The sequence below is a fragment of the Macaca nemestrina genome, chromosome 7 (genome assembly GCF_043159975.1).
Source record: "Macaca nemestrina isolate mMacNem1 chromosome 7, mMacNem.hap1, whole genome shotgun sequence".
NCBI lineage: Eukaryota > Metazoa > Chordata > Mammalia > Primates > Cercopithecidae > Macaca > Macaca nemestrina.
In genome coordinates this window covers 127718483-127784668 of record NC_092131.1, presented here as the reverse complement: position 1 = coordinate 127784668, position 66186 = coordinate 127718483, and the positions used below count along the sequence as shown (strand labels likewise).

At 51.4% G+C, this 66186-nt stretch overlaps 1 protein-coding gene and 1 long non-coding RNA gene across 2 annotated transcripts; one reads left to right on the top strand and one right to left on the bottom strand.

Moving 5' to 3' along the window:
* Positions 1 to 12470: 12470 nt before the first annotated feature.
* Positions 12471 to 25290, bottom strand: LOC105463769 (uncharacterized). Its single transcript, XR_976514.2, has 2 exons — positions 25155 to 25290; positions 12471 to 16885 (listed from the first exon to the last, which is right to left on the bottom strand). It is a non-coding gene; the product is annotated as an uncharacterized lncRNA (long non-coding RNA).
* Positions 23730 to 49533, top strand: LOC105463770 (lysyl oxidase like 1). The gene is made up of 7 exons (XM_011711061.3): positions 23730 to 25263; positions 40127 to 40235; positions 43704 to 43841; positions 44354 to 44510; positions 45128 to 45223; positions 46713 to 46828; positions 49231 to 49533. The coding sequence occupies exons 1-7, from the start codon at positions 24156 to 24158 to the stop codon at positions 49235 to 49237; spliced, it is 1731 nt and encodes a 576-aa protein (XP_011709363.1). The 5' UTR covers positions 23730 to 24155; the 3' UTR covers positions 49238 to 49533.
* Positions 49534 to 66186: the final 16653 nt, after the last annotated feature.

The following is a 66186-nucleotide window of genomic DNA, read 5'->3' as shown; positions in this document are numbered from 1 at the left end:
CTGGGTCATGCTGAGCCAATCCACAATTTCCAAGGAGGAAGACAGAAGTGTGAGGTGTCAGCCGAATGTCCTGGCTGCTCAGTCTGAATCAGTGCAGGCTGGGGTGGCCTGGGGAGGCCCCCCTCTACATTTCCATCAGTCTGGGTCTGGCAGCTGGTGAGATGACATGCTGCTGCTCCTGCAGGTCTGCCTGCTTGTCTCCCTGGCTCAGAGCAACTCCATAAGCAGACCCAAGCTTGCCGGTTCCCCAGCCCCAGCAACCGTGCAACAGTTTTCCCACTGTCCATACTTTTCAGAGTAGTCCATAGTCTCTGTGTGTCCTTCTCTCTCATTCTCCCTGTAACTCGCTCCCCTTTTTCCCATTGAAACTGCCCTCCCCAAAGTCACGACCACCTCTGTGCTGCCCAGTCCACAGGACACCACTCAGTCCTTACCGTAACAGGCTGCTGCTGCCTCCTGTCCTGGCACGAATGCCTCCGGCTTCTGCATCTCTTCATGAGGGAACTATCTGGCCCACATGGAATGCCAGGGGGATTCACACCCCAGGAGCAGCCCTTGAAGGAAGGGCAGGGAGCTGGTGGATACATACCCCAGATTCCCCACCCCTCGATGGGACAAGTATGAGACCTGTTCTGTACACTCAGAGAGTCCATAGGGGGCTGAACCTCCGTGTTCCACAGCAGTAGCTGCTGGGTAACTCACTCTTATCTACCTTTTTCTCTTCCCTGTCTCACTTCCCTACTCCCTCACATGCTGCCTGGGATCACCTTCCAAACAAACAACTTCACCCAAATCTTTGTCAAAAGGCCTGTTTAGTGGGGGCGGGGAACCAACCTAGGGCAACATAGTCAATCATATTACTCTCCTCAATGCTAATAAGAAAAGACCAGGCCCCTTCACTCAGTATTCAAGACCTCAGTGATCCTGTCCTCAGTCTGCCTCTTTGACACCATCTCTTACCTTTTCCAGCCTCAAATGTATACTCTGGGCTGGGCACGGTGGCTCTCGCCTGTAATCCCAGCACTTTGGGAGGCCGAGGGTCTTGAGGTGAGGAGTTTGAGACTGGCCTGGCCAACATGGTGAAACCTCTTCTCTACTAAAAATACAAAAAGTTAGCTGGGTGTGGTGGTATACGCCTGTAGTCCTAGCTACTCAGGAGGCTGAAGCAGGAGAATCACTTGAACCTGGGAGGCAGAGGTTGCAGTGAGCTGATATCGTACCACTGCATTCCAGCCTGGGCAACAGAGTGAGACTCCATCTCAAAAAAAAAAAAAAAAAGTATACTCTGGCAACACAAAATTTCTCATCTGTTTTGTGTCTTAGCCCAGCATTTCATCTAGGAAGTCTTCCTTCCAAGTCTAGAGGTCAGTGGGCTTCCTGCCCCATCCTAAGGTGAGCACTTCTATGAGTCAGCCACAAGGAAGAACTAACCAGGCTGGAGTGGGCTGTTGGCCCAAAATTGAGCTCCATAAGGCTACAGTGGGCTGCTCTGTAGCCAGCCATGTGGGCACTCTCCCAGCCCCCACAGCCATTCAGGAAGCCCCTTCTTGCCTAGTGGTGTGCTGAAGTCAGCTTGCACTGGCTCAAAAGAATGAAACTTGTGTACCTCTTCCAGTTCTGCATTCAGTAGCATGATGTGGGTTGTCTGAAATCGGCCATGGCAAGAGTATTTACACCATGGAAATTGGCACATGCTACAAATCAGGAGTTTCATTTTCTTCAAAGAGTGACCATGGCCTCCCACCATGTGCCATAGTCCTGAGTATGTCTGTGGGTTCCTAGTACAAGTCCCAGTTCTGAACGTCCTTCAAGAGGCAGGGCAGAATCAGCTTGGGGGAAGGGGTGTTGATTGGCAGCATGGTGCCAAGACAGATGTGGAGCCAGGGGTTACAGTGCAGTTGGGTGAAGTGGAAACCGAAGGAGGGAGGAGAGGAGCGCATGGGACTTGGGGACAAGGGCCAGGGGTGTGTGTGTGTGTAGAAAAGAGAGAGACTCCAAGAGAAATGGAGAGAGACAGCAAGGAAGAGACATGGAGAGAAGAGAGAGACATGAAGACACAGACAAAACAAACAACACAGAGGGAGGGAGGAAGACAGAGTGAGACAGCAAATAGAGACAGAGGCAGAAACAGAGAGCGAGAGACAGCTTGAGACTGGGAAGAAATGACAGAGTGGAGGAAGCCAAGGGCAGAAATAGAAGAATTCAGCGACAAAAACATAAACTGGAGAGTGACAAACAAAGACCGTAGCAGCAGAGAGGGCCCAGGAGGGTGCAGCCCAGGCCTAGCTGGGGCCCATGGTGCATGGGGCAGCTTGTAAGAGAGGCTCAGGGCCCACTTAGGACAAGGCCTCCCTTGCCCCCTAGCCCCAGCTATCATGTGAATACCTCCTTAGCTGTCCATCAACTACTTGAAGATGTGAATGTTTGATTGCTTCTCCAATTTAGGCATTAAATCCCTCAGTAATTCAATAGTGCATTGTCCAGTTACCCACATGACACACAACTTTAAATTAGGAAAAAATATTTAGACAATTCAGTTGCTAAGTGATCTGATTGTTTCTGAAAGAAATTCCCTCATAACGCTCCCTTGAGTTATTCTCCCTTCTTAAATCAACCTGAGAAAGGGAGGTGCACACTCAGCAGTCTGTTTCATGGCTCTACCTGGCTGAATTCAGCACAACCTTTAGATTAGAGTCCCCGGATTTAGGCCCTTTACCTTGTCCAGTGGTGTGCTAAAGTCAGCTTGCTGGATAAAAAAATGCAATTTTCACACCTTTTCTTAATTCTGCATTCAGTGACATCATGTTGATAGCTTGAAAATGGCTGTGGTGGGAGTATTTACACCATGGAAATTGGCAACTGCTACAACCCAGGGCATTTTTTTTCTTTAAAGAGCCACCACTGCCTTTATTCACCTCCCATACTCCCACCTATCTGTGGCCCCCAAGTGTTATAAAACCCTGAGCAGATTTGTGGGTTTACAGTATTTGCTCCAGGGCCCAGCTGGGAGCCTACCTAAAGGGGCAGAACAGAATCAGTTGGCTTGGAGGTTTGGGAGAGTCAACTGAGCAGCATAGGACCAAGCTGGGGATACCAGGGACCTTCCCTGGCCTTTGTCCCAGGGATCACTGTGCCCCCCCATCAAGACAGCACAGTCCGGAATGAGGAGCGCCTGCCTGAACATTGGGAGAACTCAGGTATCACTCAGTGTTGGTCAAGGAAACCCAGGCTCAGCAAGGGACTGGCTCCTGGTCACCAGCAGGGTGGGTGGGATGGGCATGTCTGCTGGGCTTTGGTTTCATGTCCTGTTTTTCTAAGCTCCTCACACTCAGAGTCCCAGAAAGTTTGTTGTTGTGCACTTCTAAATAGAGAAAAATTTTGTCTCTATAAATTTATACTCTCCACTGCCTTCTCAGGAAGCTGAGTCCTGGTCACTGGTGGCCCTTTGTGCTGCCATCCTGAGGAGCTGGGTAGACAAATTAGGGACAGGAGGGGCTAGGGAAGTGGGAGACTTATGTGGGAGGAGGTTGGTGAGAGGCTGGAGAGAACTCTGGAAGCCTCTATGGAAGAAGGATTTCATGTGTCTCCTTGGGGTATGAGACCATCTTCTGAATCCTCCCACCTAAATTGTCAGTAAACTCAACCTTGCTCCCTGATGTCTTTGAGTGAGTGGAATCTGGAGGGGAGAGCGTGGCGGCAGGTTGGAAAGAAGGATGAGGGACCAGCCCCACTGGTTATATGTGGAGAGGACAAGGTATGTGGAGGAGGAAGGCAGGCTTGGCAGAACTCAGACATCTGTGGGAGGAGGAGGCAGGTTCTTGCCTCTCTCTTCCTCTGGGAAGCAGCTTGTCTGGGAAATCCAAGCACAAGTCCATCCAGAGCAAGTTCCTTGATTTTCCCTTTTGAGGAAGAAAAGGGCTATCCTGACCCAGGAGGAAGAGAAAACTGAGGTCAAGTCAATCAAAGGGACAAAGCTAACCCCTATGCCATCAAGGATGTATGTGCCATGCTGAGTACTATTCTTTGGATCTGAGCTGTGCTGAGTGTTGGTTTACAGAGCTCCAGAACCCCCAAGTGTAGAACGACTCATTCACTGATGTCATGTGTGTAGAGAAGAGACCCGCAAGCCTGGAAGATTCTCCTCTGCAGGCTCTTGTTCTCTGTCCCACCAGCCTAGTAATATGGGCAGGTCTTAACTTCATGAAGAGGCCCCACCAACCACAATTCCATGCAAAGCTTGCTGCAGAGACTGAACTCTGAGGGCAAGGACCCCAGGCCAGACAGCAGACAACTGGGCATCTCTCTTTCTCTCTCTTTTCCTCCTCTTCCTCCTCCTTCTGCTCCTCCTCCTCCTCTTTCTTTCCTCCAGTCTGAGCCCTCACTCCCCACCAGCTAACTAGCCCAGAGCAAGCAGCTAAATATAGTTCCTTATTCTTTGACTCGTAGAAATCAGCCACAAACTGTCTGTCAACATGAATTTCTCAGTTCAGTCGTTCTAGCCATGAGCAGCTGCTGCTCCTGATACTTCACCGGGCTGCTCTCAAGTTCATGTTTGGTGGGGTCTGCATGGGAGGAAAACACAAATTCGAGAGGGCAGCTTTAGAAAGTGTGAAGCGGGCAGAGACTTTGAAATTGGAGACAGGAACCAAATCTTAGCTTGACCACTTCCTAGCTGTGTGATCCTCTGCTGGCTCAATTGTTGAGCTCTTACTTAGATTCTGTGAGATACTCTAAGATCTTTCCGATAAATCCTCATTTTGGTTCAGGCTAATGTGAGTTGGGCTTCTATCACTTGCAAGCTGAAGAATAAGAACTTGCTTCTCAACCCCTTGGGTCCTCTGCTGATGGCCTCTTCCATCCATCCTCACTCACACGTTCCATTCCCACATTTTTGCAATCTCTTACCCCTAAAATGTTCCAAAGCTGTTTTCTTTCTCTTTTACTTTTAAGAAAGATTTTTTTCAAGTGTAACACACTTATTGTATAGTCTCAATTTGTTGGGGTATAGACGTGAAATTGTCTTCTAACTTCCCTGAGCCTCACTGTCTTCATCTGTACAATGGGACTACTATTGCCTGGCTCACAGGACTGCTAGTGCAGTCAACCAGGGAACCTAGATGGAAAGCTTCTAGCCCAGGCCTGGCACGGTGTGGACTCCTCTCCCTGTGTGGAAAGTTATTCTTTACCTATCACACAGTAGAACAGAGACTAGAATTATAATGCCTGCCCCCAGGAAGTGGCTTTATTGAGATGTACAAAATATTCTACACGAATTTTTATTTCATCCTCACATTTATTGAGATGAACAAAATCAGTGTTGTAGATCGTTATAGACACAGTATCTGTCCCTGTGCCCTGACCCTGACTGTGGGACTGTCAAATATGCTTCCTAGGGAAACCAGACACAACAGACACCCCCCCTACACACACACACACACGAACACATGAAGCCAAGCACATTCAGAGACAATTTGATGACTGTAATACACACACATGCACACACACGAGGGCATGTGCACATTTGTGAGTGCACTGCAGGGCCATGGCTGGATGAAGCATGGGAAATGGGGGAATCCACAGGCGCACGTAGCCCCACTGTCTTGGCTCCCAGCGCTCTCCTTCTGGGCCAGGCCTGGGCCATGGGTGTGTTGAGAGGCTTTGGCGCCCTCTGCTGACTGTGGTCCTGCCTGCAGCCCTCTCCAACCTAGCCAGACCCGGTGCAGCAGGCCCAGGGAAGCCAGGAGTCTAGGAAGGGGGAAAACCAGAAGGGAAGAGAGTGAAAGGGGGTAAAGAATGAGGGAGAAGAGAACCAGGGCCTATACTGTCCCCAAAGCCACCAGGATGGAGGACCCAGCTATGCAGCCACTCACTGACCACAGCAGCTGCTTACAGACAGGAGCATCACCTCCCAGGTGCTCATGATGACTCTCTAGAGACCCTGTAGTGGCACAGCTGGTGGTGTGAAGGGCACAGGCTCCAGAAAGTTCCTCAGGCTCTGGCTGTGATGCCTTGTAACTCCACGTGGCAGAACATCCACCAGACCAGTGAACTTTTCCACCTCCTCTGGGAATGCCCAGGCCCAGAACTTCAATCCTGGAGGCTAGGGAGCTTGATGATGGAAAACATGGACTTGGGAACCAGATTGACCTAGGTAGAATGCCTGCACTGCCCCTCACTAGCTGTGTGACCTCGGGCTCCTAATCTCTCCATGTCTCTGCATCCTCGTCTGCAAAGTGAGGGGAGTAAGACAGCTACGGTCAGGATGAAATAAAAATCCATGTAGAGGCCAGGCGCAGTGGCTCACACCTGTAATCCCAGCAATTTGGGAGGCCAAGGCAGGCAGATCACTTGAGATCAGGAGTTCGAGACCAGCCTGGCCAACATGGTAAAACCCCATCTCTACTAAAAATACAAAACTTAGCTGGGCATAGTGGCACACGCCTGTAATCCCCAGCTACTCCAGAGGCTGAGGCAGCAGAATTGCTTGAACCCAGGAGGTGGAGGTTGTAGTGAGCTAAGATCATACCACTGCACTCCAGCGTGGGCAACAGAGCGAGACTCCGTCTCAAAAAAAAAAAAAAAAATCCATGTAGAGTGCAGCCCAGGACCTGACACAAAGTGCATACTAAATGCTAGCTACTAGCATTACTGTTGTCGTGTTGTTGCCCTTCCCACCGGCTTCACGAGAGATGAAGGACATAGTTTCATCAGGGCCTCTACAGCTGACATGACTCCTGGGAAGTGGAGGGAAGGTGGGATCATCAGAATCTCATGTTTGCATAAGGCCATGATGTCAGGCTGTTAGACTCCTGTTGGGAACACCTGTCCCAATTGTCTGACCTTTCTTCTAGGGTGGCACAGCCTTGTTCCTCTGCAGGACTCACCGCTCATCTCCCTACATGAGGCTGTTCACCTAGGCCGAGCTGACTGTCCAGGGCTGTGTGCCTGGCCTGAGCTCAGCCAGGGAGGCCCCTCTTCTGGTGTTTTCAGACTTAGGGATGCGGAGACTCACTTCTTTCTCATGACATAACCTCCAAGTTACAACACTCAGAAACTGTCAGTGGTCGTATTTTCTGTCTTAGACAAAACCAGTCTTCTGGGGAAAGAACGAATGAGGCTGACCTGCAGCAAGAAGCAAAAACAAGAACCTGGTGGGGCTGCCGTGGCTTGCAGATCCCTGGTCCCAGATGTCTCTAAGGCCCACCCACATCCCTGCCCCTCTGCTGGCTCAATTACTGAGCTGTTTCTTAGATTCTGTGAGATGCTCCAAGATCCTCCAACAAATCCTCATTTTTGCTCAGGCTAACTGTGAGTTGGGCTTCTGTCACTTGCAAGCCAGAGAACAAGGACTAGCTTCTCAACCCCCTGGGTCCTCTGCTGAAAGTCTCTTCCATCTGTCCTCACTACTCACATGTTCTCATCCCACAGTTTTGCAATCCTCTACTCCTAAAAAGTTCCAAAGCTGTTTTCTTTCTCATTTACTTTTAAGGACTTTTTTCAAGTGTAGCACATTTATTGTAGGGCCTCAATTTCCTAGGATGTAGACGGGAAATTTTTAATAATCTCTCCCGCAACACACACACAGAGTCAACTGTGCACTTTGAAATCCTTTTCCTGCTGGGTGGTAGGGATCTTAATGACATCGTGGCTGCATCCCACAACTCCGCTGTCACTTTCATCTACTAGAACTGTCTCATTTCAGTAACCAAGACTTGTTCCTGTTTGTCTCTCCTGCCATTCCCACTTCTGCCCAGACAAGAGCGGTGATTGTCCCTCCCACCCCAACAAGGCCACAATGGAGGGGAGCATCCCGCTCCTGATCAACCTCCCTATCACTTTTCTAGTCTCTTAGTGACAGGGGGCCCAGAAAAGGGACTTGGAAGCAATTCTCACATGTCCTCTCCTGGGTGGATTGTCACTGCTTCTCTGGCTACTCCACTGCCTCCTCTCTGCCCTGGTGACTGTCTTGTGGACAGCCTGTGCATTCTCTCAAGCCCTAGAGAGATGCCCTCATGGGTGAGACACCAGCTTGTCCACTTGAGCCCAGCCACCTCACACAGCTCTTTCTCTCCACCCTGCCCTCTGTCTCATATTGCCCTCTTCCCCAACTCAGGCAGCTCAGAGGTATACAAGGGGGTTCACAGACTAAGGAGATGCCTCCCTGGGGGATGCTATGCTTGTCTCTCAAGAAATTATCTTACGTTATCAGGGAGGAAAGGCACCCCACCCTACCCCTCATCTCCCGTGAAGAGGGGAGCAAGCAGCCTCTACCACAGACACTGCCCTCCCCACACGGCAACCACCGACGGTTCCATCCCCTGCTCTTCCAGTCGCTGTGGGAGGTGGTGGTGGTTGATGAGAGAAGAGCCATCAGCCCTGCGGGAGGGAGATGGTACTGGCTGCTGACCACCCACTGACAACTCTCTGAATGCAGAAGGCAGGGTCCCCGGTGCCTTTTGTACTCAGCTTTGGGTGTTAGCTGCAATTCCAGAACAGGAGGAAGAGTCCCACACAATATCCTGTTATGCTGGTGCAGAACTCTCCTCCCTCCCAGATCCCAGCTGAATTGATCAAAAGACTAGGAAAGAAGAGAACGCCTGTTGGCCTGGACTGAAAGCCAGAGAAGGTACATTCTCGTGCCAGGAAAGCTGGGGATTGCTGTAAAATGTGCAAGAGACAGATTAAAAGAAGACCCCAAGGGCTGATTCACAACTCTAATTTTTGAGAAAGCAAAACTATACCATGAGAAGTAGATGAGGTCCTGGCAGAAAGTACTGACCCTCAATTAGGGCAGATGGTGGGACACGGGCTTGCAGGGCATCTTTGGAAAGCCCTTTCCATACTACCAACTGCCTTGGGAACGAGCTGACTGGGCGGTGGGCTGGGGTGGGGTATGTGGTTGCCATGTCAAGTAGATAACTGAGCTGGGTGGGGTGGGAGGAGTTCCTCCCTCAATCAATTTCTCTCTAATACCATGTTCCTCCTTCCCTGTTAGAGTGGGCAGAAGTCTTATCATAGCTATGTTGAATACCTACAGGAACAGCCTGGAGACCCTGGACACCGGGCAAATAGAGCTGGTCCTTGGTGCAGAGGAGGCAAGGTTCCCTGCTGGGCCTGGCCCCGGCCAACCTCCACACATTCGTCCCAGCTAGATCTCTGAGCTGGTAATGCCCTTAGAAGCTCTACCTGGAGTGGGGAAAGAATGGGACGCTTGCACGCAAACACTCACACAAAGCTGCAGCCAGCTCGACTACTGGCTGGTGCCTCTGGTGATGAGTGAGTGGGGAGGCATGTCATAGACGGTTTGTGTTCATAGCCAACTGGTGATGTGAAATTGCATTAACCATTCCTAAAATATGACAGGACAATTGGAGCAACATCCAGGCGAAGGGTGACCTAAAGAGAATCCATTTCCTTCTCCTCGTTTGGGGGAAAATAACAAGATTTTATCAAACACTCATTTTTAGCTCAGTGTGGTGGTGCCTGCCTATAATTCCAGCTGCTTGGGAGGCTGAGGCCAGAGGATCACTTGGGGTCAAGAGTCCGAGGCCAGCCCAGGCAATGTAGTGGGACCCAGTCTCTAAATAAATAAATTAAAAAAAAATAAAATGTAGAAAAGTTTAAAACACTCATCTTTAAAGTAGGAGTACAGAGAAAAGCAAACACACACCCCCACACATAAACCCACATGCGCACACATATACTTGGAAATACACAGAGCCTTTGAAAAGACTCTGCATGAGGCAAGGAAGAGAATGTAGCCCTAAAAGGGCAGAGAAAAGTAATTCCTTTGAAAAGATTTATCACATAAACATAAATAACTTGCAGACCACATCTGCTCTGTACTCAATTCATTTAATTAAAGTGTGCACTCTAAGAAATGAGAGTTGAAAAATAAGATGGAAAGAATGAAATGAGAAGGCTGCTGGCTGAGAGGCAGGTGGAAATCAAAAACAAACCAGAGGAGAGAAAGAAAGACTGCAAAGAAACTAAAAATGCAGCAGAATTTTAATTTCCATCAAGATGGTAAAGAACAGAATTGGAACTACAGAAAATGGAATCTGTAAATATGAAGGACAGATAGAAGTTCTCTGAGACTGCAGAGGAAAAGCCCAACAGGATAAAAAAACAAAGGGAGAAGATGATAGGTATCCGGGCTTACAGAAGACACTAAACAAATGAAATAAAAGCAAGAATTACAGGAGAAAGATGTTCCTGAGCTGATGAGAAGCCTGAGCTTATACATTTAAAAGGTTCCTCCTTAAGTCAAATTAATAAAAAGAAATGAACACTTAGAAATGCCATGTAGAATTTCTGAATTGCAAGGGTAAGGAAAGAATTCTGTCAGCACCCATGCAGACAGAAATATGGAGAAATATCTCCAACATTTATTGTTGTTGTTGTTGTTGCTGAGACAGGGTCTCACTTTGTTGCCCAGGCTGGAGTACAGTGGTGTGATCACAGCTCACTGCAGCCTCAACCTCCTGGGCTCAAGTGATCCTCCTGCCTCAGCCTCCCAAGTAGCTTGGGACTACAGTCATGTATCACTATGCCCAGGTAATTTTTTTGATTTTTGTAGATATGGGGGGTCTCACTATGTTGCTGAGGCTGGTCTTGAACTCCTGGGCTCAAGTGATCCTCATACCTTGGTCTCCCAAAGTACTGGGGTTACAGGTGTGAGCCACGACACCCAGCCCAGCATTTCTTAAAGTGTATAATTGGAAGAGAGAGTCCATGGAATTTTGTTAACTATTTATACTGGGGAAAAAAGTTTCTGTCATAAAATAAGCTTGGGAAATGCTGAATTAAACAAAACAAGATAAAACCCTATGCTGAGGCTTTCTCAGGGCTTTTAATGTGTTCATGCATGTTGTTAAACTGGCAATATTAGCAAGCACAGTTTTCCAAACTTATAATGACTATGAAATCCTTTGCCATAGACTATGTGGTAAGACTGGTGTTCAATAGAACACACTTTGGGAACCACTCTTCTATAGAATTTTGAGAGAACAGTTGTGACCTTACATTTTAACAATTTGCCTGGTGCATTCATGCATGAGGACAACAGAAAAAGACTTTCCTACATGCCAGAACTTAGGACACATGCCATGTATGGCTCTACTTTTCACGGGGAAAAAAGTACTCAGAGACGCACTCTTTCCAAGCCAGCGAGAGTCAAAATAAGTAAAATAATAGTAAGTGAAAAAGCAAGTCCTGGGCTGCAATTCTCAACCCTGGCCCAAATAAACTCTCTAAATTAAAAAAAAGAAAAAAAAAAAAATCCAGCCTGGGCAACATGGCAAAATCCCATCTCTACAAAAAATAAAAAAATAAAACATTAGCCAGGCATGGTGGCACGAGCCTGTAGACCCAGCTACTCAGGAGGTGGGCAGATAGATTGAGCAGGAGAGGTCAAGTGAGCAGTGAGTTGTGATTGCATCACTGCACTCCAGCCTGGGCAACAGAGTAAGACCCTGTCTCTAAACAAAAACAAAAACAAAAACAAAAAAAATCAACACAGAGAAATTGTATAAAAGCCCTGGAAGTGAATATTAAAAACATGTTAAACACATGGTTATGCACGTATCAGTCAGGAGACAGAAATCACACCAGAGCGACTTCCTTCCCTGCCCAGCCCTGAGCCCCACAAACTGCATTCATCACCCAGGCTCCCTTGTCCTCCAGCTCCTTGCTGACTCTGACAATGGAGGGTATGGGCAGGAGTGCGGAAGGCAGGAGGTAAGAAGAGCTGGTGTATCTCATCTGTGCCCTGCCTCTTTTGTGCCCTCTCTCTGGCAAGGCCTTTGTTCCTCCACAAGCTCAGCTCTTGCCTGCACCTCTTTTCCAAGGTTCCAGCTCTCCCTGGGCTCCAGTTACACTGGTTCCTCCCATTGTCCCTGAAGCCCTAAGGACAGTAACACTCACCATGTCTAGTCTAGTCTCTGGGTACCTCACCTTATCCACATTTCCTTTTTTGTTTTTTGAGACAGAGTCTCACTCTGTCACCCAGGCTAGAGTGCAGTGGCACAATCTTGGTTCACTGCAACCTCTGCCTCTTGGATTCAAGTGATTTTCCTGCCTCAGCCTCCCGAGTAGCTGGGACTACAGGCATGAGCCACCATGCCTGGTTAATTTTTTTATTTTTAGAGAGACAGGGTTTTGCCATGTTGGCCAGGATGGTCTCGAACTCCTGACCTCAAGTTTTCCACCCACCTCAGCCTCCCAAAGTGCTGGGGATTACAGGCATGAGCCACTGCACCCAGTCCCCTTATCCACATTTCTATAAGAAGTCCCTTCATTAAAGTCTTGTTAGTTAAACCATCTTGGGTGAGTGTTTCTTGCCAGGACCTTAACTCAAACCTCCTCGATTATTTTTGTAAAGCCAGAATAACCCTGATACTAAAACTTGAAAAGTGGCACAAAGTGAGACAGAATGAATGAGTCATACACCAGCCTCATTTACACAAATGTAGAGTCCTAATGAAAATTTAATCAGATAACTCCAATGTATGTCAACAATGTATTAAAAGAATACAGCATGAGCAAACATTCCTGGAATGCATGGATAATTCTACATTAGAATGGTAGTGAACTGATTTACCACGGCAATAGGTCAAAGGAGAAAAAGATCATTTTACATACTGAATAGATGTTTGGTAAATTGGGACATCCATTCCTGATTTTCTTTTTAAAAGCTCAGGTAAACGGGAAATCAAAGTATACTTATCTCACATGATAAAAAATAATAAATCTCAAACCAACAGCCAAAATCAAAAGCGTAAAATACAAGTAGCATTCCACCAAATCTGAGAACAAGACAAACAGTTCTAGTATCTTGTTATTTAACGTTATTCTAAAGATCCTAGCTAACGCAATTATATAGAAAATAAAGAGAGGGAAACAAATTATAATTATTTGCAAATATGATTGTCTTCCCATAAAAAACTAAGAAAATACAAAATTACCAAAATAGAAGAATTTAGTAAAGTGGCTAGTTATAAAATAACTTTTTCTTTTCTTTTCTTTTTTCAAGACAAGGTCTTGATCTGTCACCCAGGCTGGAGTGCAATGGGGGTGATCTTGGTTCACTGCAATCTCTGCCTCCTGGGCTCAAGTGATCCTTCCACCTCAGGCTCCCAAGTAGCTGGGACTACAGGTGCTCACGCCACCATGCCCAGTTAATTTTTGCATTTTTAGTAGAGACAGGGTTTTGCCATGTTGCCCAGGCTGTTCTTGAACTCCTGAGCTCAGGTGATCCACCCACCTCGGCCTTCCAAAGTGCTGGGATTACAGGTGTGAGCCACTGCATCCAGCCTAAAATAAATTTTCGTTTCCTAATAAACTGTTAGAAAACATGATGCAAAAAACAGGGGCTATATTAGCTATCTCTGCTATGTAACAAATTACCCCCAAACTGAGTGGCTTAAAACAACATTTATTATCTCAAGTTTCTGTGGGTCAGGAATCCAGGTGTGGTTTAGCTAAGTCCTCTGGCTCAAAGTCTACAAGAGTAGAATTAAGGGGTCAGCCAGGGCTCTGGTGTCATCTGAAGGCTCAATTGGGGAAGGATTTGCTTCTAAGTTACCTCACATGGCTACTGGCAGCATGTGGTTCCTCACCAGTTGTTGGGCTGTGGGCCTCAGCTCCTGGCTCACTGTTGGCCAGCCACCAGCCTTGGTTCTCTGCCACTCGGGTTTCCCATAAGGTGGCTCATAACACAGCAGCTGGTTTCATGAGCACAGGCAAGCAAGAGGGTTAGAGAGACAAAATTACAGCAAAACAGAAATTAGCCTCTTATAACCTAATCTCAGAAGTAACAACCCATCATTTTTTGCCATATTCTATTTATGAGAAGCAAGTCACTAGATCCAGCCCACACACAAAGGAAAGGGATTCTACAAGGGGGTGAATACCAGAAGGTAAGGATCATTGGGAGCCATTACAGAAGCTGCCTGCCACAGATGTCATTGCTTTATTTTATGAAAATAAGCACCAAACACACTACATTCACCTATAAAATAAAGCTTCCTAAAGACGTATAGTAAAAAAGACCTTAATAATAGAAAGATATGCCACGTTCCCGGACAGAAACACTTAATGGTGCAAAGAAGTTGATTATCAGTAAATTAATCTACAAAACTAATCCGGCCGGGTGCGGTGGCTCACGCCTGTAATCCCTGCACTTTGGGAGGCCGAGGCGGGTGGATCACGAGGTCAGGAGATCGAGACCATCCTGGCTAACATGGTGAAACCCCGTCTCTACTAAAATACAAAAAATTAGCCGGGCGCGGTGGCAGGTGCCTGTAGTCCCAGCTACTCGGGAGGCTGAGGCAGGAGAATGGCACGAACCCAGGAGGCGGAGCTTGCAGTGAGCCGAGATTGCGCCACTGCACTCCAGCCTGGGTGACAGAGTGAAGACTCCGCCTCAAAAAAATAAAAATAAAAAAATAAAAAAATAAAAACTAATCCAATTGCAATGTCCAGTGGGATTTTTCTTTGCTGGTTTATCTTGGCAGAAAAAAAAAAAGTTTAGAATTTATCTCAAAGAATATATGAATGACTGCAAAGAACACCTCAAAAGAAAAAAAATGGGCCGGGTGCGGTGACTCATGCCTGTAATCCCAGCACTTTGGGAGGCAGAGGCAGGTGAATCACTTGAGGCCAGGAGTTCAAGACCAGCCTGGCCAACATGGTGAAACCCTGTCTCTACTAAAAATACAAGAATTAGCCGGGTGTGGTGGCACACATCTACACTCTCAGCTGCTCAGGAGGTTGAGGTGGGAGAATCACTTGAACCAGGGAGGTGGAAGTTGCAGTGAGCCGAGATAGTGCTACTATACTCCAGCCTGAGCGAGAGAGTGAGACCCTGTCTCAAAAAAAATAATAATTAAAATAATAAAATAAAACAATGGGACTTGTATTCTCAGTCACTAACCCTTATTAAAAAGTTACAATCATTAAAATAGGGCAACAAATACCAATGTAAGAATGATGTGATAGGCCAACGGAACAGAATGGTAAACCCAGTCAAACACACAAAAATATTTAGTGTATGATAAAATGGCCTTTCAGATCATTGGAAAATGATTAATTTGTTTATAATTCATTTGGCGACAGTTGGTTAATTTGCTTTAAAGTTATGTTCTTACCTCTCACCACACATGAAGGTAAAATAGAGTTTAATATAAAAAAGTGAAATGAAATCATAAAATCACAGAAGCACATTTAATTGAAAATGTATATGTTCCTGGTGAAGGCAGTAGTTATGCAACAATAAAGTCCAAGACAATAAAGAAAAGATTAATAATCTGACAGCTTAAAAATGAAGCATCAAGAAAGTATTTTAAAAATTGATGGAAATGATAAATTAATTGCATAATATGTGACAAAGAGCGATATATGAAAAGGTGCTAAATACACATCTTATAAACCAATACTAAAAAGATGAACATTACAATAGAAAATAGTCAAAGAATATGAACAGAAAATTTATCATTCATTCACTCAACAAATATTTATCGAGCACCTCTTCTGTGCCGGACAAGTTTACACACGGGACATAGCAGTGAACAAGATAAAGGTCTCTGCCCCAAGGAGCTTACATTCTACTGGAGAGAGACAAACAATAAACAAGTAAATTATGAAGTATTTTAGACAGTGGTATAAGTACTATTGGTTAAAAAAAAAAAAAAAGAAGAGTTAAGTAAGGCGATCAGGAGTGAGACATGGGGAGCTCAGGGGCTGGGGAGGTCTCATTAGGAAGGAGACATTTGAGCAAAGCTTTGAACAGATTCAGGGAGTTGACCACACAGAGCAGGGGAAATTGCCATGGTGCGGTGGAGGGGCAGAAGGCCAAGGTGGCTGGAACAGAAAGAGCAAGGGACCAAGTGGCGAGGATCCTGGAGACCTTGAACAGGACTTTGGCTTTTAACCTGAGAACCATTGCAGAGCTTTAAGCAGAAGAGTGAAATGTCTCAAAAGGATCATTCTGGCTACCGTCTTGAGAGCAGACTTTGGGGTACAAAAGTAGGAGCAAATAGACCATTTAGGAGGTCAGCAAACATAAGGCAACATGTTCACTCTCACAGGTAACCAAAAAAAAAAAATGCAACTAAAAAAATGTATTCGCCTGTTTTTAACCTATCCAATTTTTAATGTTCTTTTAGAAAACGGTACCCAGTATGAGTAAGGGTGAGGGCACTTCAGGCAGGTAAATGGGAACCACCTTTCTGGATCTGGCTGGGTATTCTGTGCTAAAGCCTTAAAAACACTCAAACCCTTTCACCAGAAATGCAACTTCTAATAAATTAATCTAAAGGTCTAATAATTACTGATACTTAGTGAGTGCTTGTACGCACCAGGTTCTGAACTAAACACACTCCACATTACCTCATTTAAATTCTTACCATTATTCCCATCTTACAGAAAGAAAAAAGGCATGGAGAGTCACACGTTCACAAATGAGGGCTAGAACCAAACCCAGGCACTGTGACCTGCTACACAGCAGAGGCAGATATGAAGATTTCTTCAAGGGTGCTTATTACAGCATCATTTATAATAGCAAATAAAGTACCCAAAAAAATCAACAAAGGAGGTGATTCATTCAGTTATGATTTGTCCACATAAGTGAGTCATTAAAAATCTGGTTAAAGAAAACTCATTTCCCATCCTGCCAGGTGCTGATACAGGCAGAACTTTCCGGAGCTTCTCCTTGGAAGCTGCCAGTTGCTGTGATGTCCTATTTCTTGATCCAGGTGGTAATGCAGAGGTGTGCTCACATTGGGATCATTCATCAAGTGGTACACTTCGGATTTGTGAACTTTTCTGTGTGTGAGCAGAGATCGCGCCACTTCACTCCAGCCTGGGCGACACAGCAAGACTCCATCTAAAAAAAAAAAAAAGTTATTTTTAAAAATTTAAGTTGCCAGGTGTTTCTCCCTACGGGGACACCATAAGGCTGTGGAGCAGGCTTCTTGGGTCAGGGATGAGGCCATAGTTACGTAGACTCAAGGCTGGTAGCCACGGCTTGCTCCATGTGGAATTGGCTCTCAAGATTCTGTGGTCTGAGAAAGCCTGGTCCTTCCCATACTGCAGGAAGGAAATGCTATGCAGGAAGTGGCTGGCCTTCCGGCAGATAGAAATGAAGGTCCTCCCCCATCTCACACCCCACCTTCCCATTCCAACCGGTGGGTTGACATTTCCACCTCCAAGTGAAACTGGCAATCTGACTGCAGGTCCAGGATACAGGTCCAGTCCTGAGGGAGACAAGGTCCTAACAGGGGAGGGGATCACCACTCCAGAACAGAGCGGGTATCTTGGGGAGTGGGGGACACAAGTCTTGACCTCCTCTTCATCTAGGCAGGCAGGAGCTCCTGTGATCAATATGAACATTGAAACAGCAGTTACCTTGACACAAGGAAATGTTCATCAACTGCTATCACACAAACAAAGCAGCTTGTAAAATGACATAGACACTATGATGTAATTGTTTTTTTAAATGAATGGGCGGGGGGGGGGTGTGGAGCCTAGAACAATGGTTTTTCTCTAGGTTACAGAATGAATTACTTTTTCTCTTTTACTCTGTATTCTAAATTTCCTATAATTGACCTATTTCTTTTGTAATCTGAGATTTAAAATTATATTACAAAAAACCTTAAGGGAGAGATTGCTGGTATCTCTTCTTTCATCACCCTGTGGCCCTTTCCTTTCCAGCGCCCAGTTGGGCAAAACTAGTCTCCACTGGCCCCAAGAGCCTGCTCCTTCTGTTACAGGAAAGGGGTCCCGATCCAGGCCCCAAGAGAGGCTTCTTAGATCTCACACAAGAAAGAATATGGGGCAAGTCCACAGAGTAAAGTGAAAGCAAGTTTATTAAGAAAGTGAAGGAGTAAATGAATGGCTACTCCATAAGCAGAACAGCCCCGATGACTGCTGATTATCAGTCATCTATGATTATCTTTTGATCATATATTAAAGAAGGGGTGGATTATTCATGAGTTTTCTGGGCAAGAGGTAGGGAGTTCCCAGAACTGACAATTTCCCTGTTCCCCTTCCTTTCAGCTCGCACAGGGTAACTTCCGGATGTTGCCATGGCATTTGTAAACTGTCATGCACTGGTGGGAGTGTCTTTTCACATGCTAATGTGTTATAATTAGCGTACAATGGGGAGTGCGGTCAACCAGAGGTCATGATCACCACCATCTTGGTTTGGGCTGTTTTTGGGGTTTTGTTTTGTTCTTTTTGAGACAGAGTTTCGCTCTTGTTGCCCAGGCTGAAATGCAGTGATGCCATCTTGGCTCACTGCAACCTCCGCCTCCCAGGTTCAAGTGATTCTCCTGCCTCAGCCTCCCAAATAGCTGGGATTACAGGTGCACACCACCACGCCTGGCTAATTTTTTGTATTTTTAGTAGAGACAGGGTTTCACCATGGCCAGGCTGGTCTTGAACTCCTGACCTCAGGTGATCTGCCCGTCTCGACCTCCCAGAGTGCTGGGATTACAGGTGTGAGCCACCATGCCCAGCCAGCTGGCTTTTTAAAAATTTTAATTGCATTCTGTTTTATCAGTGGAGTCCCTGTGACCTGTATCTTGGGACCTCCTGTTTTATCCTGTGACTACCAAGGCCTAGCCTCCTGAGAATGCAGCCCAGCAAGTCTCAGCCTCATTTTACCCAGTCCCCCATTCAAGATGGAGTCCCTCTGGTTGGAATGCCTCTGTCACTTCCATCACCCACCTCCACTCTCAACCTACACCACCTCCCCTTCTCCAGGTCCACTACCAACCCCCACCAGGGGGAAATAAGTAAACTGCATGAGCTCTGAGAAAGCAGAAAAAAAGCCACCTCATGAAGGTGAGTCAAGGACTGAGTCACTGACAGAGATGGATAGGTAAATGGGCGGACAGACAGACAGACATGGAGACTGAAATAGAAATGCCTCCCAAAGGCCACAGAGAGCCAGCGCCATGTCTTCACCTCTACCCAGGACTATCACTTATGACACCCCCACCAGCCTGGGCACCCACAGGAGACTTGGCAGGTCTGGCTGCTCTCTGTGACAACTGTAGTCAGCACAGGGGCTGGTATTCCACAGATACCCAGGGAACATGCTGAGTGAGTAAGTGAGTGAGTGAGTGGATGAATGAAGGAATCGTTCATTGGGAGAAGCATCAGCAGATAGAGATGACGGGAGGGAGTGTGTAAGAGAGTTGAGGAGGAACAGAAACAGATGGAGACAGATGGAGGCTGCAAGTCACACAGTTGGCCACAGACAGAAAATGAACGAGTAAGATGGAGGGAGGTTACTGCAGAAAATTTAAAAGCGATAGAAAGCCGGTCATGGTGGTGTGCACCTGTAGTCCCAGAGGCTAAGGCAGGAGGATGGCTTGAGCCCAGGAGTTCCAGGTTGCTGTGAATCCACTACACCCCAGCCTGGGGAACATAGCAAGACTATGCTTTTTTAAAAAAACAAAAACAAACAAACAAAGAAAAAGCTAGAGAAACCCAGAGAGATCCCAGTGAAAGTTAAATATACAGACAAAAAGAAAAGGAGGGAGAGAGAGCACACAAGCCCTCCCTTAACTTTGTCAGGACGTTAGTAGTCAGAACCAGTGGTTCCTGCCTTAGTTTCCCTCCTAGATTTGCAGGCCTCTGCTGGGTTGTGTCCCCAGGGCCTGGCGCCCTGCTTGGTTTTGCCAGTTCTCTCCCTTGGGCAGGGGACAGTTGCCCTCTTCCCCCCAGGGCATGCCAGCTCAGGGCCCTCCCACCAAGAAGGCCCAGACAACTATGCAGGCAGGTCCCTGGGAGAAGATCCCTCTCCCCAGCTGGTCCTCATTCCTGCAATAACAATCGGCCCCTGCCTCTACTGGCTCTGGGCTCAGGGCCCCCAGGTTGGGTAGGGGTTGGGGCTGGAGGTGGAGGTAGAGACAGGAATGTTACCGTTCTGCAGGCCACACAGAGCCTGCTTGCCCCAGACTCTGAGGAGGGGTGAAAGTCAGAGAGGGGAGAAGCTCTAAGGGGCTGAGGGGGCTTCCCGCCTCCACAGAACCCAACCTGAATGCCCAGAGTACTGTATCAGCTTGGTTATTTCCCAATCCCCTGGGAGCCGTGGGGGAGGGGGCCCAGAGAGCTGGGAGGAAAAAGGACTGGGAACTAGCCAAAGCCACAGAATTCCCCTGGGTCCTAGAGAAGGGTGGGTTCCTTCCACCCCCCAACCCCATTAGTCCCTCGAAAAGGCTCTGACCTCACCTCCCCCACTTCCGGAGTGGAGTTCCAGCCCTGAAGAAACACTTCCAAACCCATGGCTCTGGCCCCCTCCTCAGGCCCCTTCCTCAGCTGCCTCGGCCCTGGGGACTGGGTCCCCCGCCCCACCGTTGCACCAGATGTGGCTGCGGGGGAGGGGTAGACACGGGGGCCCAGCTGGCAGTGGTCACTTGGTGGTCCTCTCCCTGCAGAGTCAGCGCTTTCTGTGCCAGCTCGCCCAGCCTCCTCACTCAGCACTTCCTCCAGCCCACTTTCCAGAGGCAGCAGCTGCCTGGGTTGGGTCTTGGATTCCCAGTGCTGCCCAACACCCATCTACAGTGCAGCCTGGAAGATGGAGGGCTTGGGTGCTCCGGGGCCTGCCCTCATGGCTTCCGCACTACCACAGAAAATTCCGACCCTCAATGGGCCTCCTAGTACTTTCCTCTGCAAAGCAAGTGAGGAATCCCACAGCTCCTGACCCCTCTCTGCTCCCTAGACCTGCTGCTGGTCAGGCCTGCTGCTTCCTGGCTCCCCCATGGACTTTCCAGAACCCGGCCTTCCATGACAGGGTCACAGGACCCTGGCTGCTCCGTGGGAGCCCCAGCAACACAGAGCTGAGCATGCGGTAGGGGCTTAATAAAGTTGTGCCCGATCAACAGGCTCTTTCATCCTTCTATCACCACCCCTCTGAGGGTCCCTTGACACTGGTTCCTAGTGCCAAGAACTGGCAACAAGCCTCAAGCACATGCCTGGGTCTTAAAAATGTGGGTGTGAATCCCAGCCTGTAGGGACAGGCAGAGAGAGCTGCCCTTCCCCCCAGACAGCTCTGGCTCAGCTCAGCCTTTAAGTCCACACCCTCATTTGACCCCAGCTCTGCACCCTCCATAGCCTGCCCAGGTCTCTTTTAGGACCCCACCCTGAAGGTTTCAACCTAAAGATGCCAGGACACCTCCAGCCACCGAGGCAAGGCCTTGCTCAGCATGAGGAGAGGTGAAGGTAGGCAGGCTCCCCTGGGCTCACAGAGCTGCTGGGCCTGTCAGCCACTGCAGGAGACCTAAACCCAAGCAGAATGAGGTCAGAGGGAGGGAGTAGAGAGGAAGGGAGAGGACAGCTCTGGTGGAGGGGCCACCTCTGGCCCCCCTGCACAAGGTTCACCCTGGGCAAGGAAAGATGCTGAAGACAGATAAAAACAGGAAAGACAGAGGAAGTGGAATGGGGGTCAACCCCAAGAGATACACCCCTCCCTTCTCTCACAAGTCAAGAGGAAAGACAGAAAATAGTGGCCACATGTCTGGCTCTGTGCTGGGAACTTTTCAAAATCCTCTCATTCCATCCTCCCAAATATGCCACAAGAAAGGTATGATTACCCCCAGGTCACAGACGGGACTCTGAAGCTCTGAGAGCTTAAAAACCTTCCCTGGGGAGTGGCTGGGCCAGGCCAGGTCCCCCGCTTAAGTCATGGTGTGGATCCTGGGTCTCCATCTCAGCAGGGATGGCTGGCAGGAGCGCCGTCCTGGCCAGGGAAGTCTGTGCAGAGGCCCAAGCTATGTTCAGAGCAGAGTTTATTCAAATAGAGCCTAACAGGAAACTTGGCTCCTCTGACTCACTCTGATTCGACCTTATTAAGAAAAAAGAGAGAGGAGCAGGAGCCAGCATCGGGTAAGGTTTCACGCCAAGAGCTGGCTCCAAGGCCCGCTGAGTGGAATGGCCTGTGCCCTGATCCCCCCACACCCAAAGCCTTGAGGCAGTCCCTACTCTGCGGTCTGAATCAAGGCGAGGGGTTCTGCCTTCATTTTAGGGCAACTGAGTTCCCTTCCTCACAGTCATCCTCTATCCTCCCTCCACTCCTCTTCCCTTCCCTCCCTGCCTAGGGGTACCCTGAGGCCTGTTTCCACTTCTCCCCCTCCTCTGCTGCCGCAGCTGCCCATCTGGCTGGCGGGAGGGCCCTACAGGACCCCAGGGATTCCAAGCAGCTGAGGCCAACACTGCAGGGGGCAAGCAGGAGGGAGGGAAGGCTTAACCCTCCAGGTCCCGGCCCTTAGTGAGTCCTGCCTCAGCATCTTGCTTGGTGTCAGTCACACCAATGGCTCTTTGGAGGAATCTTGTCTGGAGTCTGAGATGGAAACCCCACGCTAGGGAGCTGAGGTGTGAGCGTTGACAGGTTGCTGGCCAGGAGATATTGGAAGCCCCTGACCTCTGGGCTGAATTCCGGGCATTTAAAGGGTAGAGACATGCCAGAGTCCAAGCCTCAGTCCTGAAGAACAGTGCAATGGGTGAACAAATGCTGCCTGGCAAGGATGGGGTTGGGAGGTCTACAGTTCCCGAAGAATGTCCACTCTAGTTACCTCCTCCCTAGGTGGGCTCCAGGCATTTCCAAAATAAGAAGGAATATACAGGGACCAAATTAAGGGCAGGTCCTTCATACCTTGTTTATAAGCCCAAGAGGGCAATTTCTGCCCTTCGGTTCCCAGGAATACGGTTGGAGAAGGCAGCCCAGGGGAGGCCGGAAGAGCAGTATTTGGAGTGTGAAGTGTTCAAATTTCTGGGACCGCCTCCTATCCCTGCCATTCCCAGAAGGAACAGAGAATCACCCAAAGCACTCTCAGGAGTGGCCTAATCTTCCATTGGTGAGATGTGGCAGCTGGATCAGACAGAGTAAGGGACTGAGCCACACAGCAACAGGACCAGGCTAGTTCTCCGGAACCACCCTTCTGTTGTTTTATGATTACAGGCTTCTCTGTCTCACAGTGACCCCTGTCCCATATCAAAGACAGCCCCTGGTTTTGTTTTATCCATGTGTACACTCAAGTTATTCCCAGGCTATGCAGAGTCAAGAGATGCAGGACAGAAACCATACGTGATGTTTGGGAAGTTGCCCTCTCCGAGGATCTCACAAGTGCTATTCAGCCCAGGGATACACCCCACTCTTCAGACTGGGAAAGTAAGCCCCTGAGGTGTGCCACGAGGGAAAAGCAGCAGCTCCAGTGCCTCTCTACACAGGTCCAAGAGCTGCGGTGCACCTGAGGCCTGGAATTAGAGAGTGGTCCCTGTTCAGCATCTCCCCGAGGAGGCCCACAAACAAAGAGGGTGTGTGGTTTTGTTTTTTTTTTTCTTATTGAGGGTGTGGGATAATGGCGGAAGGAACATACAAAGAGGGTGTCTCTTAATTAGCGCTGGCTCTAGGGAACAAGGAAAAGGGAAAACTCGGGAGTACTGGGAGGAGGCTGGAGCAGACAGGAGTCAGAGGCCCATTCCAGCCCAAAGGAGAAGGCAGTGAGCAAGGTGGAGACCAGGGATGCTGTGTCCAAAGCAGAGAGGAATGGGCGGGGTGGTGCTGACACTCCAGCCCTGTTCTGCCTGCCAGAGCCCCACTTACCAGGCCCGAGTCCCCAGAGGTCCTCTCCTACTCCCTGCTCGATTCCCTTCCTCAGAGGCAGGTGTGTGGCTTGGCTGGGAACTCCAGGGACGGAGGGAGCACTGCAGCTGTAGGACCGGCACATAGCTAAAAGCCGGCGGGCCATAGGGCCCCGCGGAGGAGGCCCCAGCAGGCGGACCAAGAGGCCGAAGCCTCCCGACGCTCCCAGCCTGTTGCTTATTCATTCAGAGTGGGAAAGCGCCAGCCGAGCGGCCAGCCAGTGCGGGGCTGGCCATGTAAGGCCCACAGGCGGTCCTGCCCGCCCGGTGCCCTGCGGAGAGCCTCGTGCAGCCCTGGGCACCGCCCCTGCCCTGCCCTGACCCCTTGGCCTCGAAATGCTGTCATCGGAGGAGCCGTCCCGCTCGGGACAAGGCCAGCATGGACAAAGCTAGAGCTGGGGCAAGCAAGGAGCCTTCCTGTCCTCGAGGCCGTGGGAAGAGAAGCACGCCCAGGGGGCCACTCCTGAGAGCCTCTCTGTCCACCAGGCCTCTGCAGAGGGGTCACCATGGCTCTGGCCCGAGGCAGCCAGCAGCTGGGGGCCCTGGTGTGGGGCGCCTGCCTGTGCGTGATGGTGCACGGGCAGCAGGCGCAGCCCGGGCAGGGCTCGGACCCCGGGCGCTGGCGGCAGCTGATCCAGTGGGAGAACAACGGGCAGGTGTACAGCTTGCTCAACTCGGGTTCAGAGTACGTGCCGGCCGGGCCTCAGCGCTCCGAGAGTAGCTCCCGGGTGCTGCTGGCCGGCGCGCCCCAGGCCCAGCAGCGACGCAGCCACGGGAGCCCCCGGCGTCGGCAGGCGCCGTCCCTGCCCCTGCCGGGGCGCGTGGGCTCGGACACCGTGCGCGGCCAGGCGCGGCACCCATTTGGCTTCGGCCAGGTGCCCGACAACTGGCGCGAGGTGGCCGTCGGGGACAGCACGGGCATGGCCCGGGCCCGCACCTCCGTCTCCCAGCAACGGCACGGGGGCTCCGCCTCCTCGGTCTCGGCTTCGGCCTTCGCCAGCGCCTACCGCCAGCCGCCCTCCTATCCGCAGCAGTTCCCCTACCCGCAGGCGCCCTTCGTCAGCCAGTACGAGAACTACGACCCCGCGTCGCGGACCTACGACCAGGGTTTCGTGTACTACCGGCCCGCGGGCGGCGGCATGGGCGCGGGGGCGGCGGCCGTGGCCTCCGCGGGAGTCATCTACCCCTACCAGCCCCGCGCGCGCTACGAGGAGTACGGCGGCGGCGAGGAGCTGCCCGAGTACCCGCCGCAGGGCTTCTACCCAGCCCCCGAGAGGCCCTATGTGCCGCCGCCGCCGCCGCCACCGCCCCCCGACGGCCTGGACCGCCGCTACTCGCACAGCCTGTACAGCGAGGGCACCACCGGCTTCGAGCAGGCCTACCCCGACCCCGGCCCCGAGGCGCCGCAGGCCTACGGCGGAGACCCGCGCCTGGGCTGGTACCCGCCCTACGCCAACCCGCCGCCCGAGGCGTACGGGCCACCTCGCGCGCTGGAGCCGCCCTACCTGCCGGTGCGCAGCTCCGACGCGCCCCCGTTGGGTGGGGAGCGGAACGGCGCGCAGCAGGGCCGCCTCAGCGTGGGCAGCGTGTACCGGCCCAACCAGAACGGCCGCGGTGAGTACCGCCCCCGACGCCCCTCCGACCGCGCGTGCCCCTGGCCGCGCGAAACTGCTCCGGGCGCCGGGCCCCTCAGAACTTCCCGGAGGCCTCCCCTGAGCTGCTAAGCACGGAGCAGCGCCCCCTGCCGACCTCCCCCGACCCAGCCAACAGCCCCCCTGGCACCTCACCTCCCAGCTTAACCCGAACCCAGGCATCATCAGTGCCAGGGTTTGGCCAGGCAGGTGTGGGCTCTGATTCTGGCTTTGGTGGAGGGACTAGCCGAGCTTTGGGAGGAGGTGTGCCTTCTGCACCTGGCTTGGGTCATCTGAGGACAAAAGGAAGAAACCCCTCATCCAGCTTCTCCCTCATTTCAGTGAGGGCATCTCCTTCTCCCCTTAGAGATGTCCTATGCCAGCTTACAGGGTGAGGCAAGGAGCATCAGAAACCTGAGTCTTCAGGGCCAGAAAGGCCTTAAGGGATGCCCCTGGAGGTGTGGCAGGTTGCCCATCACTGGGCATGTGTGAGCTTGGCCTGAGTGCGCAGGAGGTTAGAGGGGAGCCTGTGCTCCAGGCGGCAGTCCAGACTTCCTCGGGGGAGTCTGCAAGGCTGGGGCGAGACAGACCACTCAGGCACTGGCGTGGATGCAGAATTTCAGAGGCTACCAAAAAACACAGTAGTTGAGATGAGTAATATTGAGATGTATTTTTTAAAGTCAAAATTAATGCAAAACAACAACAACAACAACAACAACAACCCTGTGATAAACGATATATCCAAATTTTAAATAGAGTCAGTAATAGTGGTATGCCAAGCCATATTGGAGCCTGAGGCAAACTGAAAAGTCAGCAACACGGATCTTGTCTTAATTTGAAATTTGGATATTTTGTTCATTACAGATCTTTTTGCATTAATTTTTATTTTAAAAACTATTGGGTTAAATATTACTTATCTCCATTACTGAGTTTTTTTGGCACCCCCTAAAATTTTGCACCCCAAGCAAAAAAAGAAAAAAAACAAAACACCTCGCTGGCCTCATTCCCCTCACCCTGGTCCTGGTCCTGGGGGAGAGCCCCAGCTGTGGACGGGCTCCCTCTGGCTTTTCAGCGGGTGAAGATACGTCCTCCTCTTGGGAAGGCCCAAGCCCTCTGCGCATGAGGACACACTGGAGAGGCAGCTTCCACCCATGCTGTTACCAGTCAGGGCTACTGTGACAAGGGCCGACGGGAGGGTCTGGCTAGTGCGGATGGCCATCATCCATTCTCTGCTGTCCTAGAATCCCCCGCCCTGCTACCCCCTCCATACAGACAGCCTTTGGGTCAAGGTTTTCTGGTCGGTGCCTGGTACTTATGCAGTCCCACCCTGCCTTGCCTCTTTCAAGCTGTCGTCAGTTCCCTCTACCCGTAATCCTCTGCTCCCCATTGAGGTTGCTGTGCCTGGCCCACCAAGTAAGGGCTGAGCCCTACAGTGCCCCAGAGCATAGGTGCTAGGACCCCAGCCTCCTCCTCAGCCTCTGTCAGCAGAGGGATGATGCCTTGTCTCCAGCCAAGCTGACCTCAGGAAGGGGCTGCTGCTCATGGGGTGCCTGTCTCCCTGGGTACTGCTGGAGGCCAAGACTAGGCGAGAGGAGTGTCTCCACTGGGAACACTCACTCCGTCACATCCAAGGGGACTCATTTGAGTTGTGTGCTGAATTCCACTTTAAGAACCTGCAGGAGCTCAGGAAAAATCAGATGGCAGGTCCTTCTGTGGTGTGATGCAGGATGCATCCACCTGCTCTGGTCCTTATCAGGTACTTGCAGCATCCCTGCAGAAGGGCACGTTATAGCCATGCATCAGCTGCTCTAGGGCCCCTTGGAATACAGGATGTTTTACCTAGAGGGTGCTGAGCTTTTGCAGTGGCTTTTCTTAGAATGCAAGACCTCAGCATGAGGCTCAGCCTGATGGGCCCCACCTCTGGGCAGAGAAAACTGAGCCCTCAAATGCCACAATACTGGCAGAGGCAGGCCTGGGACTTGGCATCTGGGCACCAAGTCAGTGGGTTTTCTAGGGCCTCTCTTTGGGCTGTTAGTTCTTAAGGAAGCCAGTTGGTTGAGAGGGGAATGGGACAGGGCAAGGCCATGTCTGAAGTGGGGGTGCTTGGTGCTTAGCAGACCTCTGGCCACTACCCCTGAGCCCCACAGTTCATTTTGGGTCGGAAACATTTCTCCCCTGAAGGCAGCATCCTAGGTGCCAAGCTGAGTGTGCTCACATGAATCAAGTCCAGGCCCTTCCCTGGGGGAGTCTAGCAGGAGGGGCATCTCAGTGCTGTAATTAGGCAAGCATTGGTGGGGCCAGGGGCTTTGGGAGCCCAGAGGAGGGCCCTCCCAGTCAGGGGCTATGGCTCAGGGAGACTTCCAGAGGAGGCAGTGTCTAAGCATTGCTGCAAGGGATGGTCGTCAGCACCATCCAGGTGTCCCTTCCCCTAATCATTGAGGGTGTGGGGTGGGAGTGTGTTTTTTGCTGGGGAGGGGGTTGCAGGCTAGTTTAGGGCTCACAAAGAGGCCAGAGAGGGAGCAGTAGTCTCTCCCATCATTGGTTCCTCCCTCCCCACCCTGCTAGGCCAGACTGTGGAAAATCCCAGCCCAAGGAAGGCCAAGCCTTGTACTTGAGATCAGACCCCCAGGCCTGGTGTGGGAGCCCAAGGCAGATTCTCCGAGACTGACTTCATTCCTCCTGGCCACACACCCAGGGGTCTGAGGCTGGGCGCTGGCAGCCTGAGCGTGTGTGTGGGCGTGGACGTGTCCTCACAACACCAAGCACATGTGAGCACCACCCACCTCCCTCCATGGGTGGGTGGTTTCCAAGCGCCTGTCCCGAGTCCAGTTTCTTCCTCAGGTACCTGTGCCCTCTTTCTTCCTGCCCTGGGCACTGGTACTGCTTCCTGCAGTACCATTCTCACCAATTCTGAAACACGAAACTGAAAAGAAACTAGGGGAAACAGAGGCCCGGAGGGGGTCACATACTTTGCCTGGCTCTCATAGCAAATCCTTGAAGAGAGGCCTGGAGGGTGGCCAGCCACTTCCCAGGCCCAGCTGGGTCCCCTGCACTGTGTCGGCTCCCTTGATGTGACCTCTCCCTCTACCACCAACCAGGCCCTCCTCTCCTGGGATCCTTGCCTCAGCTCCTGCCTCCCTGGAGTTTCAGCTTGTCTGAGCTGGGGGTCTTAGTGCCACATAAGAAGCCCTGCAGCCCCAGAAGACCAAAGCTCCCCTCCCAAGGCCTTACCCTCCCACCCCCCGCCTGACTCACCGGCTCTGGCAATCCTGTGAAAGGAACATGGAACAGGCTGCCCTGGGCATCCTCCCAGGGCATCTCGGATGGCTGTGCTAGCCTTGCCTGGCATGTGTCCTCTATCCCTGACCTCACATGGCCAATCAGAGGCCAGGAGGGAACTGCAGCTGCCTCCTCCCTGGTCCCTTGCTCCCAGTCTCTCTGTCTCCAGTCTATCCTACATGTGGGCAGATAAACCCCTGCAGTCTGACCAGGTTACTACTCTGCTCAAGAAGATTCTGTAGCTCCTCAGGGCCTTTAGGACAAAATCTAGTGTCTCAGCCTAGTACTTCAGAGCTAGAGGCACCCCCTTCCTGTCCTTTCTTCCTCCTTTTCTCAAGCCTCCATAGCCCCCATCGGACCATGCTGCTCGTGGGCCTAGATGTTACACTTCCCTAGACACATGCAAGGGTGTTTCTAGGGTACCCCCTTCTCTGTCCAGCCTCCTGCACCCAAGAGGCCAGACCTGTCTGGACCCTCAGTCCCTGAGAGCAGCCCTGACTGCCTGCTACCACCCCTCCTGCCTGAGCCCCTAGCTCACCTGGGCCTGCTCCACCCCACCTCCACAGGTTGCCTGCCCTCTTCTGCCCTCCAGATCACTCACGTTCCCCTGCAGAGTTTGGAGTAGATGCAGGGAAGGACCAAAGCAGGCTTTACCCAACAAGCTTCTAGAGTTAGAGCCCAGAGGCAGGGATAATAGTGCCAACTTGGCCATTTGCGGAAGACCACTTCCTGGGGTTAGTGACTCCAATGTGCAGTTTCATTCATCCTCACAACCTCCTAATGAGGTGCAGGTTATGGTGCTCCTGGTGTAGATGAGAAAACTGAGGCCTAGGGAGGTGGCACAGAAGGGTACAGCCGAGCTTGAATTCAAACTGATGCATCACAGTGAGATGACCCAGGAGGATGCCATGTTCAGCCTGTGGGCGGGGCAGGGCGTGAGCATAGACCCTCTGCCAGCTTTGCCTCATGGTCCTCACCTCCCCCATCTGCATCCAGAGGAAGAATATGCTTGTATTTGCTGAGTGCATTACAGATCATCTCCTTTAATTCCCAGGTCCTAGCCAGGTACTGTTTTTTGTCCCATCTTACAGATAAGGTGACAAGCTCACTTGCTGGCTTTTAGTAGTGGAACCAGTATTGGAGTCTGTGTGACTCCCTATCTTGAGTTCTTAACAACCATGCATTTTAAAAAAATTGTTGTGTATTACTGCTTATCTTGTACACCTCATTTGTTCACTCATTCATTTGGTCATTCATTCATTCAACAGATATTTGCCTGCTAGATTCTGGGCACTGGTTGTGACAGGGTGAGATGGGACAGTGAGTGTGAAAGACTTTGGAAGCAGAGTCTCTCCCCAGTGTGGTGTTAGGGTGTAGCCTGGTCATGGTCATTGCTGATTCCAGAATGTTTGTGTAACAAACACTCATATAGTGCATACTAAGTGCCGGACGCTGTTCTTGGAGCTTTGCAGTTAGAATCACTTAAGCCTCGACCAGGCGCGGTGGCTCACGCCTGTAATCCCAGCACTTCAGGAGGCCGAGGTGGGCAGATCACGAGGTCAGGAGATCAAGACCATCCTGGCTAACACGGTGAAACCCCGTCTCTACTAAAAGTACAAAAATTAACTGGGCATGGTGGTGGGCACCTGTAGTCCCAGCTACTCGGGAGGCTAAGGCAGGAGAATGGCGTGAACCCGGGAGGCGGAGCTTGCAGTGAGCTGAGATCCGGCCACTGCACTCCAGCCTGGGTGACAAAGTGAGATTCCCTCTCTTAAAAAAAAAAAAAAAAAAAAAAGCATCACTTATTCTTGTAACAACCGTGGGATTGTTATCCCCATTTTGCAGATGAGCAAACTGAGGCCCTGAGAGGTTAAGCGACTTGCCCTGGTGGCAGAATCACAGATCAGCATCCCTCCTTCCTTCCCGGAAGTTGTCTCAGATTGTTCCTTCAGAAAGAAAAAGAGTCTTCAGGCTTAGAAAGCTGTGTTGGATCAGACAAGCTGTGGAAACGGAGGGTTCTGGGCCCTCCTCCTGCCTCCCTGTTTCTCCTTTGAGAGTCATCAGTGTCTGAACAAACAAGTAGAGTCCTAAGCAGCCTCATCCCAGGCAGACTTCCTGTCTCCTCTCTTATCAGCCACTTGCAAGACACCTTCTGTCTCTCCTGGTCTCAAACCGGACCATCCCTGCAAGAAGAGACAGCTCCTGTTTTCAATACTAAGAGTAAGAATATCTGATATTTATTGAACAGACACTATGCTAAGCATTTTATTTTTCTCATTTAATTCCCACAACAGCCTTGTGAGATTGATAGTACTATCATCTCCATTTTATAGATGAGGAAACTGAGGCTTGGAGAAATTAAATAACTTACCCAAGGTCTCAGGGTTAATGAGTGGTCAAGCTTAGACCTAGGCTGACTGTCCACTCCAGTGGGCCCGGCCTCTGTTCTGTCTCTTAGGGAAGGGTGTTTTATGTTCTGTGTCACCTGTCTCTGTGTTCACTGTTCCCCTGAGGTGTGAACACCTGAAAAAAACAAAATTTGGGTTTTCGCCTCAAGTTTGCAGGCCCCACAGAGTTGCTGTGGATGGTGGCAGAGCTGGGTTGGGAGCCATTAGTGCCTTTATGGGCCCCAGGCTACTGCTAGACTTGACCTGGGAGTTCTGGCTTTTTGTCCTCTCTCCTTCCTCCTAACCTCAGGGGCCCCACTGCAGCATCCTCTGGTCTCAGAAGGGGTACCCCTCTCCAGCAGCTCCTGAGTAGCTCCTGAGTCCATTCTACCTCCTTTCTAAGCTGGAAACACATGGAAGACTTCCCAGGACAGTGGCTGACATGGGCAGGAGAGGAAAGGGGCAGGGAGGGAGCTGGGGTCCACCCAGGTGGCCCACACCTGCTTCCAATTGCTGTGCCCTGCATTCCTACAGAAGAGCAGTCAGGGTTGCGACGCTGGAGAGAGAGGTTTGGACTTGCCCCCTCCCCTGGCCCTGACCTAGCCACCTCATTTCCACAGGCAGCTGGACCAAGGGCCTTCTTTTCGTCTGAACTCATGATCACAGGGCACGGGTTGGGTCTGGGTCCTTCTCCCTCTTGCTGATGAGCACCCAGAAACTGGGCATTGCAGTACCACCTGGAAATGGGGAGAGGGGTCTCAGAATGCCAAAGCAGGAAGAGACACAGGATGGGAAAGCGAGGCCCCAGAGGCCTTTGCCATCCAAACCTCAGGAGACAACCCAACCTTCCCCCTGCTTGTGGGCCAGTTGGAACCACAGGTTTTCCAAACCCGAAGCAAATCCTTTTGCAAAAGAAAGGACTTTGGGAATCAATTCCAGACTCTGCTTGACAGTGAAGTCTGTGCTCACACAGGCAATGCCACCAGACCCTTTATGGAGTGTGGGCATTGGCTCACGCACTTGCCAAGGGCATACAGGTGCTAGGCCCTGAGCTGGGCATGGAGAATTTCAGGGGGCACCTCAGACCCCTCCCTAGCCTCACTGACGTCTCAGCCTGGCAGTAAGAAAACAGACACCTGGGGTGCAGAGTGGCCCAAGCCCACGTCTGTCTTTGCCAGCTCCCAGCATCTGCTGTGCACCTGGGAGACGTGCACCAGAAGCTGAGTACAGGCAAAAGACAATACCACTCACCCCTGCCCTCATGGGCTCTTGCCTGGCTGCGGAAGGCAGACATCATCTCGTGAGGAAATAGTCATGTAACAAATATTTATTGAGCAACTTACTGTATGCTGGGCACTGTTCTAGAGCTGGGTATTTGTGAAAAGAAAGGGACAAAATTCTTGCCCTTGTGGATCTTCTATTTTCATGTATAAACATAATGAATACGTAAAAAAAAGTAGAAGGTAATAAGTGCTGTGGAAAAATAGAGATAAGAAAGATCGGGAGTATAGGAGAGGGGCAGGTTGCAAAGGTGGTCGGGCCTCATGAAGGTGACATTTGAGCAAAGACTTGAGGCATATGAGTGAACCATGCAGCTGTCTGCAGGAAGAGCATTCCAGATAGGAAGACAGTCAGTGCAAGGCCCTGAGGCAGGAGTTCTCTGGGCTTTTCAGGTATGCTCCAGTGTGGTTAGAACAGAGTGGAGTGGAAATGGAGGTATAACGGGGGACAGGTCAGAGAGGTAATGGGGTCCAGGCCATGGGGAGCTTGTCGGCCATTGTGACGGGTTTGCCTTTTGTTTTCTGTGCATCCTCTTCCTCAGAGTTTGAGCTGAGCGGAAACGTGGGTTTCTGCTAAACAGGGCCCCTGACTGCTGCGCCAGGAGTGGACAGTGGGGAGTCAGCCGGGGAAACTGAGAGGCGGCTGTTCCAGAGACCAGGAAGAGTGGTGGCAATGGAGGAAGCTAGCTTTAGGGTTTGTTCTTGAGATAGAGCTGAGGGCATTTCCTGCTGGGTTGGATATGGGCTATGAAAGGAAGAGAGGTGTCAGGGATCACACAGTGGTTTATGGCTGGTGTGGCTGGAAGGATGCAATTGCCTTGAGCTGAGATGAGAAGGCTATGGGCAGAGTAAGTTTTGTAAGAAATATAAAAATTTCAAGTCACTCTGCAGGGCCTGAGAGGGCAGAGAGGGAACCCCTGGAGTAACCGAAGCATCAGGGGAAGCTCCTAGAGGTGGGATAGGGGGCACCAGGCAGGGCTTGCAAGGGCGAGGAGGACTGCAAGGGCAGGGGTTGGGTTCACGCTGGGAAGAAATGTGCATTAGGTGTGCAGAGAGGCAGCAGAGGCTTGGCCTCTGGGCAGGGAGCTGACCTCTCCAGTGGGTAGTGTCGTCTGCCTCCCCCTTAGCCCAGCCTGCCTCCTGGGCAGCTGGTGCAATCAAGCACACACTTACAAATCCCTTCCGTGAGTCAGGCCCTTCTGCTGCTAGCTGTCTCTCCCCATCAGTGGGGTGGACAGACGAGTGCTGTAAAACGGTGCAGGGTGGTGGAGGGGAGGTCAGGTCTGACAAGGTGGGCTTTGGAGCTAAAGACTGTGTACCCCTGCATAGGTAGAGCTGGTGTGTGTGTGTGTCTGTGTCTGTGTGTGCGTGCACGCACACACATGCATAGCTGGGAATTCCAGGACAAGGGCACCATGGGATCAGGGGGTAGAAAGGTTGGGGTATGCTGCTAGAGACCTGCCTACTGATCCTGAGGGTTAAGAGTTCTGGAAGGCTAGGTAAGGCCAAACCACAGACTCCTGTGGTTTGCCACTCTAAGACTTCTGGGTTTGATTCTGTGGGCAATGGGGAGCCATTGAAGACTCTGGGCCTGGCTTGATGGCTGTCCTAGCTCTCAGGCTTGAGCTGGGATTACACCTTCATTATGGGGCAAAGTGGAATCTGCAACCACCTTGCCTGCCTGCTCACCAAGTAGGTGTGGCACCACCAGGCCGGTGCTGACAAGTTAATTTCCTGATTATGAGATAATCATTTCCTAGGGAATCGGGCAGCCAGCTCCCGCCCTGGAGGCCTCTCTGGCTCATCTTTATTCAAGGCGCTGCTCTGCAGAGCTTTCTGCTTCTCCCCCACCTAGGGGCTCCTCTGGAGTCTGGCCGTGCTAGCCAAAACATCCCTCTCAGCACATATTTCACAAGCAACTGACCAGTTCCTGCTGGACTTTGTTTATCCTCCAGCCCTGGGCTCAACAGATTAGGGCTCTTTTGCGTTCCACTTTCCATCATCTGCCCCTCATGAGCAGGAGGCTTGGAGAGGAAAGATTTCAGAAACAAGGTTTACTGAACCACAAAAAAGAGGAAGCCAAGAGGGAAACAGGTGAGGTGTGGACGAGCAATGGGAAGGCAGCCACAGGGCCCTCAGCGCTGGGCAGCCTCCAGGAACCCTTGGGCAGGAGGGAACAGATTTCTAATGAAGCAGGAAGGATTTAGGTCAGACGGTGGGAGAATTTCCTGACTGCTAAAGTATCGTCTGTAGGGGTTGTGAGAGGTCTCGGGCTCTTGCCCAAGGCTGGGGAATGAACTGAAGAGCTCCTAAAAAGTATTTTAATCTCCAAGTGTTTATCGATCCATCCAACCTGTGTTCAAGGGCCAGCTAGTTCAGTCTCCCTCATCGTCCAGATGGAGAAAGTGAGCCTCAGAAAGGTGGCTGGGGAGACCGGACAAGACAGTGAACTCGCCCCTGGAGCCTCACCCCTGAGAAGGCCCCAGCTGCATCCCACCAGGGAAGGGGCAGATGGTCTTTGTCCCCGGTTCCCGAGGGCTGGCACAGGAGACATCAGCAGCTCCAGACCCAGCGTTGAGCAGGAGGACAGGGTGGGCTTGTCCCAAGCACACGGGCCCCAAGAGTCAGTATGACAGGTTCCTCCTACTGTGCCCCTGCACACTCCCACGGAGGAAGCTCCAGGGGCGGAGCCAGGACATGTCTTCACTGCCCTGGAGGGTTGAAGGGGCTGCTATAGCTAAAAGGCTTACCCCACACCAGTGGCTGGCTGTCTCCCTGTGAAATGAATGGCCCTGGGACCCTATTTCCTTGCACCCAGCTCCTCCCCAGCCAAGCAGCCTGGCTTTGGCCATCTCAAGGGTCTTCGCCACCCTGTGACTCAGCATCCCTGCCATCCTGGCCCAGGCTCTGTGCAGCCTGCATCCGAGGAAGAACGCCCACAGAGGCCAGCACAGGGCCTCAGGCCCCGAGTCAGGTGGAGGACAATTAGAAGTGGAAGAATGGAGACAATGAATTCTGAAGTGGGGCTGAGTCAACCCAAGGCCACACAGGCCTATAACACAGTAGGGTAAGACCCCAGGCTCCTGTCTCCCTCCTGGGAGGAAGAAATGGATGGCGGCCAGGGTTTCCTTGGGCAGTCTGAGCAAGCCCATCCACCCAGTCTTTGGATGGTGAGGCCCGCCCCAGCCTACCCCCCACCAGTGGTGCTGGGGGCTTGGGAGAAGACCGAGCAGGGCTGTAGGTGACCCAGGGAGCTGGATGTGTATCTTTAGGCCCAGGAGGGGAATGTACAGCCATTCACTGTAGCATGTTTGTGGAGCGAGTCAGAGGCAACCTGGGGGTCTAAAACAGGAGGCTGGCCGGGCACGGTCACTCACACCTGTAATCCCAGCACTTTGGGAGGCCGAGGCCGGTGGAACACTTGAGATCAGGAGTTCGAGACCAGCCTGTCCAACATGGGGAAACCTCATCTCTACTAAAAATACAAAATTTAGCCAGGCGTGGTGGCACACACCTGTAATGCCAGCTACTCGGGAGGCTGAGGCAGGAGAATTGCTTGAAAATACAAAAATTAGCCAGGCATGGTGGCATGCGCATGGTCCTAGCTACTTGGGAAGCTGAGATGGAAGGATCGCTTGAACCCAGGAAGCGGATGTTGCAGTGAGCCGAGATCGTGCCACTGCACTCCAGCCTGGGCTGATGGTTTCCCCTGTATTTGGAGTAAGCAAAAAGACCTCATTTGGCTGGGTGCAGTGGTTCACGCCTGCAATCCCAGGACTTTGGGAGGCTGAGGCAGGAGGATCACTTGAGTCCAGAAGATCAAGGCTGCAGTTAGCCAAGTTCATGCCACTGCATTCCAGCCTGGACAACAGAGCAAGACCCTGTCTCAAAGAAAAAAGAAAAGGTGGAGGTGGCATGGGGAGCTGGATGTGTACCTTCACCAAGTCCAGGATCTTCCTTTAAAATGCATACTTTTTGAGGTGAGGGCTGATCACACAGTCTGAGAGTAACTGGACTTCACCCAACATTGGCCACTCTGCTTGGAGGGCCTATTGTACCTTACAAGCCAGAAATTGCAGACCAGCCTCCCTACTCCTACACTGAGCATGTCCACCAGCCCCCAACTCAATCAACCCCTCCTTATCCCCTTCCAACCTCACATAAGCCCCCAGCCCCAAGCCCTGCAGAGGGGCCAAGAGCCCAAGCCTACAGGCCTGACTGCTGATGAAATGTCCCCTGGGAGAGCTGTCCAGAGAAGGAGGCATTGTTCCTTCCTGGAAAAACATACCAGCCGTGGGAGGGGGTCTGCTGTTCTCTGGGACCTCGGCAAGGATCCTGAGGGTGAGGCGGGGGGGCCTGGCCTGAACTCCTGAGGCTACTCCTTTCCAGCAGCTTCCCCAAGCTGCTGCCTCTTGTGTCACCCCCACGGCCATGAGGGTGTGACAGAGTAGAGCACAGAGAGGAGGCCACTGGGGGAGTACAGGAGGCCCCGGTGATGGTTAGAGATGTAGAACAAAGAAAATTACAAAATAATGGTGAGAGTGATTCCATTTAAGTTCTAGAAAAGGCATAACTAATCTACAGTGATTAGAAGCAGTGCAGTGGCTGCCTGGGGTGGTGGAGGCGGGGCGGAGACTTACAGGGAAGGTACCAGAGGGTAATGGAAACAATCCACAGCTTGATTGTGGTGGAAGCTACACGGCTTTCTACATTTGTTAGAACTTATCAAACTGTACACCTAAAATCTGTGCATTTCACTGTGTATAAATTATAGCTCAAAAAAGTTTATTTTTATAAAGAGTGACAGGAGGAGTCCTGGGAGGGCAAGGAGACCTAGGATCCCCTCCTGGGGTACCCTGGCTCCCTGTGTGACCCTGCGCAGATTTATGGGCCTGAGCCTCAGTTTCCTCCAGTGCTTCCAAAGACATTGTGTGCCTTGGTGTCTTGAGGGCAGGACATGGAACACACTTCGGATTGCCTGGAACAGTCATTAAAGAGGCTCTCCTGACAGAGCCTGAGGGGCTTTGGGCCAGTCAGTCACCCCTAAAACAAAAGTTGCTCCACTGAGGGCAAGTAGGACTCAGGCCCTGCCCATAGAACCCCGTCTGGAAGGGAGGAGACACACACAGGTTAGTATGGTGAAATCTAAGTGTAGATCAATACAAATGGGGTAGTGAGAGAGGAGAAGTGTGTGCAGCCTGAGATATCATTACAATCAGGGGAGACTTTCCACAGGAAGAGGCCCTTGCCTGAGCATGAGATTCCTCAACAATAAGAGGAAGAAGATGATAATCTGTGGGAGGGTCAAGGCTCAGATTGTGACCAGCAGCCCCAAGCTGTTTGTCCTCAGCCTCTCTTCCAAATCTCCACATGCAGTACTCTACAAATGCCCCTTCTCCATACCTCTGACACTTATAACCCTACCCCACTCAGTTTTAATCAAAAGGCTTGATGATATCACAGCAATTCCTTTTTTAAGGTTTTTTTTTTTTTTTTCTTTAGCTGAAGAGCTTTCGCCCATCATCAGGGGACAAACAGAAATGAGCCTGAGATTCAGAATTGCTGATAGGCATCAGACCTTGGTCTGTGACCAGGATCAGGGCCCAGTCTGTGACCAGGATCAGGGTTCAGTGTGTGACCAGCATCGGGGCTCAGACTGTGATCAGGAACAGGGCTTGGTGTGTGATCAAGGCTCAGGGTGTGCCCAGGGCCAGGGTTCAGTGTGTGACCAAGGTCAGGGCTTAATGTGACCAGGATCAGAGGTCAGTCTGTGACCAAGGTCAGGGCGCAGACTGTGATCAGGCACAGGGCTCAGTGTGTGTACATAGTCAGGGCTGGGAGAGGCCAGGAACAGCACTGGCCCTCACTGGCCCCACCTGGCCTCTTCCTCCCCACTCCTCCAACTTCCCGGGGTTGCGTAGCCAGCTCATGAAATAGCCTAGAGAGGAAGGGTCAGGCCAGAAAAGCTTTGTGGAGCCATCTGTGCAGTATTTCTTGAAACTGGGCCTGGGGTGGGGGCGGCAAGCTGTCTGATGTCAAATGCTGGGTCTCCTGAGTCTTAAAGGCCCAGCTACCCCACCCTATACACAGCTGAGGGAAAGGCACTGGCTGATGGGGACGGGGCCCATCCCCAGTCCTCACCCCTCCCCCAGAGGCTTCCAGGGTCCAGAGAGTGAGAACCAGCTCCCAGCTGGCTTGAGGGCCTATGGGTCCCTTGGGAAATGACTGCAAACATTCCTAGGGGCTCAAGTAACAGGGCCTAGGCTGGCCAAGAAGTCCCCCACCGGCCAGGAGCCACCTCATCCTCACCCACCCTTGCACTCCAAGCTTCCTCGTCATTCCAAGTAGGTGAGATCACCCTGGCTGCCTGGACCAGGCTCCCCCATGAGGCCCAGGTCCCAGGGAGAGCAACGCTAGGGTCTGGGAACTCAGGGTGGTGTGGGGAGGGGAACATGCAGGCAGACACTTCTGCCAATGGCTTAGAAGCCAGCCTTCCCCTCCTTGGCCTCATCTTCCAGACCTAAAAGCTGATGAGAGGGTCTTGGCAGCAGGAAAGGGGTGGGAAACCCCTCCATGGGACTTAAGTCCTCCCACCTTGCCTGCTGTCACCCTTCCCGAATCCCTCAAGAGCAGAGTACTTCAAAGAAACTAAGAGGAGCTTATAGCCTCATCTTATCACTTACCTGACAAAATCCCTGAGGCCAGAGAGGACAGGGAATTAGAGGCCCCAGGACCACTCCCCTTTAAGTCAGTGGCTGGGCTGGGATAGAGCCCAGGGCCCTGGAGTCCCCCCTGCCCACACCCACCCCTGCCCACACCCACCCCAGCCCACATCCCGTCACTCCAACATTAAGGTATTCCTTCTTCATTCCAATGCGGGATGGAGTCTGGACACCTAAGTGTGGTTTCTGCTTATTCCTAGTAACTCCTGCTCAGACTAATGCATGCCCAGGGAGGAAGGTGGAGGGGCAGGAACAGGATGGACAGGCCCCAGGCTCTGGCACATCCTGGGGAACAAGGGACCACAAGGACGGGGGCAGCCTGCAGACTTCCCCTGGGTGCTTGACCCCAGGCCTTGCAGGGTAGGGAGCCAGGGTCTCCCTCAGATTGGTGGCCAGAGGTTGCAGACAGAGGAGGGTGTGGTCAGGTCTAGGGGGCTGATGGCAGGAAGTGGTGGCAGGTGATTGGGGGCGGGGGTACGGGGAGGAGTGGCTGTGCCAGGCAGAAAGGAATTCTGAGAAGGTCGGGCTGGGTGCCCAGGCTGCGAATCCTGCCCTGTCAGCAGCCTGCTCTGGGGAAATGTTTTCCTTCTAGCCCATCCCTTCCTGCCCACCCCGACTCCTGCCAGCCTGCATCCACCTGGCTCTGCCCATGAACCTTCAGGGACACACTCCAGGCCAGAAGCCCAGGACTCTCTTGGTGGTTCACAAAGAATGCTGACTGCAGGGATGAGAGGAACGGAGGGTGTCTGGGGGCTGCTGTCCAGAGGCCTGGGGAGTAAGGACTCGAGGGAGGGCCTCTGTCAGGAAGTTACATGGTTCACTCATTCCTGCCTCCAGGTCTTCGTTCATGCTGTTCCCCCTGCCGAGGACACCCTTTCCTGCTCTCTGGTTCTCTAAATCCTGCCCCATCTCCCAGATCTTGTTCATGTCCAAGCTTTTCCAGGAAGTCTTAGCAGCTCCCACACCACAGAGCTCGAGATGCAAGCTCTTGCTGCCTGACTTCCCTGACCCCACACGTGAGCCCAGGACCCAATGCCCAAGGAGAATGGCAAAGGGTTTTGGGGTATGAGAGGATGTTTGAGGTTTGAGGAGGTGTCTGGGCATTAACAGTGGCCAACCTGATGCTCTCAATGTCATGCTCTTCCTCCCTCCCCCCTCTCTCCCACTGCCCACTCCAGGTCTCCCTGACTTGGTCCCAGACCCCAACTATGTGCAAGCATCCACTTATGTGCAGAGAGCCCACCTGTACTCCCTGCGCTGTGCTGCGGAGGAGAAGTGTCTGGCCAGGTAAGCAGCTGAGGCAGAAGTGTAGAGTGTTGGGATAGTCCCTGGGAGTCACCCAGAGCCCAGCCTAGCTGTGGCTGCCAGCTAGGCTGTCTGCAAGCTGATGACCCTGGCCAAATGCCCCGGCCTCCCAGGACCCTGACCTTTTCATCAGTGAGCCTTGCCTGCCCTGAGGGAGTCAGGAGGGGAGGGGAGCAAGCGGGGACCCAGCATTTCTGTATACTGTACCTTACTATACAAGGAACTTCACTTTCACTGTGGCACTTCATCTTCACACGAGCCCTGAAGGCATGGGTTGCCCCCTCAGGAAACTGAGGAGCAATGAAAGGAACTCAAACCTTTTGGATCTGAGCTGCTTAATGAGAAGGTTCCTCTTGGGAACCCAGGCTTCCAGTGCTCATAGAGGGACCTATGGAAGTCCTACTGGGTGGATGTACCCGCAGCATAGAGCCCAGGACTATGGAGCCATGTCCACAGAGGACAGTTGTGGCTTTGGCTGGCCCAGGCTGCCTCTGCCTGGTCACAGCAGGGGCAGTGAGCCCCGGAGACAAAGAAGCTTCAGTTATATGTTGCACTGGAAAGAGGGGAAGGAGACCAGTTTCCATGAACCCAGAAGGTGAGCACAGCTGGCTCGCCATTGTTCATGGGTGATCCTGCCTCTCACAGTGTTTGCTTCTAATTTATTAGCAGTTCATATTCTGCTGGAATATAGGTTCTTTGGGGATACCTCCCTGGGCTAAAATAATTAGTTAAGATTATGTTATCTGCTTCTTTTGTTAATATCCCTCTATGTTGAAAGCACCTATTTTTCTTAATTACCTGCTTTTTGGACATTTGAACTCTGTGTTTAGTTTGACTTTCTACTATCTAGGAAACCCTTCAGAATCTCAACATTTTCTCATTTCTAGAACTTCTAGTTCACTGCCACTATAAGTAGCTGATCATAAACCCTTATCTATCTGTAACAAGATAAAAGAGCTTGCACCAGAATGTAACTCAACTCACTCCTTCATTGAGAAAGTCTTGTTTAAAAAAAGAAAAAGTGTCCGCTGAACTAAGCACTGTGATTAGGAATGTTGTCGATATACATTCTGGTGCAAGTTCCCGATCCCATCCCAGACGGGCATCCGTGTGGAAACTGCCCCTGGTCCAGGGACCACAGGCTGAGTACCACTCAGCTAGCCTGTCTGGGCAGTTCTTGTCTTGTTTCAGTTGTCCTGGGGAAGAGAGCGTAATGGTCCTGCTGGAATTCCTCCAGCAATTAGGAACTTACAGCCTCTATGACAGCCCTTCCAGTCTTAAGAGAATTAGTCAAAGCCAAACTGTTAATATCACACCTCTTCATGAAGGATCCTGAGTGCCCGGACCTGCGTCCCAGCTGGGGAGAGGAGGCAGCCTGTTCTCTGTCCTGGAGGGTCTCCTGGTACAGCTGGAGAGAACAGCCCTCACCTGTACCCCAGTGACAGAACCAAGACACGAGTGGGACAAGAGCCAGAAGGATTGGTTCACAGGCCAGGGCTGCTGGAGGTCAGAGGAGGGAGGGGTCAGCAAGGGCTGAGGCCTCAGAGGAGGTGGGCACAAGAGTTCAGACCTGGAGAACCCTGCAGAACTGGAGCCCTGGGGCAGGAGGGCCTCTGAGATCATTTGAAGTATGGGCCACAGGCTGGTGCCAGTTCACACGCTGCAGGCAGAACCCAGAGAAAGAAAAGGACCGGTTCCAAGTCTCACCGCCAATTTGTGGCCAAGCTGGGCCTAGAACCTAGACCCTTATGGTTTCCCACGGTGTGCTGAGTCGAACAGAAGGGCAGGATTTAACTGAACAGAGGGAAGGAGGATGTTTTGTTTCAACCCAGACACAGACAGATTCCAAGCCTCCCCCAGACAAGGCTGAGGGCCTTTCATCCTGGCAGACAGTCTGAGCCGCCTGTTGTCCAGACATTCTCTCAAAGAGAGCGCTAATCCCTACGACTGGCCACCACTCCCCTCTGGCCTTAGGACTGGACTTTAATGAGTGCCAGGGAAGAGCCCCTGAGGCCAATAGGGTTAGCTGTCAGCCATCAGCTGAAGAGGGGAGGGGCCTTCAGCCCCCCTTCCTGTTCCTACCACACACGTGTGTGCGCGTGTGTGTATGTGTGCATATGTGTGTGTCTCGCCTCACTGCAGCCTCTCGTTCCTCTTTCCACCTTTTTCCTTTTGTCACAAGGCCTGCCTCAGTTGGAAATCTGGAGTCAGCAGGTGAATTGTGAGCAGGCAATTCATACCAGACCCACGATCCCTGAATAGAAAAGGACAGGTTGCCAGCCTGAAAACATGCAATCAGGGAGAGGTGGCCTGGTCATACCCAACCCAGTGCAAGATGTAGGTGGTATTGGGCTGTGCCGCAGTCAGTGCTGTTAGAGCTCACAGGCAATCGGATCCTCTAAGTAGAGCAATCCAGGCAGACTTCCTGGAGGAGGGGACTTTTGAGTTGACCCTAGGAGGCTGGGTGAGTTTTGGAATTCTGAGTCAAGCAAATAGCATGGGGAAAAAAGTATGGGTCAGGGAAAAAGTTCAGCCTGTTTGGAAAATAGGCTTTGAAGCAGGAACCCAGCGTGTGTAGGGGAGTGGAAGGGCAGATGGGACTAGAAAAGTGAAGAGGCTTTGACCAGAGGACCTCAAGTCTGTTTTTCAGGCCCACACCCAAGACATGGCATACTTTTGTCAACAATTAGGGCTCTGTCTGGAGGAAAGAAGACTTATCAGAATCTCCTGGAGAAGACTTTTTTTTTCTTTCTTTTTTTTTTTAGAAAGGGGGTCTCACTCTGTTGCCCAGACTAGAGTGCAGCAGCGCAATTATAGCTCATTACAGCCTCAAACTCCTGGGCTCAAGGTATCAGTCTCCAAGTAGCTGGGGCTACAGGCATAAGCCACCTTATCCGGCTAATTTTTTAATTTTTAAAAAATTTATTTAATTAAATTAATTTTTTAAATTTTAATTTCTCACTGTGTTGCCCAGGCTGGTCTCAAACTATTGGCCTCAAGTGATCCTCCTGCCTCAACCTCCCAAAGCTCTGTAATTACAGGCATGAGCCAAAGTGCCTGGCTCCCGCAACAGGGCTGCTTTTCAAAGGCCCTTCAGAGATTTCTTATGTGCTCCTGCACCCAGGGGCTGACCCCAGCTGAGTCACCTGCAGGTATCAGGGACACTGCCGTGCCTGGTACCGCTTTAGAAAGATGCTGTTGGCAGCTGCCGGCCACATGGTGGAGGCCAGAAAGGAGGGGACAGCCAGGATTTCACGGGGTCAGAAGACAGAGGAAGAGGCCTGAGCCTCTGCCACAGTTCGGGGAGTCAGAGGAGAAGATCTTCAGGGACAAGTGGTGGGGCTGCAGAACCAGTGGCCAAGGGCTGGGGGTGGGACTGAGGGGGCCCATGCTGGGTTCTGGTGTCACTATGCCCCAACCCCCCCCTTATCTCCCCTGTCGTCCCTGCAGCACAGCCTATGCCCCTGAGGCCACCGACTACGATGTGCGGGTGCTGCTGCGCTTCCCCCAGCGTGTGAAGAACCAGGGCACAGCGGACTTCCTCCCCAACCGGCCACGGCACACCTGGGAGTGGCACAGCTGCCACCAGTGAGTGGGGAGGGGCTGGGCCCATCCTCTTCCACTTCTCCTCTGGACCAGGGACCTTGGTGCCTGAGCTCCCCTCCTGCCACGAGCACTCTGAGAGACACAGATACTGGATTAGAGGGCCCAGGGAGGTGTTATCTGCCAACTCTTGCCACTGGGGCAAGTGTTTCTCAGAGAAGTCTTAGCCAAAGGTAGGCTGGAAAATGGAAGGATTGGTCTCAATAAGGGATGGAAATGTCTAGAATACGGGGCATTGCCCAGTGAGGCCATTACAGGTGGGAGCCCAAAAAGGAAGTGAGGGGTCCAGAGCATGTGCTGTCCTGGAGTGACCCACCTAGGTGGGGCGCACAGAGGGGCCACCCCGCAGGACTCAGGGGACAGGAGAGCCTAGATTGGCCAGGAGGCTGTGCCACAGCGGGTCACCTGAGCCCGTCTCAGGATGAGGACAGGATGAGAGGCCCAGGGAACACTAGGCCCTCTTCTCTCTCTTTCTCTCTCCTCTCCTCTGCCTCTAGACATTACCACAGCATGGACGAGTTCAGCCACTACGACCTACTGGATGCAGCCACAGGCAAGAAGGTGGCTGAGGGCCACAAGGCCAGTTTCTGCCTGGAGGACAGCACCTGTGACTTCGGCAACCTCAAGCGCTATGCATGCACCTCTCATACCCAGGTTGGGCTGGAGAGATGGGGTTCAGGGCACAGGCGGATGAGGAGTGGGGAGACAGAGCAAGGCCTGCTGAGGCCGGCTGAGGCCTGGCTAGTGCCAAGGCTTCTGGCCACTCAGCTCTGCTCACAGTGAAGGTCTTCTCACCAGTCCTCAGGCTGCCACAGTGCCCTGCAGGGACTGTTCTCTCCCTGCCCAAGCCCCTTCCCATGTTATTCCCAGGCGATCTGCTCATGGAGAGAAGGAAACATTGCAACAGTCTGGAGAGCAACATGTCCCATTAGCCTGTTCACCCACCCATATCCCTCTTTGCATCAGCCAACCTAAACATCCACAAACTGTCTGTCTGTCCCGTCTCTCTTTATCCATTCTGCCATCCATCTTGCCCACGCATACCGGCACATCCATCTCATCCCTCCCACCTGGCTATTAGAGATCTCTGTCTTTCCTCTGGTCCGTCTAGCCAGTGACTTTAGGAAGGGGTGGACCCACCCTGAGCAGTTGCCCTGGGCCAGGGTCAGGGGAGAAACCCGGGGGAAGATAGGCCTGAAACTCCTGAAAGTGGGCATGGGGTGGCTCTGGGGAACCAGCAGCATCAGCCGCTCCTCTTGTCCCTTTCCCAGGGCCTGAGCCCAGGCTGCTATGACACCTACAACGCAGATATCGACTGCCAGTGGATTGACATAACCGATGTGCAGCCTGGGAACTACATCCTCAAGGTGGGCCTCTGAGTCTGGGGCTTTCTCTCCAACCGGATGTTCATCATTCCTGAAAGAAGCTTCAGCCTCTGGGCCTCTTCCCTTCTCCCCAGCTGCTGAGCAGAGGCAGCATCCGAGGCATCCCTCAAGGTTCAGGCTTCCCAGCCGAAGATTTAGGTCTCAGGCTGGCATAGCCTCTCTCTCCATAAAGAACCCAAGGAACCTTTGCCCCAGCTGTGGTAATGCTAGAGGCAGTGGTGATATTGTCTCCCTAAGTGACAAAGGACCAGAGAGAGCAAGGAAGACTTGGAGAACCATGTGGTCTCTCTTCTTGTCTTCGGACAGGGCAGACTTTGTATCATTTGGGAGACAGATGAGAGGCCGTTGGCTCCTTACAGGGACCCCTGCAAAGCCAAGGGCTCCTGTGACCAAGACCCTTTTAGCCTGAACCTCTCCTGCTCTAATGGACACTCACCCCATCGCCTCTTCCCTTGGTTGGGAGAAAAGTAGAAAAGCATATTAACAACACACAGCCAGACTTGGTACATACGTGTAGGCCAGGTTGTCATGGGCCCACCTGGGGAAGCCATGTCTCAGCCTCCTCCACACAGGTATAAAATGAGTAGGGATCATTCCACCAGTTCATCTGGACCCACTCAGAAGCAGAAAAGCAGCTCAGTAAGGGAAGAGCAGTGAAGCCAGGTTTGCAGGCGGAGGCCTTCCCTGCAGAAAGTCAGCTGGTGGAGAGATGCGTCCAGCAGTGGTTCTCTGCGGTTCCCTCCTGAGTGCCCCTCAGCAGGCTCCAAGCTTGCTCCTCCAGGGCCTGGGGTTGTCCAGTATATTTTTTCTTTTCCTCATTCATCCACTCAGTCAAACACATAGGAAGTCCCCTCTGAGTTCTAGGCACTGGACACACAAACCACATAAGCAATACAGTTCACAGTCCCTGCGCTTTGGGAGCATACCAGGATTTGAAAGTCACATCCCTGCATCTGTTCTTAGATGTTCTGTGAATAAAGCTGGCCCTTCCCTAGTTAATCCAACATTTAAAAGTGTTGTATCCCAACAGCTCCTTTTCAGACAAAAAGCATAGACAGGAATGCATAGGGAACAACTTTGAGCCTTGGCGTTGGGGAGGCCAGGTGTCGAGTCCCTGCTCAGCTCCTCATTACTGCATTCCCAGGGGCAGGATCCAACCTCTCCAACCCCAAATGCCCCATGCAGGGCCCACCTGGCACAGTCTCTCGCTCTAGGGAAACATCCAATCTTCTGATAAGGGGGATCAGATGATGTTTGCTTGGGTTACCAGCTGCCTCTTCTTTCCCCTCTGTGTCTCTCTAGCAGTGTGTCTCTGTCTCCATGTCTCTTGGCCTCACATGGACTTTCTCTGTCTCCTGTCTATGTCCCCTCTCTGTCTGTCTGTCTGCCTCCTTACCACCTTCTCTGGTGAGCGGTTGAGGTGCAGCCCCCCGACTAGACTCCCTTTCTCCCTGTTTCTCTTCTTCCTCAGGTGCACGTGAACCCAAAGTATATTGTTTTAGAGTCTGACTTCACCAACAACGTGGTGAGATGCAACATTCACTACACAGGTCGCTACGTTTCTACAACAAACTGCAAAATTGTCCAGTAAGTGCTTGCCCCCCATCCTTCCTAGCCCTGTCGCTTTCCTGCCTGGGGAGCAGGCAAGGCCACCTGAAATATCTAAGATACCTGCACTTTAGGTCACCTTGATGGCCGAATGCAGCTGCAGCAGGGCCCAGCAAAAAGAGCCTTGTCCATGCCAACCCCAAGCTGAGTGTTTACGGTGGGGCTCAGGCTGTAGGGTGTTGATCTGGGGCTGTATCCTGTGGCTCCCTGAGATGTCCCAAGTGAAAACCAGCAGAAGGCAGAGTCATTTGGTGCAAGGCCACGAGCTCTGCAGTCCCAGTTCCACAGCTTCCTTGCTCTGTGACATTGGGTAACTACTGCACTTCCCTGAGCTACTTTCCTCAACTATAAAATAGGTATTTCCACATAGGCTGGGGCTGAGGATCTATAGGCCTGATGTCCGCATGTTCAACAGCCCAGCACACAGTGGCACACAGTGAACAGCAGCTGTGATCATTAGTGTCCTTATCAAGTGGACTGGATTAAACAGTCACAGATTAGAAGTGATTCTGGTTAAAAGGAGCCATCTTCAGTCCCTAGGCCCCTGTTGTAGAGGAAGTCCCTAAAACCTGGGCCTGGGATTTTAGCACATGGCTGCTGGGTAGGGTCCTCAGTCTTTCTCCTGATCCCCACGTGAAGTACTTTGCAGAGGGACCCCCTTCCTTACAAGCTCACAAGGAAACCCTACCACACACTCCAGATCAAAGGAATCCTTTTCCATTAAAAAAAAAAAAAAAAAAAAAAAAAGTCCTAGAGCTTTCGGCTTTACTTCATCAACTGGGAGAAAGGTAGTAGAGATCTCAAGGCCCAGAGAGGTATCTTTCCCTAAAAGTGTATGCTTATTAATGGATGGCAGGTATGAGAGATTAAGCCTATGACTGTGGTCAGGGTGTGGTGTATGGCCAGGTCAGGGCTCAGTCTGTGACAAGGGTTAGGGCTCAGTGTGTGGCCAGGGTCAGGGTTCAGTGTGTACCCAGGGTCAGGGCCCAGTGTGTGACCAGGATCAGGGCCCAGTGTGTGACCAGGATCAGGGCTCAGTGTGTGACCAGGGTCAGGGCTCAGTGTGTGGCCAGAGTCAGGGCCCAGTGTGTAGCCAGACTCAGGGCTCAATCTGTGACCAGGGCCAGGGCTCAGTGTGTAACCAGGATTAGGGCTCAGTGTGTGACCAGGATCAGGGCTCAGTGTGTGGCCAGAGTCAGGGCCCAGTGTGTAGCCAGACTCAGGGCTCAATCTGTGACCAGGGCCAGGGCTCAGTGTGTGACCAGGATCAGGGCTCAGTGTGTGGCCAGGGCCAGGGCTCAGTCTGTGACCAGGGCCAGGCTCATTTAGAGACAGCCCTCTCACATTTGGCTGCTACCACCAACCTAACTGTTCACAGCATGCTGCCACCACATCATGAATATTAAAAATGGGAACAGCAGCCTCTTGTTCAATGCAGAGATTAGGTTCCTCAGGAGTAGAATGAGATCAGAATTCCCCAGGGCACACAGCGTGTTTGAAAGGACAAACTCCTATCCCATCACTGGCAGTTTGGCTCTTTAGTAGGCCTGGGTTCCTAGCACATTCTTGCTCCTCAGGGCCTGTCTTAGCTATTCAAGACCCAGGGGTCACCTAAGTGGTAGAAGCCATTCTAGGGAAGGAGGAGGAAGGAAGAATGGGGTATCCAGGAAACAAAGGAGGCTGCTGGGGGCTCAGGGAGGCAGGGAGTCCCACCTGCTGCTGGGAAAGGGGGATGGGAACAGAAACAGCGTCCCATGTCCCAGGCGCCTGGAGCAGCCAGCGGGGCTCTCGGCAAGGCAGATGGAGAAGCAGCCTGCGCTGCCCTCCCAGCTCCCGGGGGCCTGTGGGCAGCAGGGGGTGCCAAATCCCTTCCTTCCAAGAGCTCTTTACATAAGTGCTTGGAAAGGCTGGGTCTTATTAGAGTGTCTCAGTCTCTGTGACCCTGACCACAGGCAGGCGGCTGGGCCAGCGTGCACAGGAAGCTGGACAGAGCGTTCCCAGAAAGGCCACGGGACTGACGCCTGTGGGTTTCCATCGTACTTCTGGAGGAAAAAGGAGGCTTTAAAAAAAGGTTCTGAGTTAGAAAAAACAAGAAAGTATTTCCAGACAGTAGCAGCTCTGCTAATGGCCTAGAAAACAATCTGGGACTAGGGCATGGGGAGGGGAATGTGCTGAGACTGTGCCCTGGGTGGGTGGGAGTCCATCGAACCCCTCCTTCTGGAGCTGGGCTGAGGGGGTCGGCACTTTCTTTTGAGGGAAATGGAGGCCCATGCCTGCCCTGCCACGAGGGATCTGGGCTGCGGGAGGGAAGCCCTGGCTGAGGGGACCACGGGGGCCCCACTTTGCAGCCCCTCATTGACCCACTGTCTTTCCTTCCTCAGATCCTGATCTCTGGGAGGGACAGATGGCCAATCTCTCCCCTTCTAAAGCAGGCCCTGCTCCCCTGGCAGCCTCCCGCCGAGGGGCCCAGTCCCCCAACCCACCGGCAGGGGCATCCCTCCCTGCCGGCCTCAGGGAGCGAACGTGGATGGAAACCACAGGGATTCCGGATGCCAGACCCCATTTTATACTTCACTTTTCTCTACAGCGTTGTTTTGTTGTTGTTGGTTTTTATTTTTTATACTTTGGCCATACCACAGAGCTAGATTGCCCAGGTCTGGGCTGAATAAAACAAGGTTTTTCTATTCTGCGGCTCTGCGTGCGGCCTGCTGGCTGGCCAGCCACGGCTAGTTTGGGCCTGGGGGATGTCCTTGGGTGTCATCCTTCCCCTCGCCAAATGTGGAAAGGGCAGCCACCACCCGGTCAGGACCACAGCGACCATGAGGGCGCTGAGCCCATCGTGGAAGCCTGTGGGGTTGAGCCCTTGGCCAAGCCTGTTGTATGGGAATGGGACCACATCCGACTAGGGGAGGGCCCTGCAGTGGGGTGGGCAGTGCCAGCCTGCTCTCCCTGCTTAGCCCCTGCTCCTATCTGGGCTCGTGTGCCCACTGCTGCCCCTTCTCAGCCTTCAGCCTCACACTCCCACCGTCCCCCACTCCCGGCCCTCTCACTCTCACACCATTCGCTCTCTACCAGTCATCCACTCCCTTACAATTGCAGGTTCCCGAATTCAGTCTCCTGAAGGCCAGGCACTGTGCTAGGGCACACGCAGGAGCATCGTAGCTCCTGCCCTCAGGGAGCGCACAACCACAGGGAACAGGGAGCACGCAGTGCCCAGTGAGGCAGAACCTAGGGGCACCAGGGAGCCTTCACATAGGAGAGGGCCTCCTTCCAGGCAGGGAGGGGAGAAGAGGATTCTTGGCAGAGAGACCGCCTTGAGCAGAGATCATAGGGTGGAGCTATAGGCTGATGGTGTGAGTGGGAGATGGAGGGAGGCCCCATGGCCCTGCAGCCCCTGTCCCCTGCCTTGGCTGTGGCATCCCAGAGGTCCTGGACACTGGGATGGACCAGGAAGAAGCGAGAGGGTGGTGCCTCTCCTCCTCCCCTGACCAGTGAGCCCTCGGGATGCCTCCAGACCCACCTGCTTCCCTGTGGGGGCAACACCAGTGAGAAAGGGAAAGAGACTTTGTCCAAGTACCAGGGCTCTGGATTCCAGGGCCAATCCTGCTCACTGCTGTGTGACTGTGGGCAAGTGAGACTTCACCTCAGTTTCCTCACGAGTAAGATGGGAATGCCCTCCTGCTTGGCTCCCACACTGACATGGAGAGTTGAGCTACTGCTGCCAGGGAGGCACCGGGGGAGCTACAGGGTGTTGGCACCCACCCCTCCAGATCTTGGTGGGTCCCCGCCCATTAGCAGAGGTCCTCCAAGGAGGTGTCCCCTGCTTTTGGCTCTGATGTGATCCTTGCCTCAGGGCCCCTGGTAGCAAGGAGGTTTTCTGATGCAGTAGAGAGGGAGGGCTTCTTGGAGCCATGCTGTGCATCCAGGAGGGTCCTGGCCCAGTACCCTGGAGCCCTTGGGCCACTCACCAGCCCAGGCAGTAGGGTGGAGTGGGTGTGGCTGTAGCCCTCTCTCGCCTTCCCTCTGCAAGTCTGGCTGGGATTTAACTCTGCTGACAGGGTAGGTGCTGCAGCTCTGCCACTCTCCCTCTGGAGCTGGACCAGGAGGGCTGAGAGGAGTACGGGCACATGTCTGTCATCCAGGGCCGCAATTCTGCTGCATCCCCTGCCGGTGTGTGCCTCCCAAGATGCCATCCTTATTGCAGCCCCACCCCCTCTCCTTCCTAGGTACTCCCAGGAGTGAGCTGGGGACGGGGCAGACAAGGTCAACCACTTCCAGGCTGTCAGGAGGCCCCTATGAGGTAGAGACAAAAGCCCCCATTTCTCAGGTCAGAAAACTGAAGGCTGTCTGAGACCACAGGCAAGTTCAAGGCAGACACAGTGCTGGAGCTCACGTCTCTAAGCCCTAGGCCAGGGCCAAATGCCGGGTGTGCGCAGTTTTCTGGGGAGATCTGTACCTTCAGCAGATGTTCAAGGGGGAGCTATGGCCCTGAACACAGAATTGGATGGAAGGAGAGAGTAAGGGTGGCTTTTCCAAAAAGCCCACACATCATGAAGTGTGGGGAGGTGGGGAGCATACAAGGAGACTCCCAAACACAGTGCTTCAGCATGCTTGTGAACCTTTGGCCTGGAGTTCAGGTTCTGGGGGGCTAGTGGATGTCCCCAAGCCTGTCCTCAGAGTGAGGACACCTGGGCCAGTCCTCACATGCTGGGAGGACTCTGAGATTAGATCTCTGGGGAGGGGCTTCAGATAACCCTTTGCCCCCCCCAAAAAGCAAAGAAGGCTTTCACCCAAAGGAGAAGAGAGAGAGAGAGAAGAGAGAAGACAGCCACGATGCGCAGGGACCAGGGCAGCCCTCACCACTTCCTGGCTGACCTGTCAGTGCCCTATCAGTGCAGCTTCATGGCACTGTCCAGCAGTAATGGCCCCTCAGGAAAGGAGATGCACTGCTCCCACCTCAGGAGACAGGGTCTCCTCAGGTATTTTGACTCCATGTAGAATGGCAGAGTCTCCCTGGGAGTGGGGAGAGAAAAACTGTCAAGACGGCAGGAGCCTGGCAAGCACTGAGCTGAGGGGGGTGGCTGGGAGAGGAGTGCCCTTCCAGCTCGGCCTCGGCCTCTTGAGATCTGTCTGGCTGGCACTGCGTGGCAGACAGCCTGCTTGTTCCTTGTTCTTGCTGTCACCTGGCTCGGGCCCCTCCCCAGATAGAGCTCACCTGGTGGGCTCACCCCACCAAGCCAGGCCCAGGGAGAGGTGTGTGAGGCCCACAGGAGGCCAGGTCACATGACGCAGGGACTCAGGCCCACTGGTCCCCTCACCCTTCCGTTTGCCCCTTCAAGGCCAGCTGAAACCCTGATTTCTCGAAGCCTTCCTTAACCATCCCCTCTCCCCTTCAACTGGCCTCACTGAGGACTCTCCCACCCCCACCCGGCCATGGACACACATGGGTGTGGGAGGAGGCACCCAGGCCTTGATGCTGGACAAAGGTTACGTAGGTGCCATCTCAGCCAGGTCCCGTGACTCACGCCTGTAATTCCAGCACTGTGGGAGGCTGAGGCGGGCAGATCACTTGGGGTCAGGAGTTCGAGACCAGCCTGGCCAACATGGCAAAACCCCACCTCTGCTAAAAATACAAAAGTTAGCTGGGCACGGTGGCACCCACCTGTAATCCCAGCTATTCGGGAGGCTGAGGCAGGAGAATCGCTTGAACCCAGGAGGTGGAGGTTGCAGTGAGCCAAGATTGTGTCACTGCACTCTAGCCTGAGATAGGGTGAGACTCTATCTCAAACAGACAAACAAACAAACAAACAAACAATCATAGGTGCCATCTTTGCTCCTGACCCAGCACCTCCTTCAGAGACCAAGAGGGTCTCTGCTGGTACACTGGGCACTGGTGTGCAGGAATCCACTTGGGCTGTAAGGGCCTGGAGTCACCTGCCCAGCATCCCTCCCTGTCCTCTTCTTGCTCAGCCCCAGTGCTGGGGAGCTCACTGCTTCTCAAGACATTTGCTGTTAGAAACACCTTGAGGTGAAACAGACCCCCCACCCTGCCCCACAGCCTTCCCTTGGGCTGGTCCTCAGGGTCTGCTAAGTAAACGACTCTGGTGGATGTGACTGGACAGCAGGAAGGACAGAGAGAGCAGAGGCAACGCCTGGCAGGGGGTGCAGCTGTGGCCCTGACTCTGTCCTTCAGTGGGCCTCAGTCTCCCCATCTGTCCTGAGGGGACTGAGTGTCTTGCTAGTCCTTGCCTGGCAGAGAAGAGGGGGCAGGGGAAGAGAAGAGAGGGAGGGGAGGAAACGGGAGGTAGAAGAAAGCTGAGTAGGGAGTGGTAGGCAAAGTCCAACCTGGGGGAAGGTGAGCAGGCAGCAGGGGGACTGCCTCAAAAGGGGAGCAGGGAGCCAGCAGAGGCACTGCTGGGACTGCTGCCTGGAGGGCTGGGGCATTATCTGGCTTGGAGGATGCCACAGACAGAGGCCTGAAGTGGGGATACTGGACCTCAAACCAGGGCTGGCCTGAAACCCCTGGAAGGGCCTGCTGATAGACACAGAGGTGCGCTGGGCCCTTGGCAGGGCGGGGTGGGCTCTGAAAGCCAGCATGACAGGACCAGCCCAGACCTGACCCCTCCATGGCCTACCATCCCGGCCACAGCCTTGACCTTCTCCCTCCCCCGCACCTCAGATGCCCACACACCCTGTGCACTACGCTGTGCCCTCCCACCCAGGGCAGCAGCCCCCTGCAGGGAGGGCCCAGGCTAAAATCCCACCCATTCTGTCTCCTCTCCTTCCATTAGAATCCCACCTGTTTTGAGAAGTTAGCTGGGCCTGTGTTAAGGAAGCACCTGATAACCAAGGTGAGAGTGGTGGCGCTGGTCCCATGTCCTGTCTCACTTTTAGATGAAGAGTTTCTTCATCCTCAAAAAAAATGACTTGGAAGAAAGCCCTTTAATAGACTTCTCAGCCAGGGGTGGAGGGCTTGTAAGGACATTTCCAGATCCTTGAAAACAGAACTTCCAACGTTTAACCCTGGAGAGAGTGGGAGCCCGGGCCCCAACTCCTTACCCTGCCCAAGCCTCTTCTCTGAACTGGAGGCCTCTGAGCCTGACTCTGTGCACCCTAACGCTGGCCCACAAGCCATGGCTCCCTTCTGATGTCCCCTGAGGCCGCTGGCATTGGCAAGGGCTCCCTCAGCACCTCCTGGCGGGTGGGGGGGGGTTCCCGCTTTCCCTACTTACTCCAGCCTTGGTTAGGGGGCCCACTTCCCAGCTCCTGCCAGGCCTCTCCACCCATTTGTGGTCAAGGCAAGAGAGACCACACCCCCTTGGATGTCCAGGCACTGAGTCCCTGCCGGCTACTCATATGGATGGGCCCTCCCCAGCTGCTCCTCACCACAGCTGCTTCCGGGTCCACACCACAACCACAGCATTGTTGGAAAGCAACTGCACACCTCCCTGCAACTTCCCCTCGCATCCCCCAGACTGAGTCACGCAGGCGGTGCCCATAAGCAGGCCTGGCCAGGGTTGGCACCAGCTGGCCAGAGAGAATGAGAGGCACTGACCACACCCAGGAACCTCCCCAAAGTCCATGCATAGGAGTCAGGAGAGCAGCCAGATGCTGGGACCCAAGGGTGCCTGTGACACACACCACCCTGAAAGTTGCAGCTGAGCTTTTCTGAGAAGGATGACAAAGTCCTGGAAAAGTTTTAACTACAAAACTCAACATATGGAAGCCAGAGGAAGCAGGTATGGATTCTGGTCTCCTTTTACGTGAAATAGCTTCTAAAAAAAACTGTTTCAAAATCACATTTAATATGCGTTGAGCCCCCTGGCTACTAGGTGGGAAATTCAAAGACCTGAATCATTTACTCCCACCCTAGATGCCTAGAACTTCAGAACTTCAGAGCGGAGTCCTGCGGTCTTCAGTCCTCCCGGTCACCGATCCCTGGCTCATTCACTCTCCTCTAGGGGCGGTGTCTCCACTTCCTGCAAAGCTTGGGCACATGGGCAGCCATGTCCCTCGAGGTTCGCCACCTCCCCAGGGCACTGCCAGGAGGCACTGTCCTCACTATTAGCAGAGTCAGAGCCACCACCACGACCGTAGCCACTACCTCCCCAGCCTGGGGAACTCTCCCAGCCTCTTTCCTCGGCCTGTCTTCACTCCCTCCTAACTACTCACTCCTTTCCTCTTCCTCTCTGGGGCAACCTTCCATTATCCCTGCCATGTGCCTTGGTTCACGGATCAACTTTGGATTCTGGCCCTTGAGATGAGAAATCACAAGTACCTTCTAGAAATGAGAAAGAAGAAAAGACCCAGCAGGGGAATGCCAATAATGTTAGTGACACTCACCAACTTCTTCAACACTTAGCCATGGGCCAGGCCCTGCCCTAAATGCTCTACAAAGGTTAAGGCCATTTAATTCTCACAAGAGCCTTATGAGGGAGATGCTGTCATTCCCATTTTGCAGATGGACAAGCTGAGGCACAGAGAAGTCATGTGACTTGCCCCAGTTCCATCAGCTAGTGAATGGGAGAGCCAGAATTCCAACACAGGCACATTTCTGGAGACAGGGCATGGGTTCCTCCAGGTCCTCAAAGGCATCTGGGACCAGCAAAGAAGCCATAGGTCTGTGCTCTGAAACATGGTCACAGCACTGTTCAAACTGTTACCTCCTTCCTCCACGAGCCCTCTAGAATCATGCGTGACTCCTGGAAACCGCAGCTTGAAAAGGATTGGCGAGAAGTATAATTCCTCTTAGAAGTAGTGTGGTAGAGTAATTCAGACTTAGATTGTTCTTTATGGGTGAGAGAGAGGGTAAATTACAATCGATAAACCGGCTGGGTGCCGCGGCTCATGCTTGTAATCTCAGCACTTTGGGAGCCTGAGGTGGGTGGATCGTTGGAGCCCAGGAGTCCGAGATCAGCCTGGGAAACGTGGTGAAACCCTGTCTCTACAAAATATACAAAAATTAGCTGGGCATGGTGGTGCACGCCTATAGTCCCAGCTATCTGGGAGGCTGAGGTGGGAGGATTGCTTGAGCCCAGGAGGTGGAGGTTGCAGTGAGTTGAGATTGTGCTGCCGTACTCCAGCCTGGGCAACCGTGAAGCCCTGTCTCAAAAATAAAGAAATAAATAAACCATCAGCTAGTCAACAAAATATTAATAGAAAAATACGGGATTAGAAGGGATAAGAACACAGCCATGGAGATGACTTTTCAAATTGAAGAAACTAGTGCATGCTTATACATAGGAGTGTCCCAACATTAAATAATAATTTTCTAGTACTTCTAAATTGCCAAAATTGACTCAAGTGAAAAGCACAAAAAGACCAATTACCACAGAAGAAAATTTAAAAATTATCATCTCTAAAAAGACACCAGCCCTAGAGAGTTTTAGCATGAGTTATTTCAAACTGGAAGAACAGTGAATTTCTCTGTTATTTAAACTCTTCCAGAGCATATGGGGAAAATGCTGAATTGATTTTATGCTTCTAAATTGATTTTATGAAGCTAATCCTAACACCAAACTCTGATAAAGATTGCTATCCTGCACCACCCACCCTCATGCTGATAACCACAGACCAATTTTACTCCTGGCTATGAATACAGAAGTCCTGGATAAAATGCCACCAGTGGAATCCCGTACCATTGTACTGCCAGATGCAGCCCGTGTTTGGCATGCTTTCCCCTACACCAGATGTGTGCTAGGGCAAAACTGGAACCTGATATCTGGGTCCAGGCAATTTGGACACAACATTCATTTCTGTGGTCCTAAGTACCCCCTCTCAGGAAGCAGAGAGTAAAATGCAGCAGGTGTCCAAAGCTTGCAAATATACAGAAAGGCTACAGCTTGGATTACTGTTGTTGACTGGCAACATAGTTAACCACAATATCCTGTTAAGAGTGATTGAGGGGCCGGGCGCGGTGGCTCACGCCTGTAATCCCAGCACTTTGGGAGGCCGAGGCGGGCGGATCACAAGGTCAGGAGATCGAGACCACGGTGAAACCCCGTCTCTACTAAAAATACAAAAAATTAGCCGGGCGCGGTTGTGGGCGCCTGTAGTCCCAGCTACTCGGGAGACTGAGGCAGGAGAATGGCGTGAACCCGGGAGGCGGAGCTTGCAGTGAGCCGAGATCGCGCCACTGCACTCCAGCCTGGGTGACAGAGTGAGACTCCGTCTCAAAAAAAAAAAAAAAAAAAAAAAAAAAAAAAAGAGTGATTGTTCGTCGTTTCTCTTTTTTTTTTTTTTTTTTTTTGAGATGGAGTCTCGCTCTGTCGCCAGGCTGGAGTGCAGTGGCGCTATCTCGACTCACTGCAACCTCCACTTCCCGGGTTCAAGTGATTCTCCTGCCTCAGCCTCCTGAGTAGCTGGGGCTACAGGTGCCTGCTGCCACACCCAGCTAATTTTTTTATTTTTAGTAGAGGCGGACCTTCACCGTGTTGGCCAGGCTGGTCTCGAACTCCTGACCTCAAATGATCCACCCGCCTCGGCCTCCCAAATTGCTGGGATTACAGGTGTGAGCCATCATGCCCGGCTGTCATTTCTCTTCCTTGTTGAGAAGTTCTTAAGTATTTTTTGTGCTTTTTTCTTGTTGGTAGGTGGCTACCTTCTCTGCCTTTTCCCTGCGGGTTTGATAACATGATTGAATAAGCAAGTCCTAATAGATGCCCTGTTGGCTGTATCAACATGGATACCCCCAAAACTTGGGAGACAGTGCCTGTGGTGCCCTGGGAAACCGAATCCTGGGCCCAAGGGACATGATCCAGCTGGTAGTGCCCCTGTGCCAGGTGAGAAAAAGAGACCTTGCCCTCTGCGGGAGTTGCAGTAGCCTGGAGCTTCTCGGCCAGGGAAGAGATCTTCGCTGCAGCTGGAGGACACTCTATTTCAGATATGACATCAAAGGCCATCTCATTTCTGGTTCACAGCCACTGCCCCTTCCACTTCTTCACTAAAATTCAAGTATATTAAGAAATATATTTATTTTTTGAGACGAGGTCTCACTCCGTCGCCCCAGGCTGGAGTGCAGATCATGGCTCACGGCAGCCTCGACCTCCTTGGGCTCAGGCAATCCTCCCACCTCAGCCTCCCAAGTGGCTGGAACTACAGGCAAGTATCACTATGCCTGGCTAATTTTATTTATTTATTATTTTTTTTTTTTTGTAGAGACATGGTTTCGCCATGTTGCCCAGTCTGGTCTCAAACTTCTGAGCTCAAGTAATCCTCCTGCCTCCACCTCCTAAAGTGCTGGGATTTATTTATTTTTTTGTAGAGACAGGGTTTCGCCATGTTGCCCAGTCTGGTCTCAAACTTCTGAGCTCAAGTAATCCTCCTGCCTCCACCTCCTAAAGTGCTGGGATTACAGGCATGAGCCACAGTGTCTGGCCAAGAAATAATCTGCATAGAGCAAAATTTACCCTTTTTAGGTGTACAGTTTGATGAGTTCTGACAAATATATGCAGTGATATAAATACCCCCACAATGAAGATGTAACACCTCCATCAGTCAGGACTTCCCTCATGCCTCTTTGTGGTCCGTTTTCTACCTCCCACCCGCAGCCCCTGGCCACAACTAAGCTGTTTTCTGTTCCTGTAGTTTTGGCTTCTCCAGAATCTCAAATATATGGAATCACATAGTATGTGGTCTTCTGTATCTGGCTTGCTTCACTTAACATGATGCTTTTTTAATTTAAATTTTATTTTTATTTATTTATTTATTTTTGAGACGGAGTTTCGCTTTGTCGCCCAGGCTGGAGTGCAGTGGCATGATCTTGGCTCACTGCAACCCCCGCCACTTGCCAGGTTCAAGCAATTCTCCTGCCTTAGCCTCCCAAGTAGCTGGGATTACAGGCACGTACCACCATGCCCGGCTAATTTTTTGTATTTTTAGTAGAGACGGGGTTTCACCATGCTGGCCAGGCTGGTCTCGAACTCCTGACCTCGTGATCTTCCCACCTTGGCCTCTCAAAGTGCTGGGATTACAGGCAGGAGCCACTGTGCAGGCCTATTTTTGATTTTTGAGACAGTCTTACCCTGTCACTCAGGCTGACGTGCAGTGGTGCAATCTTAGCTCACCGCAACCTCTGTCTCCCGGGTTCAAACGATTCTCCTGCCTCAGCCTCCTGACTAGCTGAGATTGCAGGTGTCCCCCACCACGCCTGGCTAATTTCTATATTTTTAGTAAAGACGGGGTTTCTCCATGTTTGCCAGGCTGGTCTCTCAAGTGATCTGCCTGCCTTGACCTCCAAAGTACTGGGATTACAGGCATGGGCCTCTACACCCGACCTAATCTTATTTTTAATTGTAAACTGACAAATAACAGTTGTATCTATTGAGTATGAAGTGATGTTATGATGTATTAATATGATGTTGAATAATCAAATTGAGCTAATTAACATATCCATCACCTCAAATACTGTTCTTATTTTTTGTGGTAAGAACATTTGGAATTTACTCTGTTGACAATTTTGAAAGGTACATTATTTAAGATACTTGGCCAGGGGTGGTGGCACATGCCTGTAATCCCAACACTTTGGGAGGCCAAGGCAGGCAGATCACTTGAGCCCAGGAGGTCCAGACCAGCCTGGGCAATATGGTGAAACACTGTCTCTACAAAAAACACAATAACTAGCCAGGGATGGTGGTGGGTACCTGCAGTCCCAGCTGCTCAGAAGGCAGGGATGGGAGGATCACCTGAGCCCAGGAGTTTGAGGCTACAGTGACACTGCACTCCAACTTGGGTGACAGAGGGAGACCTTGTCTCAAAACAAAAAACAAAAACAAAAAGTGTCTACATGCTCAACAGACACATTATATCTTCTTCTTCCTTTTTTTTTTTTTTTGAGACGCCAGGCTGGAGTACAGTGGTGTGATCTCAGCTCAGTGTGCAACTTCCGCCCCCGGGGTTCAAGCGATTCTCCTGCCTCAGCCTCCCAAGTAGCTGGGATTACAGACACGCACCACCACACCTGGCTAATTTTTGTATTTTTAGTAGAGACAGGGTTTCACCATGTTGGCCAGGATGGTCTCAATCTCTTGACTTTGTGATCTGCCTGCCCCAACCTCCCAAAGTGCTGGGATTACAGGGGTGAGCCACTGTGCCTGACCTGTATCGTCTTTTTTAAAGCTATTATACTAGGTACCCAGTGGCAGTCATCTTTCCATATTCCTGGGGACTGATTCCAGGACTCCTGAAAATAGGAGAGTCTGGGGATGCTCAAGTCCCTGATATAAAATAGTGTAGCATTTGCATATAACCCATGCACATCCCCCACTTTACTTTATCTCTAGATGACTTATGATCCCTAATATAATTTAAATGCTATGTAAATCCTTGTTATGTCGTATTGTTTTTTATTGTTGTATTGTTATTTTTTTCAATATTTTTTATCTGTGCATTCACTGTGCAATTGGTTGAATCCGTGGATGTGGAACCCATAGATACCGAGGGCCAATTGTATTTCATTCTGGTTTAAATTTTCATTTCCCTAGTGACTAATAATGTTGAGCCTCTGTTCATGTGGTTGTTTGCCAGGATATCTCTTCTTTTTTATGAAGTTTCTCTTCAAATCCTTTGCCCATTTTTAATTGGCTTGTTTGTCTTATCATTGAGTTGGAAGAGTTCTTTATCTATCTATTCTGGATACAAGTTCTTCATCAGTTATATGTTTTGCAAATATTTTCTCCCAATCTATAGTTTGTCTTTTCATTTTCTTACTAGTACCTTCTAAAGAGCAGAAGTTTTTAATTTTGATAAGAGCGAATTTATCATTTTTTTCCTTTTATGGACTGTGTTTTTTGTCCTATCTAAACCTCAACTTAAACAATGTCACAGAGATTTTCTGTAAGCACTGCAGTAAATGGTATCCCATGAATTTTTAGAACTAAGTTCTGAGTTTTGATCTTGCCAAAATTTCTATCTAAGTGGTCTAGGGAGTCATGCCCTACAAATCATAAATTCTCATCAGATGGATTTTATTTATATATCGTGACTTACTTTTCAATCTGACTCTGGCATAACATTACGAGACAAGGAAAAAATATTTAACCCCAAAATGTATTTCCTTGCCATACCTTGAAATTGCCCTGCAAGTCTCTTGTGGGAAAAATCCACATTCTATAGAGAATCCCTTTTCCCTTTTGTTTTCCTTTCTTCCTTTCCAGATCCAGGAGATAATCAACTAAGAGCCAGGCACCCTTTTAGGTCTAATAAGAAACATTTTACAACCTGCTGTCTCTCTCTCTCTCTCTCTCTCTCTCTGTCTCTGAAGTCTGCTATCTGAGAGATTCCTCTGCACAATAAAACCTGGTTTCCACAATCCTTTATTTTAACCTGAACATTTCCTTTCTATTGATCCCAGATCTTCAGATAAACCAACCGTCAACCAGAAAATGTTTAAATTTACCTATAGCCTGGAAGTCCCCGCTTTGAGTTGTCCCTCCTTTCTGAACCAAACCAATGTATTTCTTAAATGTATTTGATTGCTGTCTCATGCCTTCCTAAAATATATAAAATTAAGCTGCACCCCGACCATCTTGGGCACGTGTTCTCAGGACCTCCTGAGGGCTGTGTCACAGGCCATGGTCACTCATATTCGGCTCAGAATAAATCTCCTAAAATATTTTACAGAGTTTGACTCTCTCTCTCTCTTTTTTTTTTTTTTTTTTTTTTTGAGACGGAGTCTTGCTCTGTCGCCCAGGCTGGAGTGCAGTGGTGCAATCTCGGCTCACTGCAACCTCCGCCTCCTGGGTTCACGCTATTCTCCTGCCTCAGCCTCCCGAGTAGCTGGGACTACAGGCGCCCGCCACCATGCCTGGCTAATTTTTTGTATTTTTAATAGAGACGGGCTTTCACCATGTTAGCCAGGATGGTCTCAATCTCCTGACTTTGTCATCCACCCGCCTCAGCCTCTCAAAGTGCTGGGATTACAGGCATGAGCCACCGCGCCCAGCCAGAGTTCGACTCTTTTCGTCGACAGTTTTGATATGTTGTATTTTTATTTCCATTAGAATATTTCTAATTATCCTCATGGTTTCTTCTTTGAACCATAAGTTGTCTAAAAGTATGTTGTTTGATTTCCAAACATTTGGGGACTTTCCAGATATCTTTCTGTTACTGATTTATAGTTTGATTTCATTATGGTGAGAGAACATACTTTGTATGATTTCACTTATTTTTATTATGGTGAGAGAACATACTTTGTATGATTTCACTTATTTTTAATTTGTTAAGATTTGCTTTGTGGCCCAGAATATGGTGTATCTTGCTAGAGTTCCATGGGCACGCAAAAAGAATGTGTATTCTGCTGTTGTGCGGAATGTCCTATAAATGTCAATCAGATTAAGTTGGTTATTAGTGTTATTCAAGTTACCATACCCAGCCTGATTTTCTGTGTACTCACTCTACCAAGTATTGAGAGAAGAGTGGATTTGTCTATTTCTCCTTTCAGCTCTAACGGTCTTGATTTCTCGATTTCAGCTCTAACGGTCTCGATCCTCACTGTGTTCTCCAGTGCACATGCACGGACAGGTATGATGTCCTCTTGATGAATCAACCCCTTTATATACGGTCCTTCTTTATTCCTGAAAATATTCTCTGTTTCTGCTTCGTCTGACATTAATATAGACACTTGAGCTTTCTTTCGATTAGTGTTTACATGGCAAGTCTTTTTTCCATTCCTTTGGTTTTAGGCTATCTAGGTCTTTATTATTACTTTTTATTTCTTTTGAGACAGAGTCTCGCTCTGTTGCCCAGGCTGGAGTGCAATGGTGTGATCTCAGCTCACTGCAACCTCCGCCTCCCGGGTTCAAGCGATTCTCGTGCCTCGGCTTCCCAAGTAGTTGGGATTACAGGCACATGCCACCACACCTGACTACTTTTTGTATTTTTAGTAGAGATGGAGTTTCACCATGTTGGCCAGGCTGGTCTTGAACTCCTGCCCTCAGGTGATCAGCCTGCCTTGGCCTCCCAAAGTGCTGGGATTACAAGTGTGAGCCACGGCCCCAGCCCTAGGTCTTTATATTTAAAGTGTGTTTCTCACAGACAGCCTGGGGGGCCCGGAAGTTTTCTCAAAGTTGCGGCTCCACCCTCAGCTCTCAGCAGCCCCTGCTCGCCTGCACCACCTAGGGGATGTGAGGTCTTGCCCGCCTCCTGGTGGTAAATGCCCTTGCTGCTACTCTTGGTTGGGCTAGTGGTGGAGGCGGTTTGTGGATGTGTATTAAAGGGTTTACTGGCGGTGGGATGTTGCTCCATTCTCCTGGCCCAGCCTCCGCAGAGCCTGTGTACTAGGGTCTCAAAACGTGGAGTCTTCGAAGTGCTCCTGTCCCTTCTTCTCGTGCCTTCTATCTCCTGTAGGTTTAACACAGGAGAGTGCGTCCTGCCCCTCCTGCAGGGGCAAGTGGTGTTTACTTTGATTCTGCCCCAGAAGTAGTGGATCTTCGTTTCTGCCTCTCCGGTAGCAGCCCAGGGCCAGAGAGAGCAGCCTCCCACGTGGCTTTGCCCAGAGAGAATCATCCTGGGGAAGCAGGTGGGGGTCGCTGCACAGCAGCCAATCACCGCTTGCATGCTTGTGTCACCAGCAAGAGGGGAGGGATCTCTCCCGGCTCCCCCTCTGCCTCCAGTCTTTTTCCCGCAGTGAAGACCTGTGCAAAAAGCTCAGAAGGCAGGGCAGACTCCCTCCTGCCCACCACACGCTCTGTCCTGCCTTTCCTTGGCGGGGCTTGTCACTCTTTGGAATTCAGTTCTCTTGGTTGCCTGCCCCCTCAGCTCCTGACTGGCTTAAGAAATGATGGTTTTGCAGATTATCTGGTGTTTTGTTATTGTGAGAGTCATGGGGCAGGGTGGCTTATTGCTGTACTCTCAGCACTTTCAGGGGCTGAGGTGGGTGGATCCTTTGAGCCCTGGAGTTCAAGACCAGCCAGCCTGAGCAACATGGTGAAACCCTGTCTCTACAAAAAAAAAAAAAAAAAAAATTAGCCAGACATGGCGGCAGGAGCCTGTAGTCCCAGCTACTCAGGAGGCTGATGTGGGAGCATCACTGGAGCTCCCCCAAAAAAGAATGGGAATGATGTTCCCTTGTGATTTTCTTTTTTTTTTTTTTTTTTTTTTTTTTGAGACGGAGTCTTGCTCTGTCACCCAGGCTGGAGTGCAGTGGCCGGATCTCAGCTCACTGCAAGCTCCGCCCCCCGGGTTCACGCCATTCTCCTGCCTCAGCCTCCCGAGTAGCTGGGACTATAGGCGCCCGCCACCTCGCCCAGCTAGTTTTTTTTTTGTATTTTTTAGTAGAGACGGGGTTTCACCGTGTTAGCCAGGATGGTCTCGATCTCCTGACCTCGTGATCCGCCCGTCTCGGCCTCCCAAAGTGCTGGGATTACAGGCGTGAGCCACCGCGCCCGGCCCTCCCTTGTGATTTTCTACATCCTAAGAGGAAATAAACACTCTTCTCTTTCACTTTTAACATATGCAAATGAGTGACTCCAAATGCCTTCTAGGGCAATGTCTCATGGCTTACAGTGCCTCGTGATTTTTCTTATTTCTTTGACGATTGCAGTTGTATTTGCTACCACTCGTGCAGCTGACATTTACCAAGCCCTTACTGTGTTCCAGCATGGTTTCATTTAGAACCATCCCTGACTCCTCTTTTCTCTCAAACCCACATTCAATTTGTCAGATAATCCTGTTGGCCCTATGTTGAAAATATAACCAGTTCCTTTCAAAAATAAAAATGGACTTATCATAAAACCTGGCAATTGCACTCGCATGCATTTTTCCCAGAGAAATGAAAACTTATTTCTATGGTGGAAGTTGTACACAAATGCTCACAGAAGCTTAATTTGTAATAGCCCTAAACCAGAAAAAAAAATACTCACAAACTATGGTGTATTCATACCACAGGATACTGTTTTGCTGTAGAAGGAATGAACTATAGATACAAGCAACAACTTGGATGAACTTTTGCTGAGTGAAAAAGCCAACCTCAAAAGGATACATCACTTCATGATTCTATTCACATAGCAAATAATGTAATTAGAGAGATGGGGAATAGACTAGTGGTTGTCAGGAGTTAGGAATGTGTATTAGTCCTGTTCTCCTCTTGCTATAAAGAAATACCTGAGACTGGGTAATTTATAAAGACAAAAGGTTTAATTGGCTCATGGTTCTGCAAGCTGTACAGGAAGCATGGTGGCTTCAGCTTCTGGGGAGGCCTCAGGAAACTTACAATCATGGGGAAGGCAAAGGAGGAGGCAGGGACTACTTACATGGCCAGAGCAGGAGGAAGAGAAAGGGGAGGTGCTACACACTTTTGAACAACCAGATCTCATGGTGAGATCCCATTCATGAGAACTCCGCTGGATTTGGTGGGGACACAGATCAGTACCATATCAGAATGGGAGGGGAGGGTGTGGCTGCAAAGGGGTAACACAAGAGGCTTTGTGGTGATGGTACAGTTGAGCACCTCGATCATTCTGGTGGCTACTCCAGGCTACTCATGGGACAAATTTGCATAGAGCAACTTTGTGGTTGGCCAGGCGTGATGGCTCACGTCTGTAATCCCAGCACTTTGGGAGGCTGAGGTGGGGGGGATCATGAGGTCAAGAGATCGAGACCATCCTGGCCAACACGGTGAAACCCCGTCTCTACTAAAAATACAAAAATTAGCCAGGTGTAGCAGTGTATGCCTGTAATCCCGGCTACTCAGGAGGTTGAGACAGGAGAATCGCTTTAACCCGGGAGGAGGCGGTTGCATTGAGCCAAGATTGCACCACTGCACGCCAGCCTGGCAACAGAGTGAGACTCTGTCTCAAACAAACAAACAAACAAAAGCTTTTTTGTGTTCTTTGTGCTGATATCAAGTAAGTGGTATCATTTCCAGTACCAATTGATTTTCTGATTCTGTGATACCAATTGGGTGTTCAATAATTCAATTCTATTCCGATACTAACTACCTGGAGTTAGTGTCAGGCTCCACAGGCTGAAGGGCTCAGTCCCATAAGACTACTCCCATTTCTGCCAGCCGCGGTGGCTCATACCTGTAATCTCAGCACTTTGGGAGGCTGAGGTGGGCCAATCACCTGAGGTCAGGAGTTCGAGACCAGCCTGGCCAGCATGGTGAAACCCTGTCTCTACTAAAAATACAAAACTTAGCCAGGCATGGTGGTGGGCACCTGTAATCCCAGCTACTCAAGAGGCTGAGGCAGAAGAATTGCTTGAACCCAGAGGCAGAGGTTGTGTGAGCTGAGATTGTGCCACTGCACTCCAGCGTGGGTGACAAAGTGAGAATCCATCTCCGAAAAAAAAAAAAAAAACAAAGACTACCCCGATTTCACATGCCAGTCACGAGTACTGGG

Bases quoted from the DNA above. Each gene is read 5' to 3' on its own strand.
- LOC105463770 (XM_011711061.3), top strand. From the start codon at position 24,156: ATGGCTCTGGCCCGAGGCAGCCAGCAGCTGGGGGCCCTGGTGTGGGGC. The intron at 43,842-44,353 runs GTGAGTGGGGAG...CTCTGCCTCTAG, and splicing joins GAGTGGCACAGCTGCCACCA to ACATTACCACAGCATGGACG. The intron at 44,511-45,127 runs GTTGGGCTGGAG...TCCCTTTCCCAG, and splicing joins CATGCACCTCTCATACCCAG to GGCCTGAGCCCAGGCTGCTA.